This window comes from Canis lupus, chromosome 11, assembly GCF_048164855.1.
Source record: "Canis lupus baileyi chromosome 11, mCanLup2.hap1, whole genome shotgun sequence".
Lineage (NCBI taxonomy): Eukaryota > Metazoa > Chordata > Mammalia > Carnivora > Canidae > Canis > Canis lupus.
In genome coordinates, this window is record NC_132848.1 from 42118589 (window position 1) to 42190677 (window position 72089).

Consider the following 72089-nt stretch of genomic DNA (forward strand, 5'->3'; position numbering starts at 1 on the left):
CCGCTGTAAGAACAAAGGGGCCTAGTGATGAAGTCTGAAGATATAAGTTTCATGTCTGAGGCCTTCTTTGGTTTCCTTTTTTTTTTTTTGAGAAAAGATGTGTATAATGGCAGATTCCATGCCCATTGCTGACGAGCAAGGAAAGAACATAGAATGATATGAACACGCATCAGTAGTCTCTAGACAATCCCTTTACATCATATAAAAAAGCAATTTCCAAATCAATACACAGGCTTAGAGAGAACTAATTGCACCCTGACAAGGGAAGCTAAACCCAATTCTTCAGTCCTAGGATATTCTTGGACCACATAATCTTGCGCTAAGTCATGTTTGTTAAACGTCCAGCAAGATAGGAGTTACAGAGCAGGGTCGTGTTCTGCTAAATAGGATTTTGTTCTTATTATGGTATTCCTTTTATCATACATCTCCAAATTCTACAGTATCTCATAGAGGAATTTTAGTTCAGTAATAAGGAGACATCATTAGTGGTATAATGTGACAATGTACACAATAATTGCTAATTGAACAAAGGTAAACATCACCAGCCTTTACCAGTGCTGATATTTGCAATAGATGGAATTTTCAATAGTCCAACTGCTCTGCTTTACTAAAAGTGAAAGAGCTTTCTTACAGAGAAGTCTTATTTTCTTATTCAATATTATTTTGCCTTCCCATTTTCCATTTTATGTTTCTTGAATCTTATTTGAGAAGTGGATATTCTCAGGGGGCCTGGGTGGCTCAGTTGGTTAAATGCCTGACTCTTGATTTCAGCTCAGGTCATGGTTTCAGGGTCATGAGATCCAGCCTTGAATGAGGCTCTGCTCTCTGTGGGAAGCCTGCTTGAGATTCTTTCCTTCTCCTCTGCCCCTCCTCCTACTCATGCTCTCCCTGTCAAATCAATCAATCAATCAATCAATCAGTCAATCATTTTAAAAAACATGGATATTCTCACCAAACCAGAAGAAGAGACAAAAAAAGAAAAAAAAAAAAAAGGGTAGCTTTGCAAAATTTTCCTTCAGGTGAATGGATGGGGGACGTTGCTGTGATTTCCCTGAACCTTTCTCTTCTCATCTGGTCAGCTGTAACCACAAGGGAGAATTTCCATTCTCACCAGTTCACAGTCTTTCCAGAATCTTCATCACTTACTACCTGGATCTCCTTAGCTCTTCCATTTATAACATGTTGTTTTAATTCATTGGAGACGTATATTCTTGATTGAATTTCCTATCAGATGCAGACATTCCCTATGCTTTCTAGCCTCGTGTGAAGTGTATGGGACACCTGAAAATATACTTGCTCATTTGGTTTTCTTTTGCCATTTTTTTGAGGTTTGATCTGGAGCTTTCTACATATAATGATGATGAAGAGGAGGAGGGGAAGGAGGAGGAGAGGAATATAATAGTCATGGATAGATTATGGCCATTTAATTTATTTTCCACACTGGATAGGTTATGGCCATTTAATTTATTTTCCACACATCCTCACCAAAACTTGATATTACTCACTTTTTTGATATTAGTCATCTTAACAGATGATATCCTCCTCGGGTTTCAATTTGTATTTTCCTCATGACTAGTGATGTCGAGCACATTTTAATGTACCTGCTGGCCATTCATATGTCTTCTTTCGGAAAATCTCTCTTCAGGTTCTCTGTCCATTTTTAATTGGATTTTTTTTTCTGTTGAATTGTGTGAGTTCCTTATATATTTTAGATACTAACTCCCTATCAGATAGTGTAATTTGCAAATATTTATCCAACTCTGCATTTTGGTGATTGTTTATTTTGCTATGCAGAAACTTTTTATTTTGCTATGGTCTCACTTGTAATTTTTGCTTTAGGTGTTCCACACAAAAAGTCATGCCAAGATCAGTGTCAGAACCTTATCTCTACATTTTCTTCTAGAAAATTTATGGTTTTAGGTCTTAAATTTAACTTTTTAATCCATTTCAAATTAATATTTTGGTGATATAAGGTAGAGGTCTAGTTTCATTCTTTTGTATGTGAATATCCAATTTTCCCAGAATCACTACTGAAGAAATTTTCTTTTCTTCATAGAGTATTCTTAGCTCTCTTGTAAAATATTGGTTGAATGTACATGCAGGAGTCTATATCTAGGTTCTTGATCCTCTTCTATCAGCTTATGTGTCCTTTTTTATGCCAGTGCCACGCTGTTTTAATTACTATAGCTTTGTAATAGAATTTGAAATTAGGAAATGTGATGCTTCTAGCATTGTACTTCTTTTTCAAGATTGTTTTGGCTATTTGGGGTCTTTGGTATTATAAGATTCATATAAATTTTAGGATTGATTTTTCCATTTCAGTAAAAAAAAATGTCATTGGAATCTTAACATGACTTGCACTGAATCTATAGATGGTTTTAGGAAATAAGGTAGTTTAATGGTATCCATTTTCCAATCCGTGAACAGAGATTGTCTTTCCAATTACTTGTGTACTTTTTAATTTCTTTCACCACAGTCTTAGAGTGTTCCATATACAAATCTTACACCTCCTTTGTTAAATGTATTTCTGAGTATTTTATTGTTTTCGATACTATTGTAAATGTGATTATTTCCTCTTTATCTTTTTCAGATAACTAATTTTGAGTGTATAGAAATTCTACTGATTGTTTTATATTGATTTTATATCCTGCAACATTACTGAATCTGTTGATTATCTCTGTAAATTTTTAGCTGAAGTGTAGGATGTTTTATATATGAAATCATGTCATCTGGGCAGCCCGAGTGGCTCAGCGGTTTAGCGCCGCCTTTCGCCCAGGGCCTGATCCTGGAGATCCTGGTTCGAGACCCATATCAGGCTCCCTGCATGGAGCTTGCTTCTCCGTCTGCCTGTGTCTCTGCCTCTCTCTCTCTGCCTCTCATGAATAAATAAATAAAATCTTTTAAAAAATGAAAATGAAAATGAAAAAAAATACATCATGCCATCTGCAAATGGTTTTGCTTCTTCCTTTCTGAATCAGATACCTTTCACTTCTTTTTCTTGCCTCATTGCTCTGACTAGGACTTCCAGTACTGTGTCAAATAGGAGTAATGAGAACTGGCATTCTTGTCCTTTCTAACAAAACAAAAAGCTTTTAAACTTTCACTGTTGAATTTGATGTTAGCTGTGGGTGTATCATATGTAGGGTTTACTGTGGTGAGGCATGTTCCTTCTAGGTCCAATTTGTTGGGAGAGTTTATCGTGAATGGCAATTGAAGTTTGACAAATGTTTTTTCTTTTTATAAAATATTTTATTTACTTATTCATGAGAGACACAGAGAGAGAAGCAGAGACATAGAAAGAGGGAGAAATGGGCTCTCATAGGGAACCTGATGTGGGACTCAGTCCCCAACCCCAGATCCAGGATCACACCCTGAGCCAAAGGCAGATGCTCAACCACTGAGGCGTACCTATCAAATGCTTTTTCTGCATCTATTGATATGAACATTACTGAACACATTTCATAATGGACACATTTCATTACTGTGATGTATCACATTATTTATGTATGTTGATCTATACTTGCATCCCATGGATGAATCTCACTTAATTCTGGTGTATTGTACTTTCAATGTGTTGCTGAATTCAATTTGCTGATATGTTGTTGATTATTTGTATCTATGTTCATCAGGGATATTAGCCTGTAGTTTTCCTTTCTTGTAGTGTACTTATTTTGCTTCAATATCAAAGGAATGCTGGCCTTATAAAATGAGTTTAGGAGGGTTCCTTTCTCTCTCTCTCTCTTTTTTTTTTTTTTGAATAGTCTGATAAAGATTAGTATTCATCTTTCTTTAAGTGATTAGTAAAATTTGCTAGTGAAATCATCTGGTCCTAGGCTTTTCTTTGTTGAAAGGTTTTTGAATGTTAATTCAATCTTCTACACATTATTGACCCACTCAGATCTTATTCTTTTTGATTCAGTCTTGGTAAGTTGTATGTGTCTATGAATTAATCTATTTTTCTAGGTTGTCCAATTTGTTGACAAATAGTTATTGATATTAGTGTCTTATGATTCCTTGTATTTCTGTAGTATCAGTTGTAATCTCTCCTCTTTCATATCTTATTTTATTTATTTGGGCCCTCTCTCCCTATATCTCTCTTCCTGATTAGCTAAAGTTTTGTCAATTTTGTTTCTCTTTTGAAAGAACTAATTTTTACTTTTGTTAATATTTTCTATTGTTCCTATTCTCTCTTTCATTCTGTTTTACCATAATATTTGTTATTTCATTCCTTCTGCTAACTTTTGGTTTAGTTTGTTCCTTTTCCCCTGCTAGTTCCTTGAAATATAAAGTGTAAAGTTAGGCAGTTTTTTTTTGAGCTCTTCTTTCTTTATATACAAGAAAATATAAACTTTTCTCTTAGAAATACTTTTGCTGTATTCCACACATTTTTGTATATTGTATTTCCATTTTCATTTGCCTCAAGATATTTTTTTAACTTCTCTTTTAATATGCTCATTTTATCCTGGTCTATATTTGGGTGATGCCACTGCCCTTCCTCTCAGGTCAGGAGGAAGCTATTGGTTGGGAACAGTTGGGTAGGACTACTGGCTTGGTTTCCTGCTCAAGTGAGGCTATGAGGTGGATTCTGGGTCTTCAGGCCATGCTGATTAGATGGTCAGGACTGGGTACCATATACAGCAATAGATGACACTATGAATTAGTCCACTAGCCATAGAAGGACAGCAGAATAGACCCAAGGGGCTGAGCAGTTGATTGTGTGAGAACCTGATTCAGGCACAATGTGCACTGAATTCCATGGATCTATGGTGGTGACATTTTGGGTGGTCTGAATAAAATAAAGTGTGCATATTTGGGATGAAAATATTTTAGGCAAGGGAAACAACAAAGCAACATCCCCAAAGTAGGAAAGTGATATGCTGAAGAAATAAAAAACTCACTTTGACCCAAAGGGGAAACACTGGTAAAAATCAAGTGGGAGTTCTTGGCAAGGACCAGATCACAGTATCTCACGTAAATAAGGGTTTCTCAACATCAATGTCATTTTAATTTGAACCAGATAATTTTTGTTGAGGGGGCTATCCTGTGCATTGTAGTTTCTTTTCGTAGCTTTTCTGACCTCTGCTGACCCATCTCCACCCACTGTGACAACCAAAACTGTCTTTAAACTTTGGCTAATGTTTTCTAGGTGGCAAATTGCTCCTGGTTGAGGGTCACTGTTGTAGACCATACAAAGTGCTCTGTAGTAATTCTTTGTTATCCAAAGTCATTGTCCTTTGAGCAAAGAAGTTGCGTGCTCTGATGGACATTACGTAAAGAACCATGCTGGACATGAGGGTAAACAGAGAGGTTAGTGGGCCAGTGAGGAGACAATGGTAGAGATCCAGGGGAGATACACCTGGTTGGAACTGCTGAAGTCCTTATTGATATGACTTATTAATAGAGAGGATAAAGGAAGTGAGAGACAGACAATAAAGAAGACTTCAATTTTTGGCCAGGGTAACTAGAGAATGATAATGTCATTTCAATGGTTAATTTTATGCGTCAACTTGACACTACTATGGGATGCCCAGATAGCTAGTATAACACGGTTTCTGGGTGTGTCTGTGATGTTTATTACAGAGGAGATTAACATTTGAATCAGTAGACTGAGTAGAGAAGATCCACACTCACCAATGTAGAGAAGAGAATGTAGACTGAGTAGAGAAGATCCACACTCACCAATGCATCATCCAAACAACTAAAAACCTGAATAGAACACAAAGGCTAAGGAAGGGTACATTTGTTCTGTTTACTTGAGCTGGAACATCCATCTTTTCCTGCCCTTGGATATTACTCCTGATTCTTCGGCCTTCTGTCTTTCTAGATTTCAGACTTGGGCCAGAACTTATACCACCAGCTCCCTGATTCTTAGGACTTTGGATTCAGACTCACTTTCTCATTCTCCAGTTTACAGATGGCAGATTGCAGGACTTTCCAGCTTCAATAATCAGATGAGTCAATTTCCAGAATAAATATTCTCTTATGCCAGCTATCATATATTTAATTTATTCTGTTTCTCTGGAGAACCTAGATCCAGCCATTGACTTAGGTAAGAAATCAACAACAGTGCAAGTAAAGGGTGAAAGGTTATACTGTGGTTATCAAGGCTAGGAGACAGTTTGGAGGAAATGGCAATTCTGTATTGGACACATTTAGTTTGAGATGCTTTTTAGCTATTCAAGATGAGACAAAGTATAGGCTGTTGGATATACACGCTAGGGGTATAAAGAATCAATACTAGATGTTTTTAAAATCGTGGGACCAGATTCAATCGTCTAGGATCCTAGTACAAAAATGTATGCCAAAATGTGTTCCTAAATCTGTCACAGGACATTCAAATTTCTGAGGGAAAAATACTGATTTTTGCTTTATGTCAGATAGCATCTAAACTACTAATGTCAAGTAGTTTACAATTTTAAAGTTAGATCACACCGCATTCAATAATGACATCATATTTTTGTGAACTATGATATATAAATAAGTATTTCATGAAAATCAGTATGGCACAAGAAGTGAGGATAGTAATGTCCAGCTGGATTTTAAGATGTGAGAACTTGCACAGTACCTAACAGGTGCACATACCACAATGGTAACAAGATAAGTATATTATTTTTCTTTCAAATACATTGCATTTTAATATGGCTGTGTAGTAGTTAGAATATGTATTAGTTTTCTATGACTGCTGTAATAAATTACTGCAAATTTAGTTTCTTAAAACTACATAAAATTATCCTTTTGCAATTATGGAGGTCAGAAGTCCTAAATTGGTTCGCTAAGCTGAAACTAAGATGTCAGCAGGACCACTCTTCTCCTGGAGGTTCTGGCAAGGATTCATTTCCTTGTCTCTTCTATCTTCTATAGTTGTTTCCCTTGTAGGACTTAACTCACGGCCCTTGCCTCATCATCCAAACCAGCAGTACAGCATCTTCAAATCTCTCCATTTCTAGTATCACATTACCTTCTGTCTCCTTTGATTTTTCCTCCTTCTTGTAAGGATCTCTGTGATTACAGCAGCCCACTCAGCTAATCCAGGACAATCTGCCTATCTCAAGACCCTTGAAATAATCATTCAATCAAAGTCCTTTTTGCCATATAAGGTAACATATTCCCAGATTCTGGAGATTTGGATCTGGTATCTTTGGAGACCATTTGTCAGCCTATCACAGGGCATAAGTGAATAGTGATTTTTTTGGAGCTAACTGCTTAAAATATGGAATTGGTAGGTTTTTCTTTTGGCCTGGGGTATTCTGTACTTGATTTTAGCCAAAAGGCTGAGAAGCGACGGACTGAAAATATTCTGAAAAAATTACTGAGATACTAAGGGTAATGAAAACTGTGGAAAATTTATGAGCTTTTACCTAAGAATTAATACAGTCAGAGAACCAAATATTTCTAAATACTGAATCCCAGAAAATTCAACATTTAGTCTTCAGGAAGATAGTAAGGGTTCTGCAAAGAAGATGGAAGAAGAATAGTTAATGACTTAGGAGAGAAACCAAGAAAGTATAAGATCTTATGGGGTAAATGAAAAAGTGTTTCAAAAAGGAACAATCATGTGTATTTAATACTTCATATAGTGTAAGACCAAGGGTAAGATCTGATCTTTGTGTATTCAATAATACATTTGAAACCCTAAAATAACTATCAGTACATTTCAGTCATTAAGTGTCCTGTTATAGTCTAGTGAACAATCGTCTAAGCCAGACTTTAGGAAAATACTTGTGCATCAAATAGTGTATTTAAAGCAAAATTTTTTATCTATCTGTTTTCTGTCTATCTTCTATCCTGTATCTATCTATCTATCTATCTATCTATCTATCTATCTATCTATCATCTATCTTCTTTTATTTCCATTCTTTTTTAAAAGATTTTATTTATTTATTCATGAGAGACAGAGATAGAGAGGCAGAGACACAGGCAGAGGGAGAAGCAGGAAGCTTCCACGCAGGAAGCCTGATGTGGGACTCGATCCTGGGACTCCAGGATCATGCCCTGAGCCAAAGGCAGATGCTCAATTGCTGAGCCCCCCCAGGCACCCCATATATCTCCATTCTTTGTCTGAAATTCAAATTTGAGTATTCTGCATTCATTTGCTAAATCTGATAATCTTATTTTAGGGGTTATTAGACTATTGACCTACTAGATCGATTTGTTTCTGGTGTATTGCCAAATGGTCAAGAGGCCAGCATTCACTACTCATCTTTTCAGAAAGCCATGAATAAGGCCAGATGTAATGACAGCTGTTCATCAAGAAATTTTCCTGAGGTTCCAGCCTGTACCAACATCATACATAAGAGGTAAGCAGCTAAAGAAAAGCATTATTAATTGCTCTGGAAATACTTGTAGTTCAACTTTGGATCTTACAAAAGAATATTTCTTTTTTTAAGCATTTTATCTATCTATCTATCATCTATCTATCTATTATCTATCTATCTATCTATCTATCTATCTATCTATCTATCTATCTATCATCTATCAGAAAGTATGTACAATTAGGGTGAGGAGAAGAAGGAGAAGCAGACTACCCACTGAGCAGGGAGCCTGATGCTGGGCTCCAACCCAGGACTCTCAGATCATGACCTGACCTGAAAGCAGACACAACCCACTAAGCCACTCAGGAGCCCCCAAAAGAATATTTCACTGACAGTCTGGATTCCACGTGCAAGAGCCCTGTGTATCTAGTTGCTTTTGTAAATGGCCCTGGGTTCATCTAGAAAATGCTGTCAGTCTTGGGAAAGGAGCACAGTCAGCATATAATTGATTTAATTAATAATTCATGTCTTCGTTCATTCAACAAACACTTACAGAGCTCCTACCATCTCAAGCAACTGTGCTGGAGATGGTGAAGTGCCAGACGACAGAGCCCAAGACTGGCCACATTCTGCCTGATGGATTTATTAGGGACAAAGCAAGAAGCAGAAAGAGTAGATCACAGAGCAAAATATATGTGATATAGCAAAATTAGGTAATTTCATGTATGCATTTTCAAACCCTACCCATTTTTTTCAGGTGAATTATATTTACTTATAAAAATATATACCCACATTATGCTATCAGGAGCTTCATCAAAAAGATTTGAAGTGGCTTTCCCCTTAATTACCTCTACCAGCTTCCAGCAGAATATCAAATGAGCAGAGCAAAATATCTGTTACAGACCACCCACTCCACTGACCTCACTAAAATGTTTATTTCAACATCTAGATAGAACAATTGAAATGTCTGCATTATTGAGTAATGGCCAGGTAAAATTCAAATGAAGCTCATCTTCTTTTTCCAATTGATATTTGATACATTTGTTGTCTTTTTAATTCCCTTCTATTCAGGGAACAGATTTTCATTAATGGTTATAAATATTTTTACCTTTTAATTCAAAACTTTCAATGTATTTTTTAGTAGATGCTAAAGGCAGATTTATTTTTCATAAAGGCAGAGGCACTCTCAAATATCCCCGTCCCTGTATGAATCTTTAGAGAATATATTGTGTTTATATTTGCAGTTTGGACAGGGGTGATTGAAAAGACAGCAATCCACGTTAAACCTACTGAATAAGCTCACTGTGCTAGACTAAATTATTATTACAGGCTAATTCAATTTTATTTTTATCATTAATATTATCTGCCTATTGAGAAAACTCTATCCTTAAAGTATAATTTACGAGGTCCCTAGAAACCACCTAATAGTAGAAAACTATAGAGAATCCAAACAAAAGATGTTAGCCCAGGCAACACTTTTTTTTTCAAAAACAGTAAGATTGTATTGTAGCAAACCCAATGACAAGACGCTTAAAGAAAAGATGTTTCAGTTTCATGCTGCATAGATCCTTCATGGACAGAAGAACACCTTTCCAATTGCTTTCCCCTAACCCCTTCTTCATTTAAGGATGCATTAAGTTTACACTTGGCTTTCTCCCAAACACTCCATACTGCCTTTGGCCAATAACCACTTGTCAAGAATTGGTTTGCTATGAGCCTGTGAAAAAGGATCTTCCCCCTGCCCCATGCCAAAGAGCATTTCGAAGCATTTCACCTAAGAATTTGGGAGAATTTCATGTCCGTTTAAAAATATGCTTTCCCTGGACAGTTTTCAGGAGACATTTGCTAATCTATATTTATGTTTCCCTGCTCTCTCCGATCCTGGTAAACAATCCTCCCAGGATAGGCTTGTCAGATAAAATATAGGACACTCAGCTAAATTAGAATTCCAGACCAACAATGCATCCTTTTTTTAGTATAAGTATGTCCCAAATATTGAATAGGATATACTTATACTAAAAAGTATTTCTGCTCTTTATATGAAATGCAAATTTGAGTGAGTATTCTGTATTTATTTGCTTAATTTGACAATCCTATTCTAGTAACTATTAGACTATTGACTTCCTAGATAGATCTGTTTTTAGTGCATTGCCAAAGTGGTCAAGAGGTCAGCATTCAGTACTCATCCTTTCAGAAAGCCAGGAAGGAGGCCAAATGTAATGGCAGCTGTTCATCAAGAAATTTTCTCAATATCCCAGCCTTTTAGAAGAGTGGCCAACAGTTTTATTCACATTAAACGCTGAAAGGAATTGACTCTCATATTTCAGTGTATAACAGGAGTTTGCAAAACCTTTATTCTGACCAAATTCTGAAGTCATTTAATGCTATTTAAAATAAATTAATTCAAGGTATTAACATGCATAATAGCAAAATAGTAACAAATGTTTTGAACAAATGCAAATTTTCTCAAAATATTTTAGAATTGAAAAAATATCTACAAAGAGCAAAGATTTAGACTTATATATTCCACAAGCTTCAGTTTCTACATCTGTAAGTTGAAGATGACATCTTATATGGTGGGCTGGGAAATGAGCTTTAGGCATTAGTTAAGTGAAGGGCATAGTAGAATATCAGGGATTTAGTAGAAAATCTTTCAATGACAGATATAATCATTTTTAGAGGCATAGATATAATGTAGATGACCTAGTAAATCATTAACCATCTTAATATTGTGAAGGAAACACAGTAGACTTAAAACAAAAGAATAAATATAATTTAAGCTTAACATAAAAATATTTTAATTTTTGACCAAAAAAATTTTGTTAAATAAGTCAGTCAAGTATAGAAGAAAAAAAAAAACTAGATAATTTGCTATTTGAGGATAAAATATGTAATGAAAGTTTAGAATTCAAAAATGTTAACCAAACATATTTTATAACCATAGTATTATTGCAATCACTGTACTGATGGATATTTCCAGCCAATTACACAGATCACTGAAAGACACAAACATAAAAATTAGGGTGTAGTGTTAAATCTAGTTATTTTTTCCATGGTAATTTTATCATAAAGCACATTTTTACAGTTTAGGATTTTAATATGAATCATACATTGGTAATTTGCCATCAAGAAGTGTGTGCAATCCTGTAGCCCTTCATCTTCTGATTTATATATATATTTTTATTTAACATGCATTTCAAGTGCTAAATATGTGATAGGCACTATGTCAAGTCCACAGCCAGAATGGCATGCAAAACTATATTTATGACCACATAAATATATACACTGTTGGCTACCTTGAGTCCCTTCTCTAACCAATCTATAGAACATGATTTGCCAATGGAACCACTCTTGCCCAAACTCTCTAACTTACTCCTGTATCCTCCAAATGCCCCATCCTGATTCAATAAATAGTGTTCTACTCCTTGACACTGTTTCACTCCTTGACTCACTGAGGGATGTTGAGTAAATCATATAACTGTCGCCATGTTTTTAAACCTTCAACCCAAGGGACACCTGGGTGGCTCAGCAGTTAAGCATCTGCCTTGGGCTCAGGTCGTGAGGCTGGATACCAGGAATCGAGTCCCACATCAGACTGCCTTTTGGAGCCTGCTTCTCCCTCTGCCTATGTTTCTGCCTCTCTCTGTGTGTTTCATGAATAAATAAATACAATCTTAAAAAAAAGTAAATAAACCTTCAACCCAGGCATATAAACCAGTATTCCTTTTCTTGGCTCTTGTGAGCTCCTTCCTTGAGGTGGCTCTTCTGAGTTTTTCTCACTCTACTCGGCCTCCTGGTCTGGCTCTAGCATCTGCTTTACTGTTCCAGGCAAAGTGAAACAAACACTCGTCTTGATTATGTATGTATGCGTGTGTGCATGTGTGTGATTTTCCACCTTCCTATCTTTGTTCATTTTCTGGAACAACTTCATACTTGATAGCTGAGGTTGTTTATTGTACTGCTTTTCTGACCCTTAATTTTATTTATGATTATTATTTTATTTATTTTTCAAGATCATATCTTGATTTCAGTCTTAGATGTTCAGTAAGCTGACAGAATCATAATTTGACAGTATTTATTTCAGAGATTTTATTTATTTACTTGAGAGAGTACGAGCAGGGGGAGGGGCAGATGGAGAGGGAGAAACAGAATCCGCACTGAGAAGGGAACTCAACATGGGGCTCAATCCCAGAATCCTGGGATCATGACCTGACCTGAAGGCAGACACTTAACTGACTGAGCCACCCCAGGCACCAATGACGGTACTTACATGTTTAGTTTGCATTTAACTACAAACAACATGAGTCAATTATGTGTTGTATTTTATTTTATTTTATTTATTTTTTTTTATTTATTTTATTATACAGCAATTAGTGTTGTATAAAGATCAGAAGTATATCTATCTTCCCAGTTCCCTGTGATGCCCCTCTAAGTATTTATATTTCTCTCTCTCTAACACACTCTCTTTCCCTCTCCCTTGTCTTTCCAACTGTCAGCAAAATGGATTTAAAAAAAAGATTTGCATGAATTTTTTTTTTTGATAGAAAGGATGTCAACATATTGTTTTCTTTCAGAACTTTAGTATAGGCATTTGTTGCAAAATAAAGAACAACACTCTGCACTGGAAGTGATTTTGTTTTGTTTTTTAAAGATTTTATTATTTGTTTGTTTGTTTGTTTGTTTATTTGTGAGAGAGAGTGCCAGAGAGAGAGCACAAGCGGGAGGAGCACCCTAGGGAGAGAGAGAAGCAGACTCCCTGCTGAGCAGGGAGCCCAATGTGAGGCTCTATCCCAGGACCCTGGGATCATGGCCTGAGCAGAAGGCCAAAAAGATTGGGGCACCTGGGGGCTCCAGAAGAGAATTTGAATCTTGTTAGGGCCTGACTGTGTGACTGTGGACAAATTATTTATCTGAAACTCAGGTTGAGATAAGGATAATATATCCTATAAAGACCTGCTGGGATAATTTATGAAATTATCCATTTGAGAAGACTAACATCTATCTTGTGCTCAATAAATGGAAGTTTCCTTTCCTTGATTCCTTGTGTATTCTTAATAAAATATTGTGCTTTGACACAAAATCTCTTCTTATGTTGGTAATTATGACTTCAAAAAGCTTATTTAGAATAATGGGCTATGATATTATTAAATAGCAAATTTTAAATAACCATTTTTTTCATTTCAAACTAGTACTGTTTTCATTTCAAATAAATGCATTTTAAATAAATAAAATTAAAATAATAAAAAAGCATACTTCTTTTCTAATACTGATTCAAATGTATTTATAATTATTGTCTTGACCATGTCTCGACAAACTACACACATATTTATTCTTTATTTCAGTGCAGTGAGCAAGTGCTAATATTGCTTACTTTTAAAACAGATAAGCAGGGGTACCGCAGTGGCTCAGCCGGTTAAGCATCTACCTTCCACTCAGGCCGTGATCTCAGGATCCTGGGATCTAGCCCCAGGTTGGGCTCCTTGCTTAGCAGAGTCTGCTTCTTCCTCTCCCTCTCTTCTTTCCCCCTGCTCATACTCTCTGTCTCTCCCTCAAGTAAATAAATAAAATCTTAAAAAAAAAAAAATACCGTTAAATGATGCTCTCTCGACTCCTCTAACTCTGGGAAACGTACAAGGGGTAGTGAAAAGGGAGGTGGGTCGGGAGATGGGTGACTGGGTGATGCGTACTGAAGGGGCATTCGACAGGATGAGCACTGGGTGTTATGCTATATGTTGGCAAATCAAACTCCAATAAAAAATACAAAAAATAACAAAAAATAAAAAATAAATTATGCTCTCTCTTTCATAACTCTCTCTTAAACAAACAAACAAAAAAACATGAAAATGTTAAAAAAAAGGAAAATAGATGACCTTATCTTAACTCAAAGGGTGATATTGACCTGCCAAAAAAGTTTCCCTTTCACATTTCCTACTTCTCTTGTTCTTGTCAATGTTGCACAGTTAATCTGAGTTTCATTGGTATACCTATGCCCTCGAAAAATTAGTAGATATAGACACATAAAAGGGAACAATGTATTTATTTTTTTTTAATTTTTATTTATTTAGGATAGTCACACAGAGAGAGAGAGAGAGAGAGAGAGGCAGAGGGAGAAGCAGGCTCCATGCACCGGGAGCCCGACGTGGGATTCGACCCCGGATATCCAGGATCGCGCCCTGGGCCAAAGGCAGGCGCCAAACCACTGCGCCACCCAGGGATCCCGGGAACAATGTATTTAGAAAATTAAAGGAAATAAGTTTGTGAATTTCAGTTTCTAAATAAGATGCAAATTCTAAAAGAATACACAAAAAGTATGCAAATCTACAAACCTGAGATTCCCAGAATACAATGGAACTCTCACAGACCCTTTATTTGACACATGTATTCAACAAATTTTATTGAGCTACTCTTGTGCTACATACACCACATGATAATTATGGCATATGTATATTAAAGTACAATTATTGAAAATTAAGTTAAATATAGAGGTAGAAAAAATATAGAATAGAATAGAATATAGAGGTGGGAATTTTTGGTACTATCTCAGTATCAGTAATAAAATTAAGTAATAAATTAAGTAATGTTTATTTGATTTGTTTTTTCTGATAACTGGAATATATTTTGAAATCAGATTTCAAAGTTAGGTACATACATTTGGGTCATCGTTCATTCCACACATTCTTAAATAAAAGCTTCAAGATGGATTAAGTTCCTTGTGTGAGATTTTTGTGTGCTCCCTGTGAAGAACTTCAACTTTACAAGTTGCTTTTTCATTGAGAATACCAGTTATTTTTTTTTACTAACTTTATAGCCGAACTTGTAGCCAAAATAATTTTCTCATGGATATCATATTCATGTTCCTATTTGCGGCTAATTTAAATTTTGATTTGTTTTACTTCATCCCATTTGCAGTTATAATTCTTTCTCTCCCCTTGTGGATTAGAACCTTTTATTCTCACCAGAAATAGAAGTCAAAATTGAATATTCTGCAATTCGTCTGAATTAAACATATATTGGATCATTAAAAAAGTAGTGCATTCCATCCCTTAATTTATTCCTGAAATGTTCATTCAGCAGTTTGTGTGCCCCCTAATCTTTCAGCCTAGAGTCTCCTTCTCACTTCTCCATCTCCTCAATGGCCTCACTCACTCCATGATCTTTTTAATTTTCTCATTTTTAAAAAGATTTATGTGTTTATTTCTCTTAGAGAGAGAAAGAGGGGGTTGAGGCAGGCAGTAGGAGAGGCAGAGGGAATCTCAAGTGGACTCTGAGCTGAGCCTGGAACCCTACCCCACATGAGGCTTGATCTCAACACCCTGAGATCAGGGCCTGAGCCCAAATCAAGAGTTGCTTGCTTAACTGACTGCACCACCCAGGCATCCACTTTTTCATTTTCTTATTATTTATAATAGGAAGGATTAAAACTCCCCATATTATGTAAAAAAGGAAAGTATCAAGAATATCCAAGACCTCACTATTCATCTCAAAGTTAACAAATTCATGTCCTTCTATATCTTTCCCCAATTCTACTTCCTACCTCCCTACCACAGAGTAATCACTTACTTTCTTTGCCTTCTTTTTTCATAACTTTACAAGAACACATTATGCTAATAGTATTAATCGTGACTGCTTTTTGAACTTTACAAAATCTTTCTGGACTTTTTTCCCTCTACCTAATATTTGTAAGACTCATCCATTCTAAAAAAAAAAAAAAAAAAAAAAGACTCATCCATTCTCATGCACAGACATACAGTTTGTGCTTTTCCACAGTTGTTGATAATTGTTCTGTAAGAACAAATCATACTTCAGTTACTTAATTGATGAACATATGGGTTGTTTCCACTTAGGTGCCATTATAACTGGGGCTGCTTGGCACATTCTTGCTGGAGCGTATTCCTGGAAGAAGGATGACTGGATCACAGGGGGGCTGAATGTTCAATTTTACTAGGTAGTGCAAAACTCTTCCAAAGTACACGTTATAAATATAACTAGTGGTCATGGACTGAATAGTAGATGTTTTACCTCCCCACCAGCACTTTGTAATGAAAAAGAAAGTCTAGAATCTGGGGAAAGGAGATCTGCTTAGTGTTCCCGGAAAACTTCATTTTTCTGCTTCAATTTCCTGATTTATAAAGTAGTTCACAGGTTTTTGTGAGGATTAAATATTTTTGTTTTTGTTTTTGTTTTTTTTTTATTTATTTATTTTTTATTGGTGTTCAATTTACTAACATACAGAATAACCCCCAGTGCCCGTCACCCATTCACTCCCACCCCCTGCCCTTCTCCCCTTCTACCACCCCTAGTTCGTTTCCCAGAGTTAGCAGTCTTTACGTTCTGTCTCCCTTTCTGATATTTCCCACACATTTCTTCTCCCTTCCCTTATATTCCCTTTCACTATTATTTATATTCCCCAAATGAATGAGAACATATAATGTTTGTCCTTCTCCGACTGACTTACTTCACTCAGCATAATTCTTGCAGCTTAGGGATGCCTGGGTGGCTCAGTGGTTGAGCATCTGCATTTGGCTCAGGTCACAATCCTGGGTCCTGCAATCCAGTCCCACATCAGGCTCTCCCTCTGCCTGTGTCTCTGCCTCCCTCTGTGTGTCTCTCATGAATAAATAAATAAAATCTTTTAAAAAATTTTTCCAGCTTAAATTGATGTTTAAGGCATTTCTCTCCCCATCTTTTTAAAATTTTTTTCTTTTTCTTTCTCTATTTGTGCTTTTATTTTTTCTTTTTCTTTCTCTATTTATGCTTTCTCTATTGAGCTTCCTCTTTTATTTTCTCATCTCCCCAATCCCTCTTACTTAACTACTACTTGACACAATGTAAAATGAAGCACATTAGTTTTGTGAGTTGAATATACATTTATGGGTTCTGATCTTTTTCTCTGTGTTTTTATAAAGAGATTTGGTTGCACCAATTTGGTTGCTGGTACAGAAGCTTACATCTAGAAGCTACTGTCCCTGTGTTAACAGGGCAGTCCAAGAGAGATAATGACAAACTTGGCTTCTAGAAATTTCAGGGTTGTGTATCTGTGTGTATGTGTGTGTGGTGGTGGTGGTGTGGGGGTGTTTCCCAACATCCACCATCAGTGAAATCAACAGGCCACCAGGATGTTCTTCAGGGCTGGTCTCCACTTGTAGCTGGTCTCCCTGGGGCACATCCTGGACTAGAATATAATAGCTTGGAGAAGTAACGCCTTCCAACATTACACTTTTCTCAATATCATTTCACATGAATAGGAGGCATGGGACTGGTGAGATGCTATTGTCCTCAAGATTCTCCCCAAGTACACCCAATAGTCTCTTTATGAGATTCTGGAATCTTTTGATTTGCAGATTCTAGCAACAACTAACATATCATAGCAGCATAGAATCACTGTTATCTCTCCTCACGTTTGTTAGTTGTAAGCCAAATGGATGCCCAAAGTCAGCCCCTCCTTCGTATCAATTCCTGTCATGGGAGTGAATGTTTTCCCACAAAATTTCATGCCTGGAACCTTAGAATGTGACCTTATTTGGAAATGTAATTTTTGCAGATGGAATTAGTTAAAATGGAATCATAGTGCATTAGAGTGGGTCTTAAACCCATGGCTCAGGGACTTTATAAGACAAGGAGAGGAGACACAGAGAAGTTCATGTGATCATGGAGGCAGAGATTAGATTTATACCACTATGAGTGAAGGAAAGCCAGGAGCCAGTAGACACTGGGAGACCCAAGGGAATATTCTTCCCTAGAGTCTTCAGAGGGAGCATGGCCCTCCTAACACCATGATTTTAGATTTTCAGCCTTCAGAACTCCAAGAGAATAAATTTCTGTGTTTTTTAAGATATCCATTTTGCAGTAATTTGTTATGGCAGCCCTAGGAGTCTAATATAACAAGGGAATAGCGAAACATACTCTGAGACCAAAAAGAAATACACACACACACATACACCCATTTTGTGACTGTAATAGATAAAGACATTAATTAATATAGTATAGAAAGGGGCTGTAAATTATGGATCTGAAGAATGTGGGGTATAGTGTAAAAAATGTATTTTTAGCTTTGGACTTTGCCCTGAAGCCGGAATCCAGAGCAGCCACTCCGATTCCAATTGATTATTCCCCATTTCTAGTTACTCTTTATACGCTTTTGTGCAGAATGATTCTTCCTCCGAGAGTTTGCATGATTCAAAGGCAAAACAGTCCCCCTTAAAGGATGTCATTGGAGAGTGCAGAGCACATAATTCTTTGCCACTCTGGAGATGCATTCCTTGACCATTATTTATTAGTGGTTTTGAAGGCAAAGACAGCTGTGAATGACAAGCATCTGTCACAGATTCATCCAAGTTCATGGTATTGAGCCTCAAACTCTGGCACCTCATGACAAAGGTATGATACGCACAGTCCTTAAGCTCTCTGTAAGTGGATGAATCTGGCATGGTACGGAGCTCTTGCCTTTCAACCCAAATCAAACTTATTCTCTGCAGTATTCTGGCCAATCTGTTAATATGTGATTCATACTCGAATGGCACCCTTGGAGTCATAATGGAAGGCAGTTTGGATTCATTGGAGAAATCTGGCACCGCATGGAAAGCTGAGCACCATCTCCCTCTGACTCACAGTGTCTTTTGGCTTCTACAAAAGAGAAGAAACAAGGAGTCCAGGTATGTGCCATTGGCAAACACTTGCACCCACTGCCCTGCACAGTGGGGGATGCAAAGTGGCATTGGTTGTAGCTAATTGACATGTGGCGCCACTAGACTGCGAAGCCCCTGGTTTGGCCAATAACACTGATGGTTTTGCTTGGAACTGTCCTTGTTGAATAAAGTCACTGTAATAAAATATGATTCGAGCATCTGATTCCTCCTATAGGTCGCCAAAAATCACAGTAAAAATGGGAAAGCCCAAACCTATGCTTTCTCAAAGCTTAAATGTAAATGTTAGGCGCCCTTCCATGACTTCCTTCATAGAACTCTCCTCCGCCACCACAGGCTGAATTCTGGGACCACTGACACACACTCAGTGAGGGACACACAGCACTATAGTTTCTACATGTCATCTCAAGAAATTGGGTATTTGAATGACAAATAACACTAAATAAATCTGCATGTGCAGACTCTCATATGCTATAACATGGGACCTCCATGCCACCCAACCCGAGGGGAGGGCAGCCAAGTTCCTTGGGTGTGAGGCAAACCAAATTATGGAGGTTTCATTTTCCTGTGCGCTTGTAGGAAAGGTTTTATTTTTCTCATTTATGGTTTATTAAAACACCCCAAAATAGAGGAAAAATGGTTTGGATTACTAGCTTCTCATATTCTGTGGGAATGTCATCGTGCTTCTGTTATGACATTCCTCACCTTGCATTCTCTCTCTCTCTCTCTCTCTGAATATTATGTCTTAATAGGGAGGCCTGTAAATCAGCCAACTGGCTCCTGAGGCCCGGGAGTTTCTTCAGGTGATGAGCAGAATCCCCCCATTGTGCTCCATTGTGCAATCCAGGCAGGCTTGCCAGAGAAAACTGCATGCAGAGCTCACATTGTCCCCTGGCCCAACAAAGGAGCCATGCTCCATCCTCCCTGCCCTTCCGCTGAGGCCTTTGGTCAGGGGCTCTTAGCTGGACTCTGCAGTCAGAGCCTCTGAAGGCCTTGCACCTCTTCTCACTCTACACCGGATACACCTGTCTAGACTACAGCAAGCTTTGGTCTTGGGATGAGCTTCTTTGTGTGTGTGTGGACAGCACTGATGCACAATGTCACCTTAGTTTCAGGTGTACAACATCTCTATTCATTAGGTTATCTTTACCACACGTGTAGTTCATTACCCTCAAGCACGGCACAGCACTATCACACCACCATTGACTGTATCCCCTATGCTGTACCTTTTAATCGGGTGACTTATTCATTCCATAACTGGAAGCTTTATCTCACACTCTCCTTCTCCCACTTTGTCCATCCGCTCAGCCCTCTTCCTTCTGGCCACCATCAGGTTGTTCCCTGATTCTGCTTGCAGCTTCTTTGTTGATCATTTGTTCTGGTTTTTCCGATTCTACCTATTAAGTGAAATCATAGAGTGTTTGTTTCTATCTTACTGCATTCACTTAGTGTTATATCTTCTAGATCCATCCACATTGTCACAAATGACAAGATTCGGATGAGCTTCTTAAACAAAAAGTTCATTTAAATGAAGAACCTGGGATGCCTGGGTGGCTTAGCAGTTGAGCATCTGCCTTCCACTCAGGTTGTGATCCTGGGATCCTGGGATCGAGTCCCGCATTGGGCTCCTTGTGGGGATCCTGCTTCTCCCTCTGCCTGTGTCTCTGCTTCTCTCTGTGTCTCTCATGAATAAATAAACAAAATCTTAAAAAAGAAAAAGCTAAGAACTTACTCCTAACAAAGCTTTCCAAAATAAGTTTATTTTCTTCCCTCTCTTGTCTCATTTAGACCTTGGTTTCCTCTCCTCTTGGTGACCTCTGGTGTTCCATTATAGTTTCAGGCTTTCTAATCTCTTCTACTCAGCAGGGGGAGAAAAGGACCGAGTTATAGCTGGTGACACGGTGGTGAGCTCCTTGGATTGTAGAGTGTTCTGTGTGCTCCCGTTGAGATTGCTCCTCACTTCTCATGATTCCCAGCAATAGCAACATGGACACCATCACCAGCAGAAGCTTTTGCAAGTATCCAATTATGGCTTAGACACTCCACAAGGAAATTGCATTCAGCCAACACCTGCCTGGCAGCAAAGTCTTGTCTCAGCACTTCTCACACTAGCAGAGGGCAGTTTCCTCTGTAGTGTGTAGCCCAGTTGGGGTGATGAGCAATTCTCCCCCAAAGAGCCTCCCGAGACAGCTGGTGACTGTAGTAGCAAAGCCACTGCCTCAGTGTGCATGCCCATAAAAATGCGGGACTTGGGTACATGTCTAGGGCAGGGTTCACCAAGCTTGTTTGCTCTTGCCTCTGTTGAATCTCTCAAGGGACTACTTACTCTCCACCCTCCTTCTTTTATGGTTCTTCCAACAGAGAAGCTGAAGATACTTCACCCAGCTGCTCAGTCATTATCTTTTTTTTCTCCCCAGTTTTAGAATAACTATAGTTGGCCATTGCAATATGTTTGGTAATTGTTCTGTGTTCATACCAATTCCAGTACAAGCTGGATAATTCTGTAAAAGTACTAAGGTGTGAGGGATGAGAGTGAATTCCAAAGACCAGTCATGAGGTCTTGTCACCTGGATAGCTCTAGAAGGACTGAGCAAGGTCTCCACAAGGTAAGATGCCCTTTATAGTCAAATGCATCCCAGGATTGGGGAGGAAGGTGTCAAATAGTACTAACGTGGATAAAGCCCTGCTCTCATGGGGACTCTCTGAGATAATAAGACACAGGATTCTTCCGAAGTTTGCTTTTGGAGGCTCTGTGACCACACTTCCAGTGTTCTTAGCAGCTCTTTATTAAGTAGGTTATTATAGAATGCAGAGAAAGAGATGTTCCATACACAGTATAGACTTCAGTTTAGAATACCTACATTGTCCAGGGCAATATAGTGTCTCTATATTTTCTTTTTTAGATTTCATTTATTTATTTGAGAAAGAGAGAGAGTATATGAGCAGAGGGAGGGGCAAAGGCAGAGGGAGGGAGAAGCCGACTCCCCGCTGAGCAGGGAGCCTGACGTGGGGCTCGATCTCAGCACCCTGAGATCATGACCTGAGCTGAAGGCAGATGCTTTACTGACTGAACCACCCAGGTACCTCATCTATATTTTCTTAATCAATTCTATGAAATGGATTATTTGATGGCACAGTTATTTTAAAAGTCAACTCTACAACCAATGAAATTGAACAAATAAGATACTTGCTCTATACTCAAATCAATAAGGAAGCCTGCTAGGTTACACTTCCATACATAGTAAATATAGTTTCCATTAATGTAGTCAGAGAATCTAAGAGCTGAAATGCCCAGAAATCTCCTGGGATTCACAGCCTATTTATTACATAGTCTACTAAGTACAGAATCCATGGGATGAGGCAAACAATTTCTTGGTGATCATTTCCTGTGACACAGCTCTCACTTCCTTTGGGGGATAAGACACTTCTTTTCTGAGAAGTGAAGTGGTACTAATGGTCTTCCTTGTTTGTGTTGCCTTCTGCATCATAGCACCTTACTATTTTTCTTAACTTGGGGCATTGGGTACAATGAAAACTTGACTAGGTGATTTTCATTTAGCAACTTTTCAAAATTTAAGAGCAACAATCATGTCTTTCTTTTTCTTTTTTGTTTTCAGATAAAAATACCTCAATTCCTTCAATAACACTTCACGGGATATCCAATTATGATGTGTTGCACTATTTTGTTATTGTTCCTTTAGTTTCTACCTGGTTATTTTTTTAACATAAGGCCAGGAAGATCTTCTCTCAATTTTGATTCTGTGGTTCTATACATGCATCCTAATATTGTGCTCACTTCACACATTTAGTTTTAGATTTATGACATAATTCACATTTATTGTGGAAACATAGAAAATGTACAGAAGTATCAAGAAGATAAATACATTTGTTAGAATATGGGGTCAATTCTTTAAAAAGAGAGACTCAATATAACAGTAATATAAGTAGGTTGGAAGTTTGTTTTTTTCTTACATAAGCCTGAAATATCTTTATCTACAAGAAGTCTACAGGATGTTTATTTAATTCAATCATTAAGTGGTAATTATTTAACTGATTACAGGGCACCTAATTTTTCAGGGTTTCAATTCCCCTTTAAATAATCAAGAGTAAATATCTTGACCTACCCTTAAATCCTAGTCTACACTTTATCCCTAGAATAAATTCAGAGCAGATAATATTCTAGAAAAAATGCTTATGAACTTTGTTGAAAAGATAATTTTGTTTCATTTAAGAATTTCTTCTTTAGAAATTTGGTCAGGGGCTATGTGTATTCCTACCCTAAGTGTATACATTATTTTTTCACTCTCCACTCTTCAAACATAAGGCCTCACCAACAAAAATACCCTAGATAATTTAATAGTTGAACACAGTATCATATTATTAATTTGGATTGAATTCATGAGCTATTAAACACGTTTATCAAGTCATGTTTGCAACATGTTGCATTTGCAACAACTTTACAAAGGGCCTCCCTTCCCATGTGAAAACCAAGTCCTTAAAAAGGCTTGGAAGATCCCACATGGCAGAGCTTGCCACAACTCAGTACCTTTCCTCTGTTACCATTCTGCACTTTCCTCACCCCATTGTAGTCATGTGGCCAACCTCTTGCCTCTGTGCTCATCCTATGCCCAGAATGTTCTTCCACCCACATCCTCCGTGTGTACTCCTTCAATTCCTTCAGGACACTACTCACTCAAATCTCATCTCAGCCAATGAGATGTCCCTGACCACCACTAGAAAAAATCAACCCTCCCTGCTACCCTCACTCCCCTGCTTTATTTGTTTCCATACTCTTCTCCACTGACATATTGTAGTTGTTCACTTGTTATGTCTATACTGTTGCCTCCACTAGAAGGGATGCCCCCAAAATAGGAATTCTAACTCTTTTGACTATCATTGCCTGTCCAGTGTCTGGAACAGTGGGTGATGTCTATAATGTAATATATTTTTGCATGTAGGAAGAGCATTAAAAGTCAGCAAAAGGTTATCAAGAACCAGGACTAAACCTTTACCAAGTCCTTGAAAGGGAAACCTGGTTGGAATTGGAGCAGTATATATAGTCTAGCTCTGGGCAAAGCACTAAGGAGAAAAGGCAATACAACAATTGCAGAGTAAGAGCTAACGCGGGGTGGGGCGGGGCTAGGGGGTTGGTAAGAGGCAGAACAAACAGGTCAAGTTGAATGTGGTGGTGGAAAACCGTGGCTGCCACGCTGAGGAGTTTCAGGGCCTCTTTCAAAATCATCAACTATGAGTGATGATTCTAAATAAGCAATTAAACTGATTCCAAAATTCTCAAGAGCAGCTCGTTCAAATTCAAATTACGCTTCTCATGAAGCCAAAGGATTTCCCAGAATAAATGTATTCCTGGTGTTACACACTTCTCCAATGCATGTAACAAACGACTGTTAGATGTCTACAATTACATGCTTTCATTCTGTTAGTGAAGACATCCTTTTAACTTTTCTGCCTGCTTCCTGGTATGTTATGGGTGATGACATTGTCTCTTAGGTCTCTAAGATGCCAGCAGTATTTTTCCAGTATGTTCCTTTGCCTAGTCATCTGTTTTCCAAAGAAGTGTTTTAATTTGAAAGTCTATTTCTTGACTACAGTGCTTGCCCTTTCTACATCATGTCATCTGATTAAGCCAAGCTATTTTTTGCTAGTCATTGCTGGCTTTAGCAATATAGGTGGGGTACTGCACTACGTGGTTCTGATTATGTGTAAGCATCTAGGATTACAGACACTTTGAATAATAAGTTTACTTACAATGTTTCAGGGCTTTAAGCTACTTTTTCACTTTTTAATAACTTGCTTTCCCTTGGAAAACACGATGCACAAGAAATGCTTCTTCTCTAGCTTACTGACATGCTTTCAAGAAAGAAATTAATATCCCTAATCAATGAGGATTTTGTTGGAAAAAACAATCATATAAAAATGAGGCTTCTATAAATTTTACTTTTCAGGGAGTATTAAAGTGAAGTGCTGCTATTTAATTTAATTTGTGAAAGCATTGGCCATACTGACTCGGCATTCTGAAGCCCTTATTCTAACCTCTGCACACAGGCCTGGCTAGCCATGCTGATGACAGATAACCCCTCACTTCACAGACTGCCTGTTTCACAGGGAAACTGATTTGTGTCGAGGCTTCTTTTCGCTGGCGTTTTTCTAAGAATTATTCATAAAAGTCTGCTTACAGATATTTAGATTTGAATGACATTCATAAATAGATGAATCTCTCAATTAATTGAATATATTTTCTGATTATCTCTGGTCTTCAGTCCTGAAGTGGTGGACTTATTTTAATATTCCTAAAGAAATAAGTTGCAAACATCATTTATCTTCCTACAATGAAACATAGAGCAATGCAATGTCTTTTTTTTTTTTTTTACAGAATTTCTGCTCAGCTCATGAGCTCTTTTATTAATTATAATAATATGTTTATATATTATTTGCATTTACCTTTGTAGATGACCATATGTCTCTGAATAATGACTTCTTTTTCTATTCTTTTCAGTCCTCGTATCTTATTTCTTTTCATTTCTCACTCCACTGTCCAGGATCCACATTTCAATGTTAAATAGAAGGGGTTATCTGTTTCTTATTCTCTTAAAGAGACTTTTAAAGAGGATGCTTTACATGTTACCCGTTTACAGTCATGTTGGCATATGATTTTATTTTTTAAAAATAAGATAGTTTTATCTGATTGGAAGTTTCCTTTTCTTACTTCTTTGAAATGTGTTTACACCATAAATTCATGTTGACTGTCCTCAAATGGTTTGGTTGTATCTATTATGAATATTATACTTCTCCTGTCTTAATCTATTAATCTCAAAATCTGTATTATGCATTTAAAATCATTATTACAAACTTGAATCCTGAGATAACCTTAAATTCATAACTCAGAAGGAATATTTGCCTGTAGTTGCCTTTTAATGTCAGATTTATTGAGGCATAATTTAGAAACAATCAAATATACTCCTTGCAGGTGTTTGGTTTTGTGAGTTTTGACAAGTATATACAGTCATGTAACCACAATCAAAATACATAATAGTTATATGGTCTCTCCTTCTTCGTCTGCCAGGAGGTTGTCTATGAAACTTTAGTAAGAAATACTCTCTCCCAAACCTCAGGCCCTGGCATGCTGATATGTTTTACGTCCCTATAACTTTGCCTTTTCTAGATTTCCATGCAGAGTTATTTTATGGACTCATCCATAAAATATTCTTTCACTAAGTGTAATGCTTTGAGATTCATCCATGTTGCATTATCAATCATTGTTTCCTTTATATTTCTAAGTAGTATTCCATTGGATGGATGTACCTCCATCTTTTAATTCATGTACCAGTTTTCTGATACCTTGTTGTTTCCAGATTAGGGTTTTTTTTTTTTTTTTTTTAATGAATCTGTTATGCGCCTTTGTATAGAGGGTCTTGTGTGAACATAAGTTTTCATTCTAAGGGGTAAAGAGTAAGAAGTGATATGGCAGGGTCAGAGGTTAAGTGTACATTTAGCTCCAAGACCCTGTTGAGCTGCATTCTAAAGTGGCTGTGCCATTTTGCATTCTGCCAGCAATGTGTTAGCATATACTGTATGTAAATTTCTTTTTAAATGCTGTATTTTGGGGGCATCTAGGTGGGTCAGTCAGTTGAGTGTTCAACTCTTGGTTTTGGCTCAGGTCACAATCTCAGGGTCACGAGATAGAGCTCCTTGTTGGGCTCTGTGCTCAGCAAGGAGTCTTCTTGAGATTCCCCTTTCCCTCTGCCCCTCAGGTTCCTCCACTGCCCCACTCACTCTCTAAATAAATAAATAAATAAATAAATAAATAAATAAATGTTGTATTTTTTACAGTAAAAGACTATATAATATAGTGACTCATCTGGCTGCATATTTTAGACAGTATATAGTTATTTTTATCTTCCATACCTGATGATTTCAATATCTGAATTCTCCAGGAGTCCATTTTTGTCATTTCTATTTTTCCTGATTCTTACTTCAGGTCACCTATTTCCCTGGAGGATTGGTATTGTTGTGAGAATTTTTTCACTGGAAGCTCTTTTTTTTTTCCACTTTCCAGAGAGGGTTTCTATTTGCCAGTAACCTAGGCTTGTAAGTCTCCACTGTAGCACACTCCCTGATGTTAACCTAATGAGGCAGTTTGTCTTTTGCTTTAGCCTCTAAGGATGAACTCTGGGCTTAGCCCACAATGTGGAGTGCTTACCTGTAATTTCCCTAAGGAAACACCACACTGACCACGCCTTTAGCTCATGATGTTGCTGTTCCTGTCTTTTCTGTTCCCTTCTTCCTCATCCTCCTCCCCTTCTTCCTTCTCTCCTCTTTCTGGCCCTTGGAGATTCTCAGTGACTCCTCGATCAACAATTCAACTCCCATAAAAGTGTTTCTGTCTACCAGTAGACTTGTACAAGAATGTTCAAAGCAATTTTATCCATAGTAAAAAACAAATAAACAAACAAACAAACAAAAACTTGGAACAATTTAAATGCTCATCAGCATAGAATGGATAAATTAATGGTGGTATGTTCACAGAATGGAATTCTATATAGTTAGTAGATTATTCTATATAGTTAGTAGATTATTAATACATAAATCCCAGAGACATGCTGAGTGAAAAAAGTCAGACACAAAGTATTTATATTATTTCATTGTAGCTCCATGTAAGGCAAATCCATGATGATAGTGTAGAAATACTGGTCACTCTTGGGGTTACTGATTGAGATAAGACAATAGGGAACTTCAAGTGTTGCAGAAAATATTCTATATTTCAGTTTGGTAAGTGGTTACACAGTTTCAAAATATTTTAAAACTCATCAACATGTACCTTTAAAATTTATATATTTTACTCATGTAGATTATACTTTGATTAAAAAAACACATCACCAAAATACAAGCAAACAATAACTTCTAGCACATGGAAATGTTTATAAAATGTCAAATATTTAGCTAAGAAAGTTAAGGGAAAAAGTCCAGCAAAAATCTATATCTTTGGAAATAAATATTTGTTTGAGACGCTCACTAATAGAACTCTTTGAACTTGGGTGATTTGCATTATTTGAATGTGAATTGAGTCTCTGTTTATTTTTCTTTCACATTTAAGAATCTTTTAAAGTTGAGTGATTGTGCCTATTTCAGTTCTACAGAAAGTGAATGAAAGTACAGATATTCTCAATGGATTTAGAAATTTGGAAATCTTCAATTGAAAATTTGAGCCTTTCAGCCTTATGGAGGCTCATGATATGTTCTGATTCCACATGCTCACTTAGTTTTCTTAAAATGGTTTCGACACTGAGTGGGAAGAATTGTTAAACCAGGAAAGAGGTTATCAGAATACCATCTGCTTGGGGCTATAGAGTAGGAGGCACACTCTTCATTTTACTTCCATGAGGAAACTTTTAAAGTTTGATATGTCCTTCCCTATGAAAACTATTATGTTCCAGTAAGCACTAATGATTAACTATATCAGAGAATTTTTTAAAAATTTATCCATAGAGTATACTTAAATACAATGAACAGAGGTAAAAACTGAAAAGAAAAAAAAATCCATAATCAATCATTAAATAAAGCAGTGTGATCATTTTGTTAATTAGTAGGTGACTAAATGCATAGATCATTGTATGGATCATTAATACAGGTCACCAGCAGGTAATGAAAATATAATTAATAACTAATAGAAGCAGGACAATCTATCCTTACTAGAAATGTGAACAGGACTGATTGAACTTGATTTGCTACAACTTGTTCTTTGTTTTCTCTTTCCAGGGTTTTTTTCATGCCACTTTTGAAATTATACAGCTGAGAAATCCTTTTTCCTATTTACTCCTAAGTGTTCTAGAACAGCCTTCCCTCCTCACATTTTTTCCCCCTGAAAATCAACTATTCTTCTTCTCAGATAGATAACATTTTTATATGAAAAATCGGGTGCATTTCACAAGCCTACTATTCTGTGTTAAAAAATTCATTTTGCTTGATGAGTTTTAGGGTTCAGTACATACATTGAACATTGCTTAAAATTACTATCACAATGTACACTGAACTTAGTTTATTTGCAGTCCTGTACAAACACTGTTAAAGTTGAGTGACAAAGATTAAAAGGAAAAACAATCCTTTGGAAAGTATTTCAAAACAAAACAAACTAATAAGGTTTTAAATGTAAAAGAAATAGACATTGTCAATCTGGCACAACCCCTAGGATGAAAAGGCCCAGGCTAATCACTGTCCAGTTAATTTATTCATTTTTTTTCTCCCAAGTTGTTACTACTTCTGTCTTTTTTTTAAATGAAGAAAACATTAAAGAATTACTACTTCTGTTGAAACTTGGTATCTATAGCTTATACCTTGTGATGTTAATTAAAAACATAATTTTTATGTACTTATCACAAAGGAAATATCATTTCATTAAAATCCAATTAGATTCGGACAATATCTGTAAAGACTACGGAATCACTGCTGTTTGAACACAGCCTGCTTTGTTCTGTTTTCATTACTTGAATAAAAGCAACCACAACAAACAATCAAAGAAAAAAAATGTATTAATCTCTGAGGTTACAGACACTTGCATTTTGAGTAGTATTTTGTTAGGAAGGCAAACAACATGGAAGATTTCATGTCTCTAAGAGCACAGTCTATTTGACCTTATTTCTAACTATGTTTTTTTGTCCCTCTCCAAGGAAAATAACCTTCCGTCAGAAAAATTGATGAGACCTAGTTCAGAAGTTGTATTACGGCCATTTCAAGATAAACAAAAAATTATAAGGCTATGTGTTCATTAAAACAACAACAACAACACAAGCTAAAGCCAGAAAAACTTCATAATATTTGTAGATTTTTACTGCATTCAACCCAGCGAGCTAATAAACAGAGACACAAAGAATTGAAAAGTAGATATCTTAGGAATTGACCTTTTGTCTGAGGAATCTAAACAAGCAGTGCCAGAGAGATCAGAATTTAGCTAAGCACTACACTTGGCAAAGCTTGTTTGAAGGACTGCACGGAATTTTTGTGACAGGTTTAGCACCAAGCTGGCCACATATGATGAATTCAATAACTACCTCTTTCACAGAGAAAGGTTGTAAACAAGGAGTTTACTGTAAATATTTTTGAGCGCTAAAACAGCAGTCTGAGGTGCCGCCTCTGGCTCAGAATGGTTGGGCTTTCTGTACACCTTAACCACAGATGACCTGAGTTGTATTAGACAAATGAACTGAATGTTTGCAACTGTACTTTCTTTATTTGTCAAATATTACTAATAATAGAATCTACTTCAGAGAGGACTTGGGTATTAAATGATTGTAAATTTGAAATGTAACTAGAACACACCCAACACACTTGGTATTTTTATAACTACTCCTATGGAAGGAACGAAATCTTATTTGTGAAGGGACGTGGGACAAAATAATAATCTCATGTAGTTTTATATAATTTATGCAATACATATTAATAATTAGAATAGCTTGAGAATTTTTTCCTTGAATTATTCAAATAAACAATTTAAGAAAACTGATATTTTGCCTCATGTTCAAAATTAATGATAGAGTAGTCTTAGATATACCCCATAGTATGCTTATTTCACCAAGTTTAGAATGACAGATGATACATTGTGTACATGATAGACACTCAGTAATGTTTGATGAATGAATGAATGGAAAAATGCTCATGTAAATGGAATTAAATGTAAAAATTTCTTTCAATTATGTCAGTGAAGTAAGGTCAATATCAAAATTACCAAATTTTAAAAAAAGCATTATATTTAAATCAATTTGTCAACATAGAGTATAATACCCAGTGTCATCCCATCAAGTGGCCTCCTTAGTGCCCGTCACTCAGTCACCCTACCCTCCCACCCTCTTCCCCTTCTGCAACCCTTTCTTTCTCAGAGGTCGGAGTTTCTCATGGTTTGCCTTCCTCTCTTTTTTTTTTTTAATTTTTATTTATTTATGATAGTCACAGAGAGAGAGAGAGAGAGAGAGGCAGAGACATAGGCAGAGGGAGAAGCAGGCTCCATGCACCGCGAGCCCGATGTAGGATTCGATCCTGGGTCTCCAGGATCGCGCCCTGGGCCAAAGGCAGGCGCCAAACCGCTGCGCCACCCAGGGATCCCTTTGCCTTCCTCTCTAATTCAAGATTACCAAATTTCCCTCAAAGACGAAGCCCTAAAATTGAAATAAATCTCATGGCTGCATCAAAATTAAAAGCTTTTGCAGAGCAAAGAAAATTATCAACAAAACAAAAGGCAATATATTGAAAGCAAGAAGATATTTACAAATGGTATGGGGTTAATATCAAAAATATATAAAGAACTTCTACAACTCAGCACCAAAAAAACAAACAATCCAGTTAAAAAAAAATGGGCAGAGGACCTGAATAGATCCGAGTAACTTCCAAAGAAAACATAAAGAGACTAACAAACACATTTAAAGATGTTCAACATCACTATTCACTGGGGAAATGCAAATCGAGACCGCGATGAGATATCATTTCACATCTGTCAGAATGGCTGTAATAAAAAAAATAAATAATAAAAAAAAAAAACAAGAAATAATAGGTGTTGGTGAAGATGTAGAGGAAAACCCTCATGCACTGTTGGAGAGAATGTAAAGTGGTGAAGCTACTGTGGAAAAGGGTATATGGAGTTTCCTCTAAAAATAGAAATACCATGTGATTCAATAATTCCACTACTGGACATTTACTCAAAGCAAACAAAAACAGTAATTTAAAAAGATATATGCACTCCTATGTTTATTGCAGCCAAGATATGGAAACAACCTAAGTGTCCATAAACAGAGAGGATGTAGCATATATATAGTCATGTGTGTATATATGTATTATGCATACATGTACACACATACATACTGAAATATTATGCAACTATAAGAAAGAATGAGATCATGCCATTTGTGACAACACAGATGTACCTACAGGGAATAATGCTAAGTGAAATAAGTCAGACTAACAATGACATATACCACATAATTTCACTCATATGTAGAATCTAAAAAACAAACACACGAATAAATGAAAAATGGAATCAGATGTATAAATACAAAGAACGAACTGATGGTGGCCAGAGGGGAGGGAGAGGAATGGATGAGTGAAGGACAAATGGGTGAAGGTGAGTGGGAGATATGAGCTTCCAGTTATGGAATGAATAGGTCACAGGAATAAGAGGAACAGCATAGGGACTACAGTGTTTGATATCATAATAGTATTGTATGGTGGCAGATGGGAGCTACACTCATGGTGAGCAGAGCTTTAAGAAGAGAGAACTTGACTCACTATGTGATACACCTAAAACTAATCTAACATTGTGTGTCAACTGCTTTCTTGAAAAAGAAATAGAAAGGTGTTTGGGTGGCTCAGTTGCTTAAGCATTTGCCTTTGGCTCAGGTTGTGATCCTGGAGTGTTGGGATTGAGCCCTGCATCTGGCTGCCTGCTCAGCTAGGAGTCTGTTTCTCCCTCTCCCTCTGTCCCTCATCTGCTCATTCTCTCTCTCTCTCTGTCTCTCAAAAAAATAATTAAGTAATCTTAAAAAAAGAAGAAAAAGAAAAAAAATTCAATATATTTTAATTTGGGCTTTAAAAGAATTAGGCTTTTTTACATTTATTTTATTTTATTTTTTTAATTTTTTATTGGTGTTCAATTTACTAACATACAGAATAACCCCCAGTGCCCGTCACCCATTCACTCCCACCCCCCGCCCTCCTCCCCTTCTACCACCCCTAGTTCGTTTCCCAGAGTTAGCAGTCTTTACGTTCTGTCTCCCTTTCTGATATTTCCTACCCATTTCTTCTCCCTTCCCTTATATTCCCTTTCACTATTATTTATATTCCCCAAATGAATGAGAACATATAATGTTTGTCCTTCTCCGATTGACTTACTTCACTCAGCATAATACCCTCCAGTTCCATCCACGTTAAAGCAAATGGTGGGTATTTGTCATTTCTAATGGCTGAGGAATATTCCATTGTATACATAAACCACATCTTCTTTATCCATTCATCTTTTGTTGGACACCGAGGCTCCTTCCACAGTTTGGCTATCGTGGCCATTGCTGCTATAAACATCGGGGTGCAGGTGTCCCGGCGTTTCACTGCATCTGTATCTTTGGGGTAAATCCCCAATAGTGCAATTGCTGGGTCGTAGGGCAGGTCTATTTTTAACTCTTTGAGGAACCTCCACACAGTTTTTGAAGTATAGTTAACACACAATGTTAGATTAATTTGAGGTATACAATATAACGATTCAACAATTCTATACATTACTCATTGCTTATAACCATTAGTGTACTCTTAATCCCCTTTATCTCTTTCATCCATTCCCCCACCCTGCATTTATTTTAAGCAATTGCCAATTCTTCTTGGGTTTTTTTTGAGTATAAAACTAGTTTTATAAGCTTCATGCTAAGTTCACCTTTCCTATGATGCAATGATTTCACTCAAGATGCATACTCTGGACAAATTCTCGTGCACATGTAACATGTACTGAAAGACATGGCTGAGTATGTTCACAGAGATATTCTTTGTCAAAGGAAAAAGCTGGAACTAACCTATCACTGTCGATGGGAAAATGGACAAATACAAGAAGAGTCAAAATTTTATATTAAAAAGATACCTATTCTCCTCAAACTGTATCTAATGATTCAATATGGAATTACAGCAAGGTTAAATGGAACATACTACTTCCAAAATTGATGTGTATTTCCTTAATTCACACCAAACACAAAAATCAGTTACAGATGGATTAAAGGTTTAAATGTGAAAAGAAAAAGTTTACAACTTTTGGAGAAAATCTAGAATATCCTTATGAACTTTAGGGTAAGGAAGGTTTTCGTTTTTTTTAAGTTTTTTTTTTAAATATTATCTGGTTTTTTTAATTACAATATTACAGTATCATATTGTTATAGATGAGTACATAGAAGCTTTCAGAAGTAATTTGCCAAAAGTCGCACAGACATCTTAATACTTTTATTAAGCTAATAATTTTTGAGTATTTACTATAGATATGATACCATTCTAGGTACTAAGTGTATATTTTTTTAATAGTTATGGAAGTTTTTATTTAAATTCAATTAATTAACATAATTATTTTTAGTTTCAGAGATAGAGTTCAGTGATTCATCAGATGAATATACTACCTAGTGCTCATTACATCATGTGCGCTCCTCGATGCTCATCACCTGGTAACTTCACCTCCCCTCTACTCCCTCCAGCAACCCTTAGTTTGTTTCCTATGATTAAGAATCTCTTATGGTTTGTCTCCCTCTCTGATTTCAACTTCTTTAATTTCTTCCTCTCTTCTTCTATGATCTACTGTTTTGTTTCTTAAACTCCACATATGAGTGAGAGCATATGAAAAATTTTCTTTCTCTGATTGACTTATATTGCTTAGCATAATACCCTCTTGTTTCATCCATGTAGTTGCAAATGGCAAGATTTCATTTTTTTGATGGCTGAGTAGTAGTCCACTGCATATATACACCACATTCATCTGTCGATGGACATCTGGGCTCTTTCCATAGTTTGGCTACTGTGGACATTGCTGCTGTATAAATATTGGGGTACAGGTGCCCCTTTGGAGCACTACATTTGTATCTTTGGGGGATTTTAAGCAACCGCCAATTCTGAACTAAAGGTTATTTTCCCCAGGTTTTATAAAATGAAAACTTGTATTGTAAGGAGGTTTTTAGGGACTAAATCAAAAAGGAGAATTAAAATGCATTTAAATATCATAATTCAATTTTTTGGACTTCTAGTAATTACTGTACCAATGTAGTCATCATGTTAGATAAAGTACTTATATGCATCACCATCAAGGTCACAAAACTTTCTTTTCTATGAATCTGTGAACTTCCTCAGTTGTTTTCTGGTGGCAGTTTTTATTTCTGTTTTGATTTTTAATATTTATAACTTTCTCCTGGCACTTATAGAGAGCTCAATAATTGTTTATTTAATGGACAAAATATATAATTAAATTTGGTTATATTGACTGTTAGCCAGTGCTACTCAACTACTGCTCCCTCCTTTTGTTTTTGCACCAACACAGAGTTGGGAAACACAACATGCTGTAATCAGTAGGGCGTCTGGGGAGGCATGTCCCAAAGAGTAGTGTATCAGTAGAAATGGTGGGTGTGCTATGGGTGTGAAATACGAAACCCCTCCTCTTCCTTCTCCTTAAGCTGCTGACATTCTTCTCTAAGGTAGCATTTCCCCAGATGAAATGAACCGCCTCACCCATCAGGGTCCTCATCTGCTTGATATCTTCACCTCTGGTCATTCCAACTCACCTGCTAATCCATACTTCAACTGGTATCCACTGGCTTTGGCAATGCTGCTTCCTCTACTTTCAGTGCAGTCTTGCTTCTTCTTGACTATTCTATAGTTCTTCAAAGCACATTCCAGAGACTCCTTCATGGAATGCAGGACGGCTTGAACAGAAAGCAACAGCACCATCTTTGAACTCCTAGAGTACTTTGCATGTCTTTAAACAAATTAGACATCTCACTTAGCAAAGTTGATGTTATTTGTGTTTGTAGATATTTATTCCTTCCTCAACTGCAAAATCCTAGGACAGAGATTTTTCCTGTTTTACCCAGTGAGATGCATAGATCAATGAATATGTTTACTATGTTACATATGGAAAACTATTTGCAGACCTGATGGAATGTACCTGTGCTTCCCAAATTAATAATTCACTTCAAGTTTTCAATTTCTTAAAGTCCGTGTAGAATCAACGTAAAAGTTAGCCAATGGGGCAGCCCAGGTGGCTCAGCGGTTTAGCGCCGCCTTCAGCCCAGGGCCTGATCCTGGAGACCCGGGATCGAGCCCCATGTCAGGCTCCCTGCATGGAGCCTGCTTCTCCCTCTGCCTGTGTCTCTGCCTCTCTCTCTCTCTGTCTGTCTCTCATTAAAAAAAAAAAAAAAAAAAAAAAGTTAGCTAATGGATTTCAGTGCTATGAAATGTCACACTTTATCATCTTCAACTGTCCAGTAGTCATAAAGGAATGTAAACCAGGAGTGGTTAATTCAATTGCACACAAGTGGCATTGCAAGTTAAATGTATGTAGACATATTAGTAAAGAAACAAACTTGGCCCCACTTATCCTTAAGTATAGATGCTGGGGAAAGGGGCAAACAATTGTGAGAAATGTCCTGCAGAAAGAGGACAGGTAACCAAGAAATCATACAGCAACTAACATTAACTTTGGACAAAAAGGAGGCTTCTCTGAGGGAAGGAATGAACATTCTAGCTGAGATTCAAAGAACGAATAAGAGTCAAGTAGGAGAAGGCAAGGGGTGAAAGACAACCCATTTTTATTGTGGAATTGTAATTAAGAGCCTTACTGTGAGAAATTATTCTTTTTCATCAAGACGGAATATAGTCCAACACATTTTGACAGATTTTCCCCACTGCCATGGCAATATTCATAGCAGATTAGCAATATAGAGTGGTTTTCAATAAAATGTCAACACTTCTCATTACGGTGTGTTTAACAATGAAATCTCACTCAAGAAAATATTGTGACTTAGATCTCTAAGGTAAATATTATGAAATGAGAACTAATGCTGGTTGTTGAGTGAAAGTACATCAGCATCATATTTTTATCCTGCTAGCAGTCTTCTTTAGAACTGCGTTTAACTATCAATTTACATTCTTAAATATTGAAGAATAACTGATAGTTTTCATCAGCATTTGTACATGATAATTTGGTTACAATGGCATTTTTTAACATCGCTGTAAAAAATGTGAAAGCCTCATCATAGTAATAAAAAATAAGGAAAAAATAATTAATTTCCAGTAATTACTTTGTTAAAAATTCCTCTAAGTAGAGAAAGAGGAAAGGAAAGAAAACTTCTTTTAGAATAGGTCCATATTAATAATTGAAATAATTTTTACAAGTGCATAACATGACATGTGATTAAACCAAAATGAATATGATTAAAAGTCAGGGTTTCTTTTTATGCTTCGCTTAACCAAAACAATTCTGGAAAAGTCATTAAAATAATACAGTGGCATAAAAATAAAATTGAATATTATAAATCACATATCTCTAAGAACTAGAAACTATAACTTAAGATGAGCAATCACAATGAGTGAAGTTTAAATGACAGCAAGACGCTTAATATTGTCCTACAGGACCAGGGGTCCTTAAATAGATAGCATCTGTAATGTGTGCATGCCCAGGAGTGGAGCTGCTGGGTCACAGGGTATGTGTGTGTTCAAATTCACCAGGAAACAACCTTTTCCAAAGTGGTTGAACCAAGGGGCTTTCCCTCCAGCTGCAAATAAAAGTTTCTGTTTTTTGGGGTGCCTGGGTGGCTCAGTGAGTTAAGTGTTCAACTCTTGATTTTGTCTTAGGTCATGATCTCAGGGTAGTGAGATGGAGCCCTGCCCTGAGCCTGGAACCTGCTTAAGATTCCCTCTCTTCTTCTGACCCATCCTCTCATTCTCTCTCTCAATATCTCTCTCTCTCTCAAAAAAGAAAATTATGTTTCTCCACACTCTTTCCAACCACTGTCCAATTTGCAATTTTGCCAATATCATTGGTGTAAAATGTTATCTCAATCTGTTTTTAAAACGCATCAACTGGATTACTAATAAGACTAGGCTTTTTAAATATGTATATTGGCTACAGATGTTTCTTATTTGAAATTGGTATTCTTGAACCATCTTTTAGAAACAGAAAATTTTTCTTGTTGATTTGTAGTTTTTTAAAAATAGATTCAAATTATTAAACTTTTAAACATCCATACATTATATGTGTTGCAAATATAATCTCAGCGTTTGCTTGCTTTATTACTTTCTGCATATTTTGATACTAAAAAAGACTTTTTACTTTTAATGTGGTAGAATTATTCAATCTTGTACTTATATCAGTTTTGCTTATTGTGTTCTATTGAAAAAAATCCTTCCCTATGTCACTATCAAGTTATTTTTCTATATATTGTAAAATGTGTAAAGTTAGCTTTTCACATTTGTTTTGTCCTATCTTTAATTTTGTGTATAGTGTGAGGTAGGGATTTATTTTTATTTTATTTTTATTTTTAATATGGATAGCCAATTGTTCATCTCAATTTACTGGAAACCCATCCTTTGTCCAAATAAGAAATTCTACTCCCTCAATATATATATATCAAGATTCCATATACATGTAGTCTGTTTTCCCCTTCATTCCAAATTCATCCTAAAGATATCACCCTTTTGTTTCAACTCTATGAGGAGAGAGGTGTTTTCTCTTTGACCTCTCATCATGAAGGATCTTAGGCTTTGTCTCATGACCCCACACATTCAAACTACGCCATCATTCAGATTATAGTCTCCCAGGATCAGTGGATTTGCTGAGAACAGTACCACATTCTGTTGTCAGTTTATCCCATCAATTTATACCCTCTGCCTCCAATTTTTTTTTTTAAATCTTCATCCAAGTTTTAAAAATACAGGCTTTTAAATATCTTAAATTTTATTGGAAGATATTTTCCCACAAAGAATACAAAATTGTCCGAAACATCCACTCATTCCTTAAATGTTGACTTTGTAAATAAATGATAATTCTTTAGCTGCTATTTATGATATGGATTATGGCAGCATGTTAAACTAACATTCATATCTTACTTGAGAAGAATATCATGTCTTATCAGTAAATGGGAATAACATGAGATAAGACTACTGTAAATCATTAAAGTATTTAGCCTATTTCTAAGGATAAAATTTTAGGAATTCACTAAGTGGTGGTCACTGTGACAGACATATAATAATAATATTAATAGCTGGATATTATTTTCTAGGGTTTTAGACCTTAGAAAACATGAAAAATCTCTCCTAAGTTTTACTTTATAAACTTTTGAAACAATGATTGACAGTCATAAATAAATTATTATACAATTAATAAATAAGAGGATGACTTTGGGAATTTTTTTTCAATAATATAAAATAAATTTTTATTTTCCATTTTCAAAAAGATGTAATATGGACTAATGATGTATGAAAAGGCCTGAATATTTCAGCAAACACATGAAATACCCTCATTTAAACCTTATAATGTACAATTTTTATCAGCTACTCTGCCTCATTGCTGCCAGGCTTGTGTTGTTTTAACATAGCAATGACCCTTCAAATGGAGAAAACTGACCAGGTCACTTTGGGTTCATATCTCAACGTGGCCACTCTTATGGCTCCTTCCCTCCAGACAATCCAGGCAGTGAAGATAATGGGGTTGCTTACTGAATAGTCCTGAAACCATTATCCTCAAACTTTATCATGCATGAAGAACAATTGTCATGTTTGCCAATGGTGCAGAAACCCAGGTCCAACTCTCAGAAAATATCATTTGGAAGGTGTGGGGTACAGATAGGAATCTGCATGTTCTCAAGTAGAATAAAGCTACAGAATCTGAATCCATTTTCTTTTAAACATCATTCCTTGGAATTTCCTCCCATGATCCTGAAATAGCAGGTTATTTTATTAGATTGTCTAGGTCAGCATCTACCTGGGCCTTCCCCCATCAAAATTTTTTACTTAAATTCCATATTATGTTACAATAGATTCTCTACAATATAACATTTGCTGCTATTTTTCTTTTGCATCCTTCCTACCATCTTTTCATCTTTTGCCATTCTTAGGAGGGCAACTTTTATGTCACAATTTTTAAGTCCTTGGATATCCTTTTGCTCTCTTATAGGCATCTGAGTGACTCATTTCCATATTTCAGGTAAAAAGCCAGCATTTCATTATCTGGTTTAGGAGATCAATTTTCCTTCTTTGGGCAGAGTAAAATTATCTTTCATCTATTCATACTATATTGTATTCTTAATGTCTATTTGCTCATCTCCCTCATACATGATAAAGAATTCAAAATCCATATATGTATATTATCATTATCATTATTATTACCAAGATTGAGAAACTGTCTGGTATAGAGGGTGGTCTTAATAAATATTTATTAAATTAATTATGGCCCAGATATTATCTCAGCTCTCCTTGTTTGCTCTTTCAAATCTAGATAATGCCTTTCCCAAAATTTCTGTCCATTTCCTGGAATTTTATAATTTCAAAGTTTTTGTTGTCTCTGAGCTCCTGCCCAGGATGAATTAGTTATTTCTTTTCTTATTCCTTAAAGTGCATGGTTCCCATTTTATCCCATCAACCCAGATGTGGACTCAGCCTTTTTCTTTGGTTCATATACACATACAACACACACACACACACACACACACACACACACACACACACTTACCTAAAAAGCCTTTGTATGATTATCAGGCTTTGCTAAGTATTTGGGGGAGTATATGGAATTACACTGAATAGCTCTAATAATCTAAAAGTCTTATATAGCATCCCTATTCCCAAAGTGACTTCTGTGAAACTCATCGGTTTTAATGATCACGTGGGGTCCTCTGCCTTCTCTCCCCCTTGCTAGATCGCCTCTCTTTTAACATCTCAATATCTTTTCCCTTGCATTCCCTCTTGTATTTGTCCAGAGAATGCTGATTTCTCATTCTAATCATCTACCTCTAGTCCTTACAGTCAAACTCAACTTATTCCAACTTTCACAAAATTTAATGTTTACAATAATATTAGCTATATTGCTATATAGCCTGAGTGTTTGTGTCCCCTTGAAATTCATATGTTGAGAGGCACCTGGGTGGCACAGTTTGTTGAGTATCTGACTTTTGGTTTTGGTTCAGGTCATGATCTCAGGGTCATGAGATTGAGCCTTACATGGGGCACCATGCTCAGCAAAGAGTCTGTTTAAGTTTCTCTCTCCCTCTCTCTCTGTCCCTCCCTCCCCCCACCAATATGTCTCATGCTCTCTCTCTCTCTCCCTCTCCCTCAAATAAATAATAAATAAATAAATCTTTAAAAAATTCATTCATGGTATTAGGAAGTAGGATCTTTGGAAGGTGCTTAGGTCATGGAGGGGGAGCCCACATGAATAGGATTAGTACTTTATAAAAGAGATGCCAAAGAGATGGGTATAGGCCCTTTTGCTAGAAAGGAGGTGCCAATCATGAAACAGGAAGAAGGCTTTCACCAGCACACCATGCTGGCACCTTAATCTTGGACTTTCCAACTTCCAGAATTGTAAGAAATATATATTTTGTTGCCACAGGTTGAATAAAAATGACATATTTGCTTATATATTGATATTCCAGGCACTATTCTAAGCATAATAATATACAACACTTAGGTATTTCTCAGAAAAACTTCTGACATAGTCTCTTACATTGCCATTTTACAGAAAAGAAATCAAGTGACCTGCCCAAGGGCACACACCTACAAGTGGTGGAACCTAGACTTGATTCCCAAGCTTCACATCCTTACTGACTTGCTCCCCTTCTTACTATGCCTTCCAGGGGATGTCTTGGGGCTGCTGCCATGTAAGTTCCCATGTCCATGTGATATGTTGGGCTTCTGACAGCCAGACTGCTGGGGCCCACCAGGATTGTGTCCCCCCCTCATTTGCTGACTTACTACTTTAATCATCCCATAAATGCCCTGGTTCCCTATTGTCTCCCCAGTCTTAGCCCTTTTAAGGAAAATCTCTGCCCATTGATATCTTTGTCTTCTGCATTCATGGCTGCTGACCAGACCCTTGTTCTGTCATGATTCCTGGTGCATTAGAATGTCTGTTATGTTATAATCCCTGATAGTTTTTCCTGGTTTAGTGTGTTGTGTAACTCATAAGCTTATTGCAAGGATTCGCTACCTCTTCCCACTTCTGATATCTCTTCTCTATACCTCCAACTTGAGGTTTTTGATACAGTCTAAACAACAGCAGAGGCTTCAGAGCCAAAATTTGGACATTATCCAGGACTGGCTTGCAGGGTAAGCCAGGTCTATATTCGACACTGTAACAACAGATTGATTCAATGTTCACCAGCTATTCTTCCTCTGTATCATTCCACTCTCTGATCCTTCTCACTCTACAGAATCCCCATTAACATATGAGGCCTTCTTATCTTTACTCAAAAAGAGGACCATCTGTATTCTCTTTCTCTTCCTATATGTTCTACAACTGAACGTTACATTAAATTTAACCTTGTAATTAAATATGGTTTTTTTTTGAAGGGTTGGTATTTCAATTAAAAAATTCATTAAGCCCATATTGAGCTCACACTCTGGCAAAAGTCAACTTCAGCATATATTTGTTTTGAGATCCACAATCAGACCTACTTCTTAGTCTCAGAACCTATAAACTTCCTTGATGTTTATTCTGGTGAAAATAACCCTAAAATATCACATTTCCTTCTAGCGACTTAACAGGAATGAATGGCCTCAAGGGAACACTTAAGCAAAAGTTTACTACAGAGACACCAGAGAGGCAAAGTAAGAATTCAGAAGGAAAGTGATTTAGAAGAACAACAGGTGAAACAGGCAGCTGATGTGGTGGAAAAGACAGCTCTGAGAAGACCCAGACCAGCCTGATCACAGGGAGAAGCAATGATCCCTGATTTAGCAAGTTGTCCAAGCCCAAAACTCATGTCTCCTTAACCAATGAAAACTATTACTTGGCATTAAACTGTGAAGTAAACAAACAAATAAATATAGAAAGAAAAGCAATTTGATCTTCTATAAGAAATGTATCTGTCTATCCAGTGAAAGAGAAGAGAAACAATAGCATAAAATAATAGAATAAAAATTGCATTTCATGACAAGGCTCACCTTGCACAGTGCCCAAGCTGCTGGAGCCAGGTGGCCTGGATTCAAGCGACATTTTATCAGGTAGTAGTTGTTTTATCTGAGGGGCAAGTCATTTAACCTCCCCAGTGTCAGTTTCATCATATGTAAAAGAGGTTTAATCAAAGTCCCTCTCTTCTAGGTCTGTTAAACTAGTTAAACTAGTTAACATTATCATCACTTTAGAATGCCTGGTGTTTTCATCATAATCACATGCAGAAATGCAGCCTAAGTTTTAGAAGCAGCCACATCTAATTTATGAACCTTCCTAGGACTAACGCCACTTCCTGAGAGACAGGAAAAGGGACAACATAATCTAAAAAAAAAAAAAAAAAAAAAAAAAAAAAAATGAATGGGACCTTTTGAAAATTAGGCAAATGCAGTAATGTTGCCTTAGAAAAGGGCTTAAGCCATATCAAATATTTCTTCCTTTTTCTTCCCTGATATCACAGCTGGAACAAAGAAAATCCTATTATGCAATATTTTAAGTTGCACCTTTTTAAAGGAAAATTTAAAAGCCACATATGACTGAGACAAGAAGACTGCGTATATTCAAGCAAAATACTTTTAAAGCCTAGAGAGATTTTTTTCCCCACCCATTAAAGCAAAACCATTTTAAAGTATACTATTTTAAGGGAGCGTTTTACATAATAAATCCTGAACTGCTCCATTAAGGTTCTGTATGCTAAATAATCCTTCACTTTCAGTTACTCACACCAATCAGAGGTAGAAAAGCACATCTTCAACTCTATTTCCCTAACAGTGGGAGAGAAGCAATTGAAGCCTCAGTGATGTTTTCTATCACTTACGAGATGAACTTTAATTGTTTCCAGGTTTCACATCACTTTCAATTTTATATGTAGCAAGAGTCACAAACAAGGTTAAATCTATATAAAATGAATCAGCTCATAATCTGAATTTAAAAAGAAAGTGAAAGACAAAACACATCCTAGCCGTGTACATAACACTTTGTTTAAAAGATGTAGATTGTCCAGAAAAAAAAAAAAAAGATTCGGATTATCACAAGAGTGCCTTTTACCCTTCTCCATTTTTCACTGAAGGTGTAGAGGCTGTGTAAATTAATGAATAAATTGAATATACACATAATTATCTAATTCCAGGGAAATAGAAGAGGAAAAAAAAGATGGATTGGTTCTTCTAGCATTAAAGATTTAAAATTAAAATACATGAAACTAAATACACTGCTCTTTTGGCTTGTGAGAATCTCACCCTCTCCAGACACTACAAACACGGGATATATACAGTTCAATGATGATTACACATTGCACCATCAGATCAGAGAGCAGGTTGTCTCGATGGATAGTTACAGGAATTAAATAAGTCTTTGTTAACAAATATCTTCATAAATATAAAAATAAGGGAAAAGGCACCTTCCAGAATTCTTATAGTAACTATTCACATACTGAAACATTATTACTTTGTGTATTTAGGAGTTTAATGCATCCCAGAGTCCTTCTAATTTTTATTTTATTTTATTTATTTTTTAAGTAGGCTCCACGCTCAGCATGGAACCCAAAGTGGAGCTTGAAATTAAGACCCTGGGATCAAGACCCGAGCTGAGATCAAGAATTCAATGTGCTTAACCTACTGAACCACCAAGGCACCCCTAGGAATCCTTTCTGTAAATGAATAGAGTTCCCATAAAGTGGCTATAATGCCAACCCTTAAAAACTGAATGTTTGGTTATTGCACAGATATTAGAATCACAGATACATATATATGCAAATTTTATTTATAGAAGAGAGATGTACATATGCATGTATTTGAAAAGAGGATATGGGATAGCCCGGGTGGCTCAGCAGCTTAAGTGCCTGCCTTCTGCCCAGGTTGTGATCCTGGAGACCCGGGATTGAGTCCCATGTCGGGCTCCCTGCGTGGAGCCTGCTTCTGTCTCTGTCTGTCTCTGTCTCTGTCTCTCTCTCTCTCTATCATGAATAAATAAATAAAATCTTTAAAAAAAAAAAAGAAAGGGGAGGATATGATAAAATCTCTCTCATTTTCTGGGTAAACAAACTGAAATTCTCAGACTATGTACTATCAAGAACATGGCATAGGACAGGTGCCTAGAATGTGTCTAGCTATCAGAGCCTCCAAATTTAGTTGAGAGGTATCCGAGAATGAATTCACTGGACTCTCCTTCACATCTATAGCCTCCCAGAAGAATAAAGAAATATTAAACTAGAATGGCCCTTAAACTGACTTTATGTCCCACCCAAGCAAACTGAGCTCAGGAGGGGTTAAATAATTTCCCAAACTCAAAATAGGATGTAGATGATAGATATTCTGTTGCTATAATTTGTGACATAAGATTGTATGCCTAGCATAAGGTGGACAAAACAGGTACTGGAAGTACACTTAGTAAGAGTAAGAGAGAATTACATGCATATTGAGGCTTCTAGACTACCTGAATGTTGACCTTCACTGAGAACTTTGCTTTAGTCAAAAAAAATTTTGCAATATATATGGCAACAAAATTGTTCTTTCTAAATATGTTCAAAGATACCTTTGTCAAAGAGCTCACGTCATGCCGCAGTGTGAAATGCTCAATTCTCTACCATCCGACACATAATCAAACAAGCTGCCTTCTCTCATTCTCACTATAATTACTTAGGAGTTAATCACTATAAATAATAAATAAATAAATAAATAAATAAATAAATAAATAAATAAAATTAAAAGAGGCCCTAAAGGGGATCCCTGGGTGGCTCAGCGGTTTAGTTCCTGCCTTCGGCCCAGGGCGTGGTCCTGGAGACCCGGGATCGAGTCCCATGTCGGGCTCCCTGCGTGGAGCCTGCTTCTTCCTCTGCCTGTGTCTCTGACTGTCTCTTTCTCTCTCTCTTTGTGTCTCTCGTGAATAAATAAATAAAATCTTAAAAAAAAAAAAAAAAGAATGAGGACCCTGGAATCAGATTTGGACTAAGTTCCTACTTCAACTTTTACTAACTAGTATAATCCTGATGAGTTGCTTAACTTCTCTGAACTGTAGTACCTCATCTGTGAAATGGAAAGAAAATACCTCAATTCATGAAATGGATGGCAACCCCCAAACTAAAATGCACGCTCAATTATCATTAACATGACTATTTCACTTTATTTAAATTTTCACTATCAAAGATGGAAGAGGCAAAATTATTATTTCATCCATCTACAAAGAAAGTAAGAAAAATGGATCATAATACCTTCATTCATTCATTCATTCATTCATTTACTTAAATTTTTTAGTTTTTTTAATATTCTTAATTTCATTTTTGTAGTGTCTGATGAGTATGTGTCTGAATGTTTGTAAAACCACTTGATCAAGCCTTTACATATGAAAAGTACATGATTAATGTATACAATCTGATAAATTTGGAGATAAGTATATACCCATCGAAACCATCAGCACAACAAAGTCATAAACATATGTACAACCTCCAAAAGTTTTCTCCCACCCCCTTATTTATTTATTTGTGAAAGCACTTACCATAAGGCCTGCCTATCTTCTGAGCAAATATTTATTTATTTATTTATTTATTTATTTATTTATTTATTTATTTTTAATTTATTTATGATAGTCACAGAGAGAGAGAGAGAGAGGCAGAGACACAGGCAGAGGGAGAAGCAGGCCCCATGCACCGGGAGCCTGACGTGGGATTCGATCCCGGGTCTCCAGGATCGCGCCCTGGGCCAAAGGCAGGCGCCAAACCGCTGCGCCACCCAGGGATCCCCTGAGCAAATATTTAAGTAAACAATATAATATTGTAACTACAGTCATGCTAAGATACTGGATAAGTCATGTCCAGAACTGTATCATCTTGCATAACTAAAGCTCAGTAGTCTTCAACCAACACCTCCCTCAGGTCCCCTCTCCCTACTCCCCCTCCACCACCATTCTGCTTGCCACTTCTATGAGTTTAGCTATTTTAGATTTCACATAAAAGTGGGCTCTTTCAGTATTTGTCTTATGTATGCCATACTCCACTTAGCACAATGTTCTCCAGGCCCATCCATGTTGTAGCAAATGACAGCAGTTCCAAATTTTTGTATATATATCACATTTCCTTCATCCATTCAACTTTTGATTTAGGTTGTTTCCATACCTTGCCTATTGAGATTAATGCTGCGATGAACATGGGAGTGCAGGTATCTCTTCAAGATCCTGATTTCGATGTCTTTGGATACAGACCCAGAAGTGGGATCACTGGATTCAACACCTTTGAAACAAATACGAATTTGATCTGGGTACTGGGCTGGTATTTCTCTATTTGCTGCCTCCCCCAAGGTCTCCTCATGGTGATTCTCTGATCATATCTGTGCTTGTAACTGATTCCATGGACTACATCACCTGGATTTCTCTGCCTTCTAGTTCCTGGCTGGGATTACTAACAGGAGGTGCTAGCAAGAGACTGGATGCCCAAAGTAAAAGAGGCCAGGATACACCCTACTCTCTCTGTTGTGCTTCTAGGCATAGCTGTAGCTATAGTTACACTTTTGAAAGACAGTTTTTTGTTCATGGTTCCAAGCATTCTCTGCACTTTTTATCCTCTTATCTCTCAAGGCTAAGTAAGTGGTGGTAATGGTCTCTTGTTGCCCCTCGTCCCTGAGTCCTTCACCATATTTTTTCTGCTTCCTTTAACCCTGCTCACAGTTTTATAGCATCATTCCATCAAACTGTGCTCCCTAAACGTTTTGAGCATGACTTCTCTTTTCTGCTGGAATTTTGAGTGATAAAATGATTGATCGCAAAAGAAATAGTCATATATATAAACAAATTGTTTCTTAGAGAAATTTAATGAGGAAGACAGAGACAATGAACAGAATCAAGAATATATTTTCTTTTATAAGGATGGTTTTGCTTTTATAGGAATAAAGCTGAATAAATATAAGAATTACTGTACAACAGTATCGGAATAAAAGTTTACTGAGGAACATGGAAATCTATAAACTTCAGGAAAGTCCTGTTCTGAAAGGTTTACTATTTCAACCTCAGTGCCTTAATATAAACCCTGTCACATTGTAGACATGCAATAATTATTATTTTAACAGAATACTTAACATCAAATAAGACGAATGGCATATCATCTTCCCGAATAATAAGAATTAATGTTTTGTATTTGTGTACAGATTATCTTTGCAAGTGTACTCAAATGTATTTTCCATAGGTAGCTGCCACAAAAATCTGCTGCTGCATGTACATTTTTATAATGGGCATTGCCTCTTCCCCAGAATGAAATGTAATCTTATTTGTCCATATCCATGAGTCTGGTTCTGTGATTGCACTGACCGATAAAATATGGCAAAAATCATGCTGTGTCATTTCTGGGCTTAGCCACTGACTGGCCTGGCAAGCTTTGTTCCCTGCCTTGTGGAAGCCTAGAAAATATTCTGGGGCTGTTATGTGGTGTGATGTCTAAGCCACATGGAGAAACTTTGGAGGATGAGATGCTATCTGTCATGAGAGGAAATGAGGCCAAGAAACAGGAGACACCAGACAAGTGAAGGAAGAAGACATCTTACAACTGGGTCCTCCAATAGCGGCCACCGAAGCTAATGCCACATGAAGTAGAGACAAACCGATAAGTTGAGCCCTTTCTGAATCTCTAAATCATAAAACCATGAGTAATACTTACTTTATGCCACAGGTTATTTTATGTGGCAGCCCAGACTAAACCCTGTGTGTGTGAGGGAGAGAGAATATGATAGAGTTGCCTTTTTAAAGACTGGAATGGGTAGTAAAATTATTAAAACAAATAGCAAAAGAACTCAAAGTAAAGATCATTATTTACCTCATATCTTACAAAGTAAATTCTAGACACAGCTAAGATTGAAATGGTTTTAAATCCCATAGAAATACTAGAATACATTATACGGAATATTATGCAATGACTGAAAACTTCCTGGACATGACACAAAAGTTGCTAACAGGAAAAAAATAGAAATTTTGCAAATTTGATTCACAGTACCTACCACATAAAAAGCTAAAGATACATATAAACTGAGAATTCGTATTACAAAAAATGGGTTGATATTCTAAAAACATAAAATCTCTTAAAAGAAATTAAAATTATGAATATTCCTTACCACCTGCCCCTCAAAATAGAACAAATAAGTAAAGGGGAAATTTACAAATAACAACAAATTTTTAAAAATTGATAAATAAAAAGATAAAATTCCAAAAAATTTTAAAAAGATAAGCACCTGGTGGGCTCAGTCAGTTAAGTGTCTGACTTCTGCTTGGGTCATGATCATAGGGTCCTGGGATTGAACCCCACATCGGGCTCCCTATTCAGTGGGGAGCCTGCTTCTTCTCCACCTCCCTCTGCCCCCAACTTCTGCTTGCTCTCTCTTTCTAGTGTGCTCTCTGTCAAATAAAACAAATGAAGTGGGTTTTTTTTAAGATAAGTAAGAAAATATGCTTGTCTCCACTAATAATAAAAACGCAAATCAAAAAAAATGATAGTACATTTTCTCCTATAAACTTGATCAGCATGAACTAAGAGGCAATTCTGCTGTATGAACCAGAAAATCTAAAATGATTTTCTCAATGGGAAAAATAAAAATGATGCAGGAAGAAAAAAAATGGGCCAGATGATATTAGGATGCCTGGTTCCAGTCTCTCTTGAGTCCAGTCCCTTCTTTGGCAAGCTGGTTTGAGTTGGATTTCCATCCCTTGCAAATAAGAGTGGCAGTGGTCGGGAATAATAACAAAATGATCTGTTGAAGTCTAGACAAAGAATAAGGGATCACGGGTGGCGCAGCGGTTTGGCGCCTGCCTTTGGCCCAGGGCGCGATCCTGGAGACCCGGGATCGAATCCCACATCGCGCTCCCGGTGCATGGAGCCTGCTTCTCCCTCTGCCTATGTCTCTGCCTCTCTCTCTCTCTCTGTGACTATAATAAATAAAATAAAAAAAAAAAAGAATAAAGGATCACCCAAAACATAAAAATGATTTAAATCCGTAAACTCCTTTATAATCAATCAAAACATCACCAGGGTCTTGAGCGGCCAGATTGGCCCACAGAGGGACCTATTTCAGGGACAGTAAACCGGAGGGAAATAGAGTAGAAATGTAGGACATTATTGTTCTCTTACAAAATAGTGAGTCTCTCCCAAGCGTGGTGTGGGTGCTGGCCTCATGTGAAAGTGTTATAAATGATCCTGTCGGTGAGTTCACAGTGACTGAGATGCCAGCTGCAGTATTTCAAAAGCCCGTGTCAGTGGGCCGAAAACTGGCATGTGAACTTCCAAAAAGATAAATATAAAGAAATACCTTTAAAAGAAAGTTGTTCAGTCTATACATAAAGAGTGTAAATGACCTATGAATCATTTTCTGCAGACATCAGCCCAGCAGGCTTCACAGAGGAAGGCTTTAAAACCACCTCATGGTGTTAACTTGGAGTAAATCCAAGATACACAAAGGTGACTGAGTAGTGGAAATTCCTGAGCAGGATAGTTACAACGATAAGTCACTGGGCACATCCCAGGAACCACACTGCTGATAAATTGCTCCTTGAAGTTTAACTAAAGTATGGATGCAGCCTTCCAATGTTTGACTTCACCAGTGAATCTGGCAGGAAGTGCTCGTGGGTATCAATAGAAAGTGTTGCACGCATGTGTGTTTTTTAAAATGTCTTTGCCATTGCACATAATATTTTTTAGAGATTTATTTATTTATTTTAGAGAGAGAAAGAGTGCGCATGAATGGGGGAAGGGAGAGGGGGAGAGGATCCTCAAGTAGACTCTCTGTTGAGGGGGGCACCCACCCCGGGGGCTTGATCCCATGACCCATGAGATCTGAACTAAGACCAAAAGTCAGATGCTTAACCCGCTGAGCCACCCAGGTACCCCTGTACATGATATGCTTGTTAGTATGACTTATTTCAACAAACCCTGTAGATTAAGAAAAACCCAAACCAGAATGTCTGTCTCCAGGAAACGGTGAAAATGAATGCTCATAAATGCTGTATTTATATAAATGAAGCAGAAACATGACCATGTGATCTGGTCAAGTATTCCTATCTTTGGACGTGAGGAGTAAGTAGCTCTTTTAGGTTGTTTTCAAAAGAATAATATACAAGTGTAGTTTAAGAAGGAAAACAGTACCCCAAAAATGTGAACAAAATATCAGTTTTCTGCTTTCCTACCCTCCCTAATATCCTCTCCACGGTAATCTCTTTTAAGTCCTTTAGCTGTAGCTTATATTTATATAGTATTTACATGTTTATACTGCTATTTCTTTACTAACTTTTTAACATTTAATCATGGGAAATGATAATGAAGACTTTATATAACACTACCTCCTCCTATCCCCCAAAATAGCTACCATAAAAATTATGCTTAAATTGATATTTAGCTTTATGATGAATATGTATTTGCTAAACCAAATAATAAACACTTATTGCACATCTTTTTTTTTTTTTACAATTTTTTGCTTTTCCTATAATTAACAATGCCTAGATTTTTCATTTGCCTGTTCACTGCACTTATCATGAATTTTCACAAATTCTATGACTCTGTGAAACTCTTCTCATTTATATTTAACACATCTTGTAATGCTCCCCATCTCCTTATTCAATACTAGGAAGACTTTCTGTAAAGCTTTCCATCCTCCTGCTCCGAAGTATCTGGTCCCTTTCCTTGCATGCTGCCAACTATTGGAACTTCTCTTTGCAGATATCCTGGAAAATCCTTTCTCCTCTCTCTCAGGTTGAATGAATCTTATGTGTTTTGTTTGTTGGCTTGTTTGTTGTTTTTTCTATTTCTTGATTTATTCTGGTGGAAGAAGTACTCTCCAGTTGTTTGTTAAGAAAGAATTTGTAGTGGATCTTTTTTTTTCTTTCTTTTACATTTTTGAAATCTCAGAGGACTTATCTTGTCCTCCTAATGAAATCATACTTAAGCTGGTTGTACAATTATAGGATAAAATTCATTTTCCCTCCTAATTTTGAATATATTTTAGTTTGTTTTATGGCTTCCTATGTTGCTTTTGAGGAACTCAGTGCCTTTAGGTTTCTGTTCTTTGTAGATGACATTCATCTTTCCTTTGAAAATTTTTCCTTATTTTTAGTTTATCTGACAGTTTCTTAAATTTCCCTGAGTATGCCATAGTGAAAATTGGTTTCTTCACGATGCCAGGTACTCAGTAGGCACTTTCAATTCAGAAGCATGTGTACTGTGAAGTATCCCTGATTTCATTCCTTGCCAATCTTTTCCCTGGGGATTCTCTGGTCTCTTTCTGAAAAACTGTCAGCATTTTCCTTTTATTTTCCATCCTCATCTTTTGTTCTATGTTCTGGACTGTTTAATTGATTTCTTCTTCAAACTCTTCTGTTGCCTTTTAAAATTCATCACATTTACTCCAAACTCTGTCTCTGACCTCCTGTGCATATTTCATGGGTGGAATAATACCTTAATCGGATTACTCCCAGAATACTGTAGTTGTTTAAAGTGTTTTCTCATCACCTGAACATATTTTAAACCCAATATACATTTATTCCCTCATTCTAAATTTTCCTACCTTGTTTTTGGCCTTTCACATTGAAGACTTTCTCAATAATCCTTGACTAGTTATTTATGTTTATTTTTTAAGACTTTATTTATTTACTCATGAGAGACACAGAGAGAGAGGCAGAGATATAGGCAGGGGGAGAAGCAGGCTCCCTGTGGGGAGCTTGATGCAGGACTCAATCTCGAGATCATGACCTGAGCCGAAGGCAGATGCTCAACTACTGAGCCACCCAGGTGCCCTTAATTATTTATGCTTAAAAATGACCATACAAATCATGACTGGATACACTATCTCTGTGATGAGCTGGTGTATTGATGAGTTTCACCTACTGGGCATGGATAGGGGGTGTGGAAGAGCATATAAACATCATTCTCTGTGGGACTTTTCTTTGGAGACCAACAGATTGTGCAGGGGAGAGTCCTCCAATCACTTTCCTGGAGGAGAGGGTAACTGGCGCCCAGTATTTCTGGAGCTGACTAGGAAAAGAGCAGTGATCCAACCATTTGTCATATAGAGATTCACTTGACCTCCTTATTTTTCAGTCCTATGCCCTACCTCCCCACTCTCCTGTTCCCATTGATGCCCAGGACCAGAGCTTCTTCAACTGAATTTCTCCAGAGAATGAACCCTCCACTCCCAGGTTGTTGCTTGCCATCCTGGGTGAAGAAGATCTGTTGTCTAACTTCTTTTTAATTACATGTTTAACCAAGTATCAGAATGCCTTCTGAAATTCCTGATACCAGAATTTCTGTGTTTCTACAGCACAAACTGACTTTTTCTCCTTAGTAACATTATCTTCAAGCATTCAAGTTTCAACATTCTCAATGGCTCCCTTCTCCACTTGCTTTCCTACCATGGACTTGTCCAAACCATTGCAGTCTTTGGTCTTATTCATTTACGTCTTTTAAATTTCCTTCCAGTATGGTAATCAATCACACTGCTTTGTGGGGAAAAGCATTGATAAATGGATGTGTTCAATTGCCATGTTTAGCTGCTGATGGTAAAATTTATGGTGGTTCAACATGATTTCTCATGGCTCCATCCACATTTGAGTTGTCCCTAATGTTCCTCATGGTAGTGTCCATTTATGACGTGAATCCTTGGTTGTGACGCCAGCAGAAACATAACTTTATAATCTATACATATTTTCTAGAAGCCCACTTTAAAGGTTAAACCTTGTATTGAAATGATAACAGAATGAAAATATGCATGTATTCAAAATCATGAGTCAAAAGTAAACTCAGCTATCATTTTTATGTTCCTAAGCTCAGACTTCCCTCACACACAAACACATATTAATTTTGACTTAGAAATTCCTGCTTAAAATATTTCTTCCACTGCTACTTAAGATTCAACATGGTATTGTCGATGAGCAATGAGAAAGATAGTGAATTTTCTTGCAACCATGCTAAGTTGCAGATATCTGTATTAGACATCAGACTCTTTCATAAGAACATGTTTTCATAAGAGGGAAGGAGAGAGGGTCCAAAAAGTATAATAGCCAAAATAAAGACTGAGTCACCCTCTCCTTCCAAGAAGATAGGAGTTCAGAATGAGAAAGCTAGAAGCAAGACTGGCTTTCCCCACCTGGTGTTTTTGCAATGGGTGGGTTGACACGTAGAGCTTCAAATATGGATGTGCATCTTTGTCTGGGTGTGGCCAGAGGCTACTAGGCCACTGTCACATTGGCCAACACAGAAAAGATTATCATTACTCGCAGTCCTGGATGCCCAGAGATCCTGCAAGTGACTCAGAAGTGTTTGGACCCTTGCGGCCCCTCACACATTTTAAGCAAAAACAAAACAAAACAAAACATAAAACAATAAAAACCCACAAAAGCAACACAAACAAAAACATATTTAGAAAATGCCAATTTTTACGTTTTCGGTGATATATGCAATCACCTAGATTTAATTGTATTTTTTCCTGTTAGGAGAACTCTTCTCGACTTCATGAGGGTCATATTAGCTAATATTTCTAACTCCCTTTTCTATTTTTCAGGGTTGAGGCAATTTACTGTCAGTGAAGGCTTTTTTAGGATGCTCAAGTTCAAAGATGTGCAATTTGAACTTCACATCGGTAGCCGGGAACTGATAACTGTGCCTGTCCCAGATGGAATGATTTTCACATGTGATGTATACATAGTGTGTCTCAGAAAGTATTTGCTAGTTTGTTTTAATACTAGTCTCTTTTCCTCTTTTCTGAAAATGTCTTTTGATTTCCTGTTAAACAGTTCTAGTTTCCTCAATAATTCCTCATAAAACATGTTTTATAGACCTCTACTGGTTAAGGAGGCAGACTATGAACATAATTTAGATTTGAATCCCAACCTTACCCTTATTAGCTGTGAGAGCTTGGACAAGTTATTTAACTTCTCTGCACTTTCCATTCCTAATTTGAAAATAGTGATATTATTAGTACCTACTTAAGAAGTCGTTTGTGGAGATGCCTGGGTGGCTCGTTCAGTTAAGTGACCAACTCTCAGTTTTGGCTCGGGTCACGATCTCAGGGTGGTGAGATCAAGCCTCATCAGGCTCTGTGCTCAGTAGGGAGTCAGAGACTGGTTGAGATTCTCTCCCACTTCCTCTGCCCCCCTCATGCTTGTGCACTCTCTCTCCTAAATAAATAAATAAATAAATAAATAAATAAATAAATCCTTAAAAAAAGAGAGAAAAGAAGACTTTCATGAGAATAAACTGAATTAATATGTGGCCCATTAAAAATGCTCAATAAGGGGTGCCTGTATGGGTCAGTCCGTTAAACCGCTGCCTTCAGCTCAGGTCATGATCCCAAGATCGTGGGATAGAGCCACAAGTGGGGCTCCTTGCTGAGTGGGGATCCTGCTTCTCCCTCTCCTTCTGCCCTTCCCCCTGCCTGCTCAAGCCCTCTCTCTCACTCTCTCTCTTTCTTGTTCTCTCTCTCTCTCAAATAAATAAATAAAATCTTTTAAAAATTTTTTAAATGCTCAATAGTGAGTTCCTGGTTAGTTGTTCCTCTCAGAGTTTTCTTGACTTGATAGCATTCTCTAAATTGAAGTGTTAGTCTATACGTGAGTTGGCCAATATATGTGATGGGAAACCCTTCTTAGATGGTATCAGTTCAATGCTTACTACAACAATTCTACCAACTGTAAATTCAGCTAAGGGTGCCAGCCTTTAATTATTTTGCATATATATGTATGTGTATACAAAATACTTTGTCAGACACTGCGATGAAATCAAGATATGTGACATTTATTTGTAAAGTCATCTTCATCAGAATTATTTGATGTGTGATGACTGTTTTGTCCAATAAGGAATATGATCTGATGTCTTTTATTTCTCCATAGTAAAGTAACATTGGATGAGTTCTACTTCCAAGTACCATGGTTTGTACTTATTTCCTCTAGATTTCTGTAAATGTGGAAGGGGTTTACATCAACATGGATTCCCTGACTTCTTAGTATCTGATTCCTGATTATCCCTTGGTGCCTAATTTCCTGTTGTGTACTACATTAATTTAAACACAGAACCCATCCCATCTAAGTACCACCAATTTCTCAAATGGATAGAACTCCACTAGCCTAATAGGTTCTGTTGGGGCTTGGGTGGGAAAGAGTGACATCTCAAGTATACAGGTAATTTTGAACAAAACAATTAGCACCATTGCCATGTTTTCTGGTCATGGCTCTTCAGGGAGATTCCACTGTTCCTACACCAAATCATAGATTCTTACCACCTTTTTTCCCTCAGTCTTTTGTCTGTCTTCTTTCTTCCTCCTTTTAATTTTGCTTTCCTCTTTTTTTTTTTTTTCCGTGAAAGCAAGACCAACACAGTTGTATTTCTGTGTCATGCAGATCAGCCTGCCCCTCACCCTCCACTCCCCAGCACCTGCCAACACCCATGTCGTCAGGGAGCCTACTGCATCCATGAATTCTTATCAAAACAAGTAGTTCCATCTCTCCCCCTAGAGGCCTTCTGATTTGAGCTATTAAAATAATGATGGTTTTAATCCTAAAGAAAATGGTGTAATAATTTTAGAGTCATAAAATGCTTCCAAAATATTTTTAAATTATGACTGCTCATTAATAAAAATAAACAGAAATTAGTGATGAAAGGATGTCTTATATTCTGTCATGTGGAACCTACTGCATATGATGTATGTTGAAGTGGTCTAAAACTATTTATGTCCTGAGACTCACTGTTCTATCCTGAGACCTGAAACTTTTATAATATTAAAGACCTAAGCTAGGACATTTTTAGGTCTGTTACAGACAAAAGCAACTTGGAAAAATGGGATCCAGGACAGCTATATTTTGATATAAAATCTGGAAATGAAAGTGATTGCCCTTGTCCTTGGGTTGGGGTGAGATGAGGCCGACAGGGTAGACTAGGAGGCCATTGTAACTAGGGGCTCTGAACAGAAAGGAGGCAGCATGAAAGAATGAGAGGGTCTTATATCCCATAAATAATGATGGAAAAAAGGTCTTTTTCCCTCAGAAAATGATGAGAAGATACTTATAGAGTAGAATGAAGAGCTTAAACAAGTGGCACCTTGTTCCCCCTTTTTCTTGAGCTAGTTTACATGTATTCTATAATAATTTACAAATGAAACATTATCCACTTATTCTAGATACTCTAATATAGCAAGATGATTTCAAAGAGCTGCACCTTAGAAATGATGGGTTTTGGAGATTTAATATATCTTGGCTTTTCAAATATATTCTCAGTTTTTCTATTAGCATTGGAAGAACCACCCTAAATATATATGAGATGACATCATCTCTTTGGAAAAAAAATGTGTATTTAAATAGAAATGTATGTATATTTTCTAAAAATGTTTTATATTAACTACAATAGTTTAAAATGACTACTGTGGCTAAATAAATAAGCATTCAGTGTAAAAACAAATTATACGGTTTGTTTTACTGAATAGGCTGTCCTATGCTCAAGATTGTATTTGAAACACCTTTTAAATATTATATATAACAATTTCTTCTCTAACATTTACAATAAAATTGGAATTAATCAAGCATAAATAAAAACCATGATAGAAAACATTTAGGTTTACATCAAATGATTTGGAGCATTGATTACTAGTATTGAAATAAAAACATTAATGTCCGCTTGCATATTTTTAGAAATCTGTTAAATATTAGATTTAATTTAATGTTTAATTTTTAAATAAATGCATGTAGCTAATATTTCCATGCTTATTCAAAAAGTTTAATCCTCATTATGGACTAATGGTCTGCAAAGTGTCATGTTAAATATTATTACTTTATATTGACCTTAATACACAATACAAAATAACCTCATCTAAATTTGGAAAATTCATTGAATTGTTTTTGCAGGTTTTTAAGAAGCAGAAAATAATGGCAAAAAGATGTTGTGAAGAAGTACATAGATACTTTTTCTTCCTGAGAGTCCCACATTTGATTTGCTAAACTTTGAGCCACAATGAATTCCTATGCTTGAGTATAAAGACATGAAAACAGGAATTTTCCATAAAAATACCCATAGGCCTCTTACCATGGCAGCCCGAGAGAGAGCACTCTAACGCTCCATGCTCCTGTGGCCATAGTCAACATTTCTCTACCCTATAGAAGTGGTAAATAATATTGGAACAAAGTGAGTCAGAATACTTAGGATTCACTGTAGCAAAGAGAATCAGAACAACAAAAGCACTCTCACTGATGAAATTGGAATTTTTTTTTTTTAATTAACACTTCTAATTAGAATTTAACATCTCAGTAGCTTCGTATGGGATTTTTCGCTTCCTTAACCTCACGGAAACCTATCTGTTGGCTCTAAATAGGCAGTCACTTACCATGCACCACTTGAGGATTTCAATTAATCCCAAATCCTCCAACTTTGGTTTGTGAACTCGTCTTTTTGCTCTTGTGCCATTCCTTCCTGCTTGAATATACTCATGAAAAGTCCTCTTAACAGATTTGTTGTGCTGCCTTCAACTCATCTATTCCTTGATCCCACTTCTCTCCTATCTTAAGTGAAGAATTTCATAGATTTGACTGTGACTATTAGGAGTGATAAATGATAATGACAATTGTGATGAACCAGACCCTTCTATGTACCAGGAGGTGTGATGGGCTCTTTAGATTCAGCAAGTGAAGGTATCAGGTTGCACGTGAACCAGGGTCTATCTGGTATGCCTCTAAACCTGAGTTGCCACCACTACCGTACCCTGGTTGAGGTCAGAAATGCAGGCAGTATAGGCATGACTTTGAAAATGGTGGCTCTTCTGTGTACTCTTTAAAACTTTATCTATCAACATCGATAAAAATTAAGGCTATTAGTGGGTTTTGGTTCTCAGGGATAAAATGCACTTTGATGTAACCTGGAAAAGGGCAAATATCGTCAGCCAGATGCATCTTGACAACTTTACTGGATGTCAACAAAGAGAGGTCCATTTGTTCTGAACATTTGCTGCCTTAGCCATAGCTGAAAACCTGGCTGAACGCAGCCTTTGCCAGGATTCTAGAGAATGCTCTGAGGTTGGTGAAAGATCATCAACATACTGACAAGAGTCTGTGACTCTTCATCCACTGTGTTTGTTATTCTCAATCTAGGAAATAGTATACCAGCCCCAAAAAGCTAATTATAACAACAACAACAACAACAACAATAATTCTCTAGAATATCTTTTTTTCCTTGTTTTTCAGGGTTTTAAAAGTTTTTATTTATTTAAAAGTTTTTTTAAAGATTTTATTTATTTTTTGACCAAGAAAGAGCACAATCAGGGTGAGCAGCAGAGGGAGAGGGAGAAGCAGACTCTGCACTGAGCAGGGAGCCTGATGAGGGGCTCCATCCCAGGAGCCTGGGATCATGAGCTAAGTAAGCTGAAGACAGACACTTAACCAACTGAGCCACTCAGGCACCCTTTAAAGTTCTTATTTAAATTCCAGTTAGTAACATACACCGTAATATAAGTTTCAGGTGTACAATATAGTGATTTGATACCTCCACACAACATCCAGGGTTCATCACAATGGCATTCATTCATGGCTCTGCAGAATATATTTGCATGTAGGTGTTAGCATCTCTGGGTGCTGGAAATTTGTGGATAACTGACCCTAAATGCAAAGATTTTCTGCAGGGAAACTCTCCCTAATAAAAAACTCATCCTTAGAGATTCATTTACTTAGCTTTTATCATCTTTTCTTTAAAAGTTACATAACTCTAGGAGAGAGGTAGATAACATTTTGAACCTCATCTAAACTTCATGTGAATGAACTTGTCAAAATCTTCTATAGCAGCTGGCTTAGAAAAAGACAAAACATTGAACCAGAATTAGGAAATGTAATCCTTTGGTGGCCAGAAGCCTCCCCAGACGTGAGTAGAAATGGGAGAGAAAAAGAGTGCTTCTATGTACCCCTCCGCCCTTACTCAGGCAGGTTGCTCTGGCTTGGCCAAGCTACCGTCTTTACATCGCTTGTGAAGGTGGCAAGTGCCTTAGCAATAGATGAGGTTTAATGGGGATGTCACAGCCCTGCCACTGCCAAGCAGCTCTGAGAGCAGGGGAGATTTTTAACATAATAATTATAGCATAATCATTTAAACATAATAATTATAACATCTTTTGTGTAAGGTCTTTCTTCCATGGAGACTTGCCAACATTCATCATCATCAAAAGTATTTATTTAGCATCCACATGTGTATAGTTCTGCTGAGTGCTAGTTTTTTCTTTGGTAATTTTTGTAACATCTTAAGTGAGTAAAGAAAAGCTGGAGGAGGAGGAAATTTAGAAAAGAAAAGGTTAAAGAAAAGCCTTGGCTATTTAACACTATTCCCAGCAACTTTCAAGAACAGAGGGATAGGAGGACCCAACAATCTGAGGAAAGATTTTTCCTAACAGAGGATGGAATTCCTCCTTAGCGATCTTTCAATTTCTCTAGAAAGGTCATTAAATAATTAATTTTTTGAAAGCCCAGGTGTCCAGAGAGGTCCTTACTAGCAAATATGTTGTAAGCTAGAGGATGAGTGTGTTAACTACACACGTCTATATTTCACCCAAACTTCTAAACATTTCAAAGAAACCTGACAAAAGTAAGAGCTTTCTTGGTTGGTGTTATTAAATGTTATCTTTGCTAATTTCCTTAGGTTGGCAAAGCCTCGTCAATTGCAGAGATGCTTTTAGATCTCAAGGAGGAGTTTTGTGTGAAACACTTAAACATTTTCGATACATACTTACATGAAAAACACATTCCGCCAATTCAAGGCAAGTAGGTTGTGGAATTATATAGATCTAGAATTATTTCCACAATTATTTTCACACTACAGCTTACACATATGTTGAAAAGTCTATTGTAGGATATACAGTATTTTGAAAATTCCATAAGGACTGGAAAATAAAGTGTAGATATTTTGTAAAATACTTAACCAAATGGTTCACACAAATATAGAAGCAAACTGTGCACTTGGAGATTCCCTTTTAGGCCCTCCTCACTTGAATTTAACATATGTGTCCTACTTTTTTAAAATACCGAAAATATTTGCAAGTATGTTTATTGAAATGTTTCTAAATCCTTTGCAATAGTCATCCCATTTGCATCCATACATAATCCCCACTCCTTTCTGTGGGCATGGTGAGTGTAGGGTGGAAAAACTTGGATAATTATATCTTATGAGTTTGTAACATTTTAAATTTCCAAAGGAAAATTAGACCCATAAATTTTTTTTAGATGTGCAGCTGAGAAATACTTTTTTAAATCGCTAATTTCACTGCAGATTAACACATTCAGTTCTGCCAAAAATCTGCCTCCTCCCGTCCTTCCTCAGCTCTGCCAGCCACTCTCTTCTTCTTGCCTGTTTCTTTGATCTCTTCTAGATTAAAAAAAAAAAATCATCTTTTTATTCCCCCAAAGAGAATACAAGGGAAGTTTATAATTTCTGTTCTTTCAAAAATCACTTTTCTTAAACTACAGAGAAAATGGAGAAATAACTGAAGAATAGTTAAATTGAGGGCAAAGATAACAATAATAATGTTATTCAAGTATATGCAGTTCAAGTATATATTTAATGTATTTGTGGCCCACATCAATATAATTAATTCTCAATATAGTAATATAAAATCCTGAACTTTAAAAAAACATATTCAGAGTTGATATATCCTTTGTAAAAAGGAAATCATTTAAGATTAATGTCCCCCTCAAAAATTTAATGTGATTTATAAAAAAAATAAAATTACCACTTGTCAGGTATATATAGTTTACAAAACAGAATGATAACAAAATGCAGGAAAATTAACTATGACATAAAACAAGTTGCATATTAATAAAAGTTGCTATTTTTTTCTAAAGGGTGTCATTTTGAATTGACTTTCTCTGGAAGTGAAGTATGAAGGAGATAAACACATTCCATAGTGTGTCAGAGTCTATTGCAAATCGTATGCTAATAGAGAATGATGAACAATCCAGAAAATCATTTTGACATTAGCAAGGGTCATACGATATGACGTATTATCCATTCAATGTCAAATGAAATTATTTTATGAAATATATAATATATATATATACATAATGTGTGTGTAGGTGTGTATATGTGTGTCTGTGTTTATGTATGTAATAGCTGGACTATTTTTATTAGGGTTAGGTTGTAGAGCTGGATGGCACAGTTGAAACAAACTACAGTGAAAATATTGTCAAGGATAAGCCCCAAATGGACCATTGATGGGTAATTGCATTTGATACGCTTTTTCTGCTTAGGCTTTAAATAATTCCCAAGCACCCTAAACAAATATTGAAGCTTCCCTTGAATTGTAGTTTTCTCTAAAATAACATTCTTTTCACCCTTGATGATAATGTATTAGAATTCAGATATTTAAAGCAATAATATAATGACAAAGTTTATCACTAAATTCTATTTTTAGGTATAGTTCCAACTAAATCAGTCTTTAACATCCCCAGAGGGAGTGTGGTCTAAAGCATGGACTATTGACTTTCATTGTATAAAAAAATTTCACCTGAGAGTCAAGTTTCTGCAAACATCTACTTCATAATTCCCCTTTTCACTGGAGATCAATCACAAACTCATGCACATAATAAAATAATACCAAGCACCCTGTTATTTGCTTCAATAAGCGGGCTATATACAACAGTTAAAAGCAGTCAGAATTTAGGAATACGGATTGAATTAAGAAGAATTTTCTTCTACTTCCGACCCTCTGGATTCAGAGTTATGGACCTCCAGAGATTAGCTTGGCAATCCATAGATTGGATTCATCCCAAAAGTATTTTGCTTTGGTTTATTTTGTTGGTTGGGGGGAAGAGAGTGCCTTCATATGAAATTCTTCCTCTCTCTTTGTAAATAAATAAATAAACAAATTTAGTTGCCAACATTTTAAAGTTAGGAGACTTCACCAGAAACTGGTTTATCATTTTCCCTTGACAGAAGAAAGATCTTGCCACTGCATCCCTACCTTCCCAGACTCCAACAAGGTCCAGGGCCCTGGTCGGAGGCCTGGTCACTCAAGAACACCACTGTCTGTGCACCCAGTTTGTGTATCCCTTGCATCCCTCTACTTCCAAGTGTGAAAAATGGTCTGATATGAATTTAGAAAGCAACAGAGTGAATGACTACACTCCTCATATTAATTCAGCAAGTAATTGACCAGAAGCATTCATTAACAAAATTTGCCTAGAATATTCTCAGAGTAGCATTGGCCAGGTTCTGCTCTATGCAACATGAATGGACTTCTCAGAAAATAGATATTAGGAAAATGATAAAAAAGAGTGCCTGTTGTCAAATGTGTATTGGCAAAGCTGGCAAAGTCACATGATTTTCCTTATGCAGAAGTGCTCTGTGCCCTGGGTGACTATTGTGCATTACAAACCTCTGATAGTTGGTTTACACTGCCATGTGTCCCAGCTTTATTTGAGCACAGACTATTTCTTTTAATAAGTCACACCTTTTGAAATGTGATACTTGGCAATTTGTGTCATTTATACATGCATGTAGGTGCAGCTGTGGTTTTAACTTGAGCTTTAACTGAACATGAAGTGTGTCTGAGGTAAAAACTGGATTTACTGTCTTTACTGGATTTAGCAATTTTCTCCACTGAAAGAGAATTAAGGCATTAAAGCATGTTTAGAGGAAAAGATAGGGTGAATAGGTTGGGAGGACACAAAATTGCCCCACAACTGTACTTGAGAGTGGTCTTCTGACCATTCCCATGCACTTGGGGGTGAGTCCTTGGAGCGACAGGCAAATTTGGAACTTGAAGAAATTGTTTTCATAAGTGACTCCATTAAGCATGATTGTAGCTAGCAACACATTCACTTTGGTCCCTAGGGAGGAAGAACACACAAGCTGGGGGAGAAGATGCTTCTTTCCATTCTGCTCAGGTCCCAGCTTCTCTTCAGCCCATTGAAGGGACAGGAACCAGTTTGCCCTTGTAATTAGGTGGTATATTGCTGGGAGCCCCAGATGAAGCGTCCTGCACAAAAACCTGGAGCAGCCCCTCCCTCCCACCCCCGTACACACCAGCAGGTGTGACAATGGAAAGAATGTTCTGTGGGGACTTGCTGGCAGCTGATATCCATAAGGGGGCTGGATCTAAACGCACGAAAGAATAGTCCAGACCCACAGGTGAGACCCCTCACTTTGGGTTCCTTCAAATGTCCAGAGGAATGACCATGGGGCTGCTGAGGCCCTTCCACAAATGGGGAGCAGGGATTTCTGAAATGTGCGTTTCTGCTGTTTGACACATATTATTTTCTTAAGGACTGCAAGGTCTCAGGGGTTTCAGGTTTTATATCCTATTGGTAGTAAACCTTTTCACATTCCTGATGACATAAAGATCCTGGGAAAATTCTGCCAACAATTCCCTTTATGTAATAGATTAATACTTGGCTAGCCATACAACTGCCATAAAAATAGAAAAGGGAAAATCATTCATTCAAAATAAAAGTATTGTTTATCTTGGGATCTTACATTGCTGATATATGCTTATATTGCTTCTCTTGGGATCTGACACATCGTACCTTTCTTTTTCATAGAAGAGGAAAGGATGGCATGAAGTATGCCAGCTGCTCAGTGAGGGACTGGACACCCAATCAGCTAGGCTTTAAATTATAATGTCCCATGCTGACTGTCAGCACACCCCTGCATGGTCCTAGTACTGGTAGGCACTCAAGTGCTTGAGTGTCTGAATCATGCCACTAATATGTAGCCTTATGCATTAAAGAAGCGGTTGACAGAAAGGTCATAAATTCAGCCCAGAGGGGAACATAAGCTGTGCAGAGCACAAAGTGCAGGGTCTGATGGAATCCCTCTGACTCCCTACCAGTCCTGCACAGCACACACCAGCTGGAAGTGATGGATTGGCCTTTTCAGTGGCCTCATATGGGGACACTTTGCTGTGAACCAACCAACTTCGAAGCAATGAGACGAAATCATGGCAGGTGTGCTGTCTGGCTACAGCCTACCTCACTACAAACTAACCACTGCTTGCTGCATGGCTCCGAGGGTAGCCACAGGGTGGTACAATCGGGGTAATGTCTTACAGCTTATATCAGATGGCCTTCCATGCTCTGCTGGTGTATCTTGTTCTGTAGAAGCCTGGAAGTGCGGGCAACATCAATCCTGATGAGGAAGCAAACCCCTCGGGACTTCAGATTTGAATAACTAGTACCCCTTTAGCCTACTTTCCAAGCATTGACTTCTTTGGCTTTTATATATTTGCTTCTCCCATCTCCCCCGGTGTAAAATATAAGAGAGCAAACCTAAATTTGAGGAGTAGGGGAGGGGAAGGGGAGCCTTCAAACTGGAAACTTCAAGTAAGGGCTGCTGCTTCTTTGCTTTGACACTCTGCATAAATCCTTGCACAGAACCAAGACAGAGGGCAAACCATGTGCACGAGATGTTTTGCCCTTTGTAAAAAAAAAAAAAAAAAGGCAGGAGAGAAATTGCCAGCACTGTTGTGGTCTTTTTCACTGAGGGTAGATTTCTTCCCTTGATGCCACATTTAAAAACCAATGTATCTCTATTTTAAGATTTCTAATTAAACATTTTTTGAAATGATCTTGATTGAGTGTACACTTTGGCTGTCTCTTTTTCCTTTTTCCTCTCCCCTCCTTCCTTCCTTCCTTTATAAAGCACCAGCAACCTGAGATTGGCCAACCCAAGTCCCGCAAGCACACCAAGTATTTGATATAAAGATAAATGACAGAATTTCCCTAAATTTTTTAATTGTTTAAAACCCATAAATCAGGAGCACTGGGGTGACTCCATCATTAAGCATCTGCCTTCAGCTCAGGTCACGACCCCAGGGTCCTGGGATTCACTCCTGCATTGGGTTCCATGCTTAGCACAGAAGTCTTCTTCTCCCTCTCCTGTGCCCCCTGCTTGTACTCTCTCTCTGTCATAATATAAATAAAATCTTAAAAAAAAAAAAGCCCACAAATCACCACTTCATGTCCATCTTCATCCATTCTTGTGTTTTACTTATTTATTTATTTATTTATTTATTTATTTATTTATTTATTTATTTTTAATCAAGAGGTGGAGTCTATTTGGCGCATCTTGGATCAGGTTGGCCTCGTCAGTTGCTTTGGCTAATAACTGAATCAATGAGCCAGTTCTGAGCCGGAACACTTGGGAGGCCTTGTGTGCTTCTGCTCTCTGGCTCCTGGAACCCTGCCCAGCTGCTCTGTGACCAAGTGTGGGCTAATTTGCTAGATAATGGGAGATCACATGGAGAAGAGAGCATTTATCTCATTTGAGGGCATCCTAGAACAACCAGGCCCCAGCCAACCTGGCAGCTGCATCACAAAAGCATCAGTGAGCTTAGTCAAGATCAGAAGAACTTCCCAGTTGTCTACAGTTGAGCACCATGCCAATTGTCTACATGTTTGCTGTTTAAAATCATGACTTTTTTGTAGTTTGTTACATAGGAGAAGTATATGATTATGATGATTACTACGTGTCAGCTAGTTTCAGTCACACTACACAAAAAGCTGGTTGAGTGTTATTCTAGATGTTTCTGTGAACATATTTTTTTAAAATGAGATTAACACCAAAATCAGTAGACTGAATCAGATTATCTTCCACAATGTGGTAGGGCCTTATGGAGTCAGATGAAGCCTTAATTTTAAAAAATAAATAAAAACCGACCTTCCCAAGCAAGAAAGAGTAAAATTCTATCAGCTGATTGACTCTGAGCTTAAACTGCAATTGCCCTAAGTCTCCAGCCTGCTGTCTACTGGGTGGATTTTGGACTTGCCCAACCTCCACAATTGCATGAAGCAATTTCTTAAAATAAATTTCTCTCCCTATTTCTATGTCTGCCCCTCTGTCTCTCCGTCTCCATCTCTGTCTCTGTCTCTCTCTCTCTCTCTCTACACACACACACACACACACACAAACACACATACACACACACACACTGTTGGCTTTGTTTCTTTGGAGGATCCTGGCTAATACACCAATTTACTCGCTAGTCCTTACTTTTATTATTTTCTTTAATAGAAATGATAGGAAAAACACTGTCAAATTGTTTTGTTTGTTTGTTTGTTTGTTTTTTAACTACAGTTAGGCAGGGCTGATTTTATGCCCAACTTTTATTTCCCCCACCCTTCAGGCACGTTACCTGTGACATACTTTACTATTAAGGGGATCAAGAAAATAGTGTTGTGCTTGATAAATATTGATCACTTTCCCTTTCTTCCCAAAGTCCAAAGTGGCAGAGGATTGATTAGCAGCATTATATCAGAGGTATAAGGTGATCGTTCCAGTTCATTTTTCAGGCTCTTGACCAAGAATTTTTTTTTGCCCATAAAAATGAAATGCTCATTCACCTAAGAAGGTTATATTGCATAATGATTATATTCTATAATGACTGTCCTTTATTTTACTTAGATTTGCACAGTATTAAATTAAAATTCTGCATCCTGTAACATGTCATATTGAAATACTTTGCACAGGCAACTCTGAAAAAGGAATAATTGAATGCATATTGTGTGCCCTCTGTTACCCCTTCTGTTCACCCACATACACACATCTGGGTTAAAGGTTTATCCTAGACAGAGGATAGGTTTTTGTATCAGATAGATCTTGTACACATTGTGCTTCTGAGTGTGTGTGTTTCATTGTCTTCCCAATTCTGGGTTGGTTTTTGTTTTTTGTTTTTTTTTTTTTTTGAGATTTATTTATTTAGTTTAAAAAGATACAGAGAGAGAGTGCATATGTGAGTGGGGTGGGGGCTGAGGGGGAGAATCTCAAGCAGACACCCCACTGAGTGTGGATCCCAATGCAAGGGTACATCTTAGGATCCTAAGTTCGTGATGTGAGCTAAAACCAAGAGTTTGATGCTGAACCAACTGTACCAACCCAGGTGCCCCATTTGTTTTCCCAATTCTTGAAGTGGACGTCCACTACAGAACAATGCAGTAAACTGAAATATTAAGTAAAAATTTCAAGGAGAACAAACAGACTTCCTTTGTTCTGCAGGAGAATGGAAGGATAAAACAGGATGTCATAACATTCTGAAGTCTCTCCAGGGATTCCAGAGAGCTCAGGCAGCCGGCCCTGAGCCCCAGGCTGATCAGCCTTGTTAGGTACCAGTGGGTGTTTGCAGAGCAGGTGATGGGGGCAGCATGGTGGGCAGACTCCTACTTCCCTGCAGACTGCAGGGCCAGATGGCCTGACTTTGAAGAGGCCTCAGAGATTCTTCTGTGAGCGGATGGGTTTTGCAGCTAACAATAGGGAGCTAGCACTCTGGGTGAGATAGGGCTAGTTACAGAAGGAAAATCTAGGATACGAACTTATTTTCATATGACTCATGAGCTAATACCATATATTTTCACTCTTCTAAAGTCAATATAAAAACTAGGCTGGAAACATTTTAGTAGCATAACATAAAACACATATTTTTCTCTGGGTTATTATAACAATAGTCACTTACTGTATGCTTTTTCTAAACTGTTGTTTGGATATGCAGAAGAGAGTTTTGTATTTTATCTGTATATTTAGAGATTGTCTCAAATATTTTCAGGTAAAGTGTTATTTGAGACAGGGGCATTGTAGGTAACCTATACAGTTGTGTGTGATTGTGTCAGATTTGGGGATAGGTTAACTTAACCAGAGAAATGACTGTTGTTTTCATAATTTGATTCACTCTTTATTTTGGCTTGTATACAGATGAACTTAATATATGCATACTTCTTATAAAACTACTTACGTTTTTTAAGTGCCAATTTTTTAGCATTCCTTTCCCTGATGCATTTCAAGTGAAAAGAAGCAAATTTTTTCCTAACTACTCACTTCTGCATTAATTGAAGGATAATGGAAATGATTGCCTCTTAATCCAAACCCCTTTCAGAGAGTTAGATAGCATGTGGGGGAACAATCTGCACCTAGAGTTCACTTTGACCACCAAAAACTACAAATTTTTCCCAAAAAGGTATTTTAGATATCCGGAAAGGAAACAATGTGGAAAGTTTTGTTCTGTCCCTTTTCCTATCCTGAGAAGTATCTCAAGAAAACCCACCCCAGACACCATTGTCATGATCATTGCAAACAGCTTGGAGAGAGGAGGAGTGAGTGATGTCTGGGGATAGGGATCTAGATTCTACTTCCTGGCTTCACCATGTGCTTCCTTTGAATGTTCCAGTGGAGTCATTTATCACTTCTAAAACCACCCTCAGCTATACAAGGGGGCAGAAAGATGTCCTCAGAGATAGGTGCCCATTAATATTATTATCATTCTGAAATATCTTGTATTTTCCAGAAAAAAAGTCCACAAACATTTAGAGGATCTCTGGTCTTCTGAACATCTATCAATCTGGATCATATCACACTTAGTTCCTGTACCCATGTTTGTCATCGTATTCAAGGTTCTGAAATCCTACAGGTTTTAGCTACCACCACTCAAGTTTTGTATTGTGGAAGGGGTTTCTCTTATTCATATAAAATGAATGTTTTAAATTGAATTCATTTAGTTACTTGGCTAAATCAGATCTTATGTTGCCAAATTTCATAAGGAATCAAAATTGTTGTTTTGCATCGTTTGTTTCAAATGTTTATAACGTGTAATACTTTTTAAAGGGTGGATAAGAGAGGTACATTGGAAATCCTTGCTTTTTATGGAATTTTTGAGGTTATTCAAACCAATGCATTGTTGGAAATAAATATTATTCTTGTATAATGTATTATTATTATTATTGGATAGAAAGCCAAATGAAAGAGATGTGTCATTGAAGTTTTATGACTTAAACTTCTCTGGTCTGGAGGACTCTATGGGCAGAGAGCTGGCTGTGGAAAGGAGAAAGTTCCTTTGGATATAATATCACCGATGACTTGTGTCAAACCAGCTTCAATGAAAGGATAGAGCAGAAGCTGTTTCAATAGTGAGGAGGGAAAGGTGTGATAGACTGAGTTGTGCCCTCTCCCCAAACTCAAATGTGACTGTATTTGAAAAAAGGGACTTTGGAGAAATAATTATGTTTGAATGAAGTCATAAGGGTGGAATCCTAATCCAACAGGATTGCTAACCTTATAAGAAGACAGAGAAATAAGAGACACCAAGGATGCCTGCATACCTGGGAAAGGCCATGTGAGGACACAGCAGGGAGGTGGCCTCTGCAAATGACAGGTAGAGGCTTCACCTGAGACCTAGCACTGTGGCACCTTCATCTGGGACTTCCAGCCTTCAGAACTGGGATGAAACAATTTTTTTGTTGTTCAAACAACCTGGTCTGTGGCATTTTTGTCATAGCAGGGCCAACAGGGTAATAAAGGAAGTGAGCAAAGGAATTTTCATTTATCTATCTATCTATCTATCTATCTATCTATCTATCTATCTAATTATCTATCTATCTATTGTTTTATTTATTTGACAGAGACAGAGAGGGTACAAGCAGAGGGAGGGGCAAAGGGAGAGGGAGAGCAGCCTTCCCTCGGAGCAGGGAGCCCAATGCAGGGCTTGATCCCAGGACCTAGGATCATGATCTAAGCCTAGGGTAGACACAACCAACCGAGCCACCCAGGTGCCCCAGGAATTTTCTTTTAAAAAGATTGACAAAAGGAGAAGATAAAAATAAGATGGTAGCCGGATGGGCTCAGTTTGTAAATTGTTTTGAAAATAACTGTTCATGTTTATTCTAGTAGTTTCCTATTGACACTGTAATAAATTACCCAAAAACTGAGTGGATAAACATAATATTCATTCAGGCTCTCACAGTGCCATAGGTCACAAGTCCATCAGAGTTTAGACCAGATGGTCCTCCGCTGAGGGGCTCACACAGACAAAATCAAAGTGTTTGTCAGACTGTGTTGTAAGAATTTGTATCCAAGCTCATTCAGGTTGTTGGCAGAATTAAATTCCTGTAGCTCTAGGGCTCCATTTTCTGTTTCTTTCTTGACTGTCAGCTGGGAGTATCTCAGCTCTTCATACATCTGCCTTTCTTGTCATATTTTCCCCCCTAACTTCATACCAGTAAAGGTGCATTAAATGTTTCTCCTGCTTCAAATATTTCTGATTTTCCCTTTCTGCTTCATACCCTTCTTTTAAGAGCTCATAAGACTAGATTTGGCCCATCTGATCAATCCAGAATAATTTCCCTATTTTTAACTCTGTAACATTAATTGTATCTGCAAAGTCTTTCTTTCTTTGTTTTCTTTTTTGCCATATACCTTCCATATTCACAGGTTCCAGGGATTAGAGTTCCATGGATCAATTGGGGAGCATTCTGTCTACCATATTTATATATTAAGAGGAAAGAGCCCCAGGATATAAATATAGATGGGAAGAGAAAGCCAATTAGCAATCCAAAATACTTGAGGGGAGAAAGGATCCAGAAAGGAGATGGGATGGTTGGCCTGGATAAAGGATATTTAAAGATATCAGGTCATTTGATGGTGGCAGACATTGAGGTAGTTCATTCTTATTGGCCTTGAGTTTGTTTTAATGTAGTATGAAACAAGATAATCAGCTGAAAACCAGAAGGCTGTTTAGGGACATGGACAAGATTTGAAGAGGAAAGGAATAGTCTTCAAGCCATCCCTATGTAAATACTGATCTTTGTCTAGGTCTCTTGATCATTGATTTTTCCCAATTCAGGGTCTTTGTTTAGGAAAGTAAAGACATTGTTATGACATATGGGAAAAAATGAAATTTATCCTTTTGGGTTCTAAGCAATAGCTCCCTAAGTACAGTCTCATAATTATTTGCTCTTCAGAATATTACCAGGTGTATTCTTCAGTTTTAGTCCATAAAACATAACTTATATTAGATAGTGTGTGTGTTGGAAGGGCTGAAGGGGAAAGGTCAGATAAGTTAGAGATCAGTAGAGGCAGATGTCTCAAGCAAAGGTAACAATATAGAGCAGATGGTGCTACCAGAACTCAGGGCTCAGGGCTAATATGTCTGAAACCAGGTATAGAACATGATAAAAATGCAGCCATGCATGGACCTTGACAGAGAAGCCCTGTAGTTGATGCCTAATTACCCAAGACAGAGGTGGGCCAGTGGGGCAGGTACGACCATGCTGGCCTGGGATCATGGGGAAGCGCCTACCCAACCTTTATTGTTGAGACCATCAAATGGACCAAGGGTGGCTATTTGACCAAAGTCTAGTTCATGAAGGAGTGGACACACTTCTCTAGAATCTATGATAAACAGAGAAAGATAAAGATAAGAAAATCTCTTTTCTCCATGCTCTTCATGCCCCACTGGTATCTTGTATTGGCAGAACAAAAATAAAAATCAGCTTTCAAGGGAGCCTAGGAAATCATTGTTGCCTATAAGTAAGGAAAATATATAATGCTTAGAGACAAAAGGTAAAATCATTGACATCTAAGTACCTTAATTAGGAATACATTTAATCCAAAAAGCCAATTGCTATAATACTCTTTCTGCACAGAATTTATAACTTTGTTTAATATGCTTGCTTAACTCAATCCTGAGGACATTTTCTATTTCTGTATGCTGGTGTGGGGTTATGGAGATTTTAGTGAAGATTAAATAGGATAATTATGTAAAATATCTAGTACAAGGTCTTTATTGA

At 37.2% G+C, this 72089-nt stretch overlaps 2 long non-coding RNA genes across 3 annotated transcripts; one reads left to right on the top strand and one right to left on the bottom strand.

Moving 5' to 3' along the window:
• Positions 1-18197: 18197 nt before the first annotated feature.
• On the bottom strand, positions 18198-21634 carry LOC140642271 (uncharacterized). The gene is made up of 3 exons (XR_012038760.1): positions 20628-21634; positions 20122-20292; positions 18198-18875 (listed from the first exon to the last, which is right to left on the bottom strand). It is a non-coding gene; the product is annotated as an uncharacterized lncRNA (long non-coding RNA).
• Positions 21635-21704: 70 nt separating this feature from the next.
• Positions 21705-44421, top strand: LOC140643057 (uncharacterized). 2 transcript variants are annotated; one of them, XR_012039468.1, is made up of 5 exons: positions 21705-21975; positions 33999-34086; positions 41142-41280; positions 42156-42625; positions 44090-44421. It is a non-coding gene; the product is annotated as an uncharacterized lncRNA (long non-coding RNA). The 2 variants fall into 2 exon arrangements; XR_012039467.1 differs by having other exon boundaries at positions 44093-44421.
• Positions 44422-72089: the final 27668 nt, after the last annotated feature.